Source organism: Camellia sinensis, chromosome 13 (assembly GCF_055761805.1).
Source record: "Camellia sinensis isolate YWXY chromosome 13, ASM5576180v1, whole genome shotgun sequence".
NCBI lineage: Eukaryota > Viridiplantae > Streptophyta > Magnoliopsida > Ericales > Theaceae > Camellia > Camellia sinensis.
The window spans coordinates 59,996,043-60,068,131 of NC_138973.1; the positions used below are offsets into that span (position 1 = coordinate 59,996,043).

The 72,089-nt window shown below is 38.2% G+C and overlaps 2 protein-coding genes and 2 pseudogenes across 3 annotated transcripts; 2 read left to right on the forward strand and 2 right to left on the reverse strand.

Moving 5' to 3' along the window:
* Positions 1 to 14,727: 14,727 nt before the first annotated feature.
* LOC114293311 (chaperone protein dnaJ 13-like) lies at positions 14,728 to 25,075 on the forward strand. Its single transcript, XM_082900560.1, has 4 exons — positions 14,728 to 14,860; positions 23,425 to 23,502; positions 24,475 to 24,713; positions 25,060 to 25,075. The coding sequence occupies exons 1-4, from the start codon at positions 14,762 to 14,764 to the stop codon at positions 25,073 to 25,075; spliced, it is 432 nt and encodes a 143-aa protein (XP_082756686.1). The 5' UTR covers positions 14,728 to 14,761.
* A 2,231-nt stretch (positions 25,076 to 27,306) lies between these two features.
* Positions 27,307 to 33,757, reverse strand: LOC114293304 (protein arginine N-methyltransferase 1.6-like; annotated as a pseudogene). The gene is made up of 12 exons (XR_014347886.1): positions 33,298 to 33,757; positions 32,716 to 32,950; positions 32,310 to 32,433; positions 30,760 to 30,924; positions 30,558 to 30,676; positions 30,367 to 30,472; positions 29,647 to 29,720; positions 28,567 to 28,659; positions 28,334 to 28,483; positions 28,164 to 28,238; positions 27,956 to 28,052; positions 27,307 to 27,740 (listed from the first exon to the last, which is right to left on the reverse strand). The product of XR_014347886.1 is annotated as a protein arginine N-methyltransferase 1.6-like (transcript).
* On the forward strand, positions 33,648 to 40,834 carry LOC114293320 (bifunctional adenosine 5'-phosphosulfate phosphorylase/adenylylsulfatase HINT4). The gene is made up of 6 exons (XM_082902340.1): positions 33,648 to 33,889; positions 34,022 to 34,068; positions 36,104 to 36,180; positions 36,281 to 36,344; positions 40,342 to 40,419; positions 40,551 to 40,834. The coding sequence occupies exons 1-6, from the start codon at positions 33,791 to 33,793 to the stop codon at positions 40,657 to 40,659; spliced, it is 474 nt and encodes a 157-aa protein (XP_082758466.1). The 5' UTR covers positions 33,648 to 33,790; the 3' UTR covers positions 40,660 to 40,834.
* On the reverse strand, positions 38,848 to 39,949 carry LOC145806172 (ubiquitin receptor RAD23b pseudogene; annotated as a pseudogene).
* Positions 40,835 to 72,089: the final 31,255 nt, after the last annotated feature.

A 72,089-nucleotide genomic window follows, 5' to 3' on the forward strand; every position in this document is an offset into this window, starting at 1 on the left:
CGAACGACTTCAGGTGGTCTGGTATAACCACCTGCCTGTGTTCACAATGAGTTCCTAGGAGACCAACTGTGACGGTGGAAACTAGAGTTCAAATGGCGATGCCTAGAACGCAAAAGGTTTGGAATTTTCGAGACTAAAGTCTGGTTTAAATACCCAGGGGTGTATCCCCGACTTGAAATCTATATGGCAGCCCCATAGGTTGAGGTAGCGTGTATACACCTCAATTCTGGATACTGAACCAACCTAGTCCGTCACCCCGTTGGAGAATAGGGAAAGTTGTGCGTATGATCAGGAAGAAAAGGGACATCCGTGACTTCTACATGTAGAGATTACCCCTTGTCAGCAAGAAATCATTTTACCATACCTTCTTCCATTCGCGTGAGACGCGTTTGGACTTCGAATTTACTTTTACTCCTTTCACGTGAAACGTGTTAGGATGTGACATTTACTTGGTCAAAACCTTTCACCTCTTCTCTCGCGTAAGACGCGTTTGGATCTCAAATACTCCTCTCGTGTACGACGCGTTTGGATCTCAAATACTCCTCTCGCGTATGACAGACGCGTTTGGATCTCAAATACTCCTCTCGCGTAAAACGCGTTTGGATCTCAAATACTCCTCTCGCGTAAGACGCATTTGGATCTCAAATGCTCCTCTTGCAAAAGACGCGTTTGGATCTCAAATACTTCTCTCGCGTATGACAGATGCGTTTGGATCTCGAATACTCCTCTCGCGTAAGACGCGTTTGGATCTCAAGTTCACTTTCCTCCTCTTATGGACGAAGTGTTTGGATCTGACATTTGCTACATCCAACATTTATGCTTTCATTCAGTGTCACATCATTGTCTTGATTGCATTTCATTGCATGATCATAAGTTATGTTTTACATATCATTCTGCATCTTGCCTCTGAACTACGCAGGTTGATTCCTTGTAAACGGGATACGTAGGCAACCTTCTGGCACTTGCATTTGCACATTTGTTTGTTTGCCCAAGTCTTACGGTCTCGTCAAAAAGGTTGTCTTCGGGCTTTGACATTCACTCACGTCATGAAATGACTTCGAGCTCTGTCAAAGAGGGGCAACTGTAGACACCCCATTTTGACCGACCCAAAGACTTGGGCGCTTTCTTTTGATTATCCGATGATGACAATTAGAATGTGTTTCTCACAGAATCCTCAGTAAAAGAGATGGATTTTGAACTTTAATCACAACCTTCACCATTATGGCCAAATTGTTTTAAAATACTGAATATTTCATTAGTTTAGTATTTTTGTAATTTTTCATAATTTTATGTGTTTGTTCATATTTTTGGTGTATTTTATATAAAAGAAAATAATAAAACAAATTATATTATGTATTTAATATTATTATATTATATGTTTAGTATTTTATATAAAATTATATTAGTATATTATATATGTAGTATTTTGGTATAACTTATATATTTTATATATTATTATAATTATATTATATATATTATAAAAGAAAAATAATACTAATAAAAAAATTTGATGTCGACATGCCGACATCTCAACTGAGCGTACATATATATATATATTATTATTATTATATTTATATTATTATATTATTATTATTATATGCCTATATAAGGCAATGGCTTAGCAAGTTTGTCAGGAGAATGTGGGGGGGAAGAAAAAAAGAAAGGAAAAAAAAGAGGGGGAGAGAAAGAGTCCGAAGAGAAAAAAAAGAGAAGAGGGAAAATAAAATATTTTCTTTGATATTTTTATTTCCATTTCATCAATACACCATTCAAAAAACAACCACTAAAGCTGTAATTCTAAATTTTGGACTGAGAAACACATTTCACAGACTTGAGAATAATCAAAAGAAAGTTTGTGATTCAGAAAATTCATCATTTCCCCAAAAGGTGAGTTTTCGCAAATTTTCATTTAAATGTGATATAATTTGTTTAAATACTTCATTTACTTCTTTTTATAACTGTTTTTTTTATCGCTTTAATGGGATGGCTGCACCACCCACATATCTGCTGTAATTTAAATATTGTATATAAACTGTTGTAATTTATTACTTTAAATAATCTACCCCACCGGATGAATAGTAACCCCCGGCGGTCGATAGTACCCGCGACGTGAATAGTACCTCCGGCTATTTAATTTTACTCGCTTTCTGTAGCTTAATTTTAGCATTATTATATGCTATTTAAGGGGCTATTTAATTTATTTCAATGATTTATGCTTTAAATATCAAGTTTGTTTGTACTAACCAATTAATCAATTTTCGCATAATCATCTCTGCAACCTCCCTCCATTTTTTGCTTATTTCGATTAAAAAGTTGTGAAAAATTAAGATTGTGGTTCAAATATAAGAAAGGAACTCTTCCATGCTTAATGGCTTAATCTCTTCAGAGGTTCCTTACCAAAAGTATAAAACTCTCTATGCTTAATAGTTTAATCTCTTTGGAGATTCACTACCAAAGGCATAAAACGTTTTATACTTAGGAGGTTCATTACCAAAGGTATAAAACGCTCTATACTTAATGGTTTAATCTCTTTGGAGATTCATTATCAAAGGCATAAAACATTTTATGCTTAAGAAATTCATTACCAAAAGTATACAACGTTCTATGCTTACTGATTTAATCTCTTAGGGGATTTACTACCGAAAGCATAAAACGTTTTATACTTAACGGTTTAAATTCTTTGGAGGTCCACTACCCCAAATGTATACATGTTCTTATACTAAAGCACAATCTTTTATTTTTCATTTCTCTTTATTCATCAGTGTGTTTACTTTTAAGGGACTACTTGACCCTTGGAAATCACCAAGGAAAATGTCATTATCACTTTATTATCAAGTTTGAATTTCAAGTCATTATCACTCAAGTTTGGGTTTTTCTAAGTCATTATCACTCTTTTGAGTTTAACTAGTCCTTGTTGCACATCTTGAGTTTGACTTTGAATCCCTTATCGCTTGTAAATAAGTTTGACTCTTCCTTTGTAATTTCTCCTGAAGAAAATTTTCTCAAGTTAAGTTGATGCTTGTTTCTCTTTATTGCATTTTGGACTTAGTGGACGTAAATATCACTTTTGCACAAACAGGAGAAACGATAAATAAATGGAAATGTAATAAAAAAGGCTAATAAAATTGATTAAAATTGGATTACAACCGATATAAAGAACCAATATGATTAATTGAATTCGGTCGGACGTTATACCGAGTTTATTGAGTCAAGGCTTGCCTTACATCAATTATTGTAATAAATTAGACAGCCCCTTTCATTTATTATTCATTCGGCTTTGTAATAATTATTTGTTCAGACACTTGGACATTCGGACCCTCCTGCGCGATGGCAAACAAACTTTTAATAATGTGTATGTCTTCCAACCCCACGTCTTTCTCCCGTTTATTTACCAGCCATGTTTAATTTAGCATACTCATGTTTGCATCCACTTGTATTGCATGCACCAAGGCTCAGCGCATCATTGTAATTCGCATTGTCGTTTAAATACTTCTTTGAATACATGCTTAGATCACATGCGATCAAATCATTTCATATGCCATATTAGTAGCCAAGCCTAGTAATTGCATATCACATGTGTTGCATTTGTCATATTGTACAGTTAGGAATCATGCATATTTTCTAACTTTGTTTTGTAGCTTGTTTGCGGGACGTTGGTAAATATGTGAGTTTTTATGCTTTAGCATCCCGCTTATACATAATTTTCTTATTATGTTTAGCATCCTACCATGAGGCTAATTGCTTAAATGATAAACTGTTTGAATGCCTGTGGATGAAGGCTTATTGCTTGAATTGGAATGATTCAACGATTATACGTTTTAAGCCCACTTTGTAGTGGCAAATTCACAAACTTTAAACCCACTTTGTCAAGTGGCAAATTCAAACCCTTTTCGAGAAACAAACATGAAATTGAATTGTTCCAATTTGAGCAAATTAGTCTATACTTGTATATTACATATAGAACAAGAGCATATATTGTACATAAAAACCACATCATGATTAGTAGAGGCCGATCTTTGATCGGGTGAGTGGGGTGTTGAATTATTGACCTTCCCCTCTCATACCTAAGTTCCGGAACCAAGACATTTTGATAACGACGGACTAATGGCCTTTGGCACGAGTCATGGGTTTCCTAAATTTCTCCAAAATAAATATTTAGGTGGCAACTCTGAAATTTGTTAAAGAAGTCCATTTTTTACACTTGATTCAAACATCGATTTTTCGAAAGAAATTGCCAGATTTGGACTCTTTTTGTGTTTTCACTGTTTCACATTGCACTTGTGAAATCAGAATCAGAACCAACACACAAGTGGAGTCCGAACTGTAAAGGATATTCATTCTTCCGAAAGGGAGCGCGAAAAGCCGAGCTATACACGTTTTTACTAATTTGTTTGTTGGCTCAACGCGTTGATATATAGCTTCCTTAACCTCTATACGTTTTTAGTACTTTGCTAGGAAGGTTCTCTACACGTTTTTGTTACTTTGCTAGTTAGCTGAACGTGTTAATGTATAGCTTCCGTAACCGTCCATTGTATTCAACTCTATCTATTACCATTCCACTATAATTTCTATTCTTTCTTTCTCTATCAATAGACATAAATAATAAATGACCTAAATTATGTTGACTGTTGTTATGGTCCGCCACCACAACAATTTGCTAACAATTAGAGGTTGCTAATGTGTTAATGGTTCCTCTCAATTGGCAGCATAATTTTCCTTTTATTCTATATGCACAAGAAATGGGCAGATATAATTTGCGTTGTGTAACTGATAAATCATTTTCCGACTTCTTTTACCACAAACCTGTATGAAAAGTCTATTTGGCATTATTAACCCAAAAAAAAAGTCTATTTGGCATCCTGTAGTATGTCTCCAGCTTAGGCATGGGACTATTTGTGTGAATCCGATCAGTTATCTTGTCTACCTAATAAATCATTTATCAACTTCTTTTACAACAAACCTGTATCTATCAGTAATCTATTTGGCATCATGTAGTTTGTCTTCAGCTTAGGCATGGGACTGTTTGTGTGACTCCACTTTGAGTTAATGTGGTGCTCTTAGTCAAACACATTCAGTTAGTAATTTTGATTTTTTATATTGGAAATATGTACACAAAGGTGGAGTTTATAGGGAGGTGTAAAAAAGTGCCAACGGTGATGGCCTTCAATTAAAGTGGTTATCCTTTAGGGGCTTTACCTGTGTGATGCAAGATGATCCTCAATTAAATATTCACAAAGGTGGAGTTTATAGGGTAGGTGCAAAAAAGTACCAACGATGATGGTCTTCAGTTGGAGTGGTTATCCTTTAGGGGCTTTACCTTTGTGATGCAAGATGATCCTCAATTAAATATTCCACATAATTTACCATGCATTTCAATCAAAAAAGGTAAATTGTTATTAGTACAACTTTATGCTGACATATTTTTATTGAAATTCACTTTATATACTATTGTGCTATCACTGATAGTGAAAGAGCCCATCCTCATGGTATCTTCGATCTTGTAGTGTAAGCAACCTTAATAATTGCCTGTTAAAAGACAACATGGCATGCTACCAAATATTTTGACCAACTTTCGTAGTGTCTATGTAACTACGCCATTATTCCTATGTGCAAGTTAGATTGTTCTCCTGTGACTTTATACATCACTTTTCAGCACTACTCTTGAGATTGAAGTTGGAGATGGAAGGAAAATATCTCAGTTCGGCACTGTCCGCATGTTGTATTCACTAGAAATTCAGGTATTTGCTGCTATGCTGACAAAAGATGACTTATCTTTTCTCCATTGATACTAGTTTCTTCATATGCTCTTGTTTCTACTATGGTAAAAAAACCATGGTCTTTAAATCAGAATGAGTAATATCTGCAAATGTGTCAAGTATGGAATACCAGAACAATTGTCAGGAAATTGTCTAAATGTTAATGCTTCTGTGTAAATTATCCAAGGAAATACTTACTAAAAACTGCCTTTAGCCCAAGAATTGTTAGCTCCATCCACTACCCACATGGTAAGGAGCCCACCATCCACATGGTATGGGTGGCACCATGTGGTAAAGGAAGCTGGTGGGGCAATACCAACTCACCAAAGGTAGATAGTGAGGGTGGCACAACCAAGCCCACTCATGGTTGTCATTTCATTTACTCCTCTTCTCTTGGTTATAAATTGAGATGAGTGGGGAGGGGTTGTATAGAGATATATGGGAGTGACACACTGAGCAAAGAATACACAGAGGAGAGTATAATCTGTGAGTGAGAGAGTTCTATAGAGTTGTGAGGTGTGAGTTCTGTAATCTCCATCCGGAATAATTCTATAGTGGATACCTCTCTTGTGGACGTAAGCAATTGCCGAACCACGTAAATATTCTTGTGTTATTGTGTGGAATTGATTTCTGGTGTGCCATAGTCCTAACAAGTAGTATCAGAGTCGAATCAGTTGCATTTCAGAACAAAAACAGTGTGTTTTTCGAAACTGCCCAGAAATCAAGTTGCTAAAAATCAGCTTTTGAGCATACCAGAAGCAAGGACTCCAAGAAAGGAGTCCAGAACTGCAAAGAACAGCCCAAGAAGAGCCTGAACGCGCTCTCACGCGCCTTCCAAAGCCTGCGCGTGAATCCCACTCTCTACACGCTCTCCACGCGCCGTGAAGAGGAGCTGGCGCGTGATCTCACTCTCTCCCACTCGCCACACGCGCTGCTCAAGGAGGAAGACGAGTGTGCTGTGCGCGTTTCTGACGTTAGATGCCATATCATCGGCCACGTGGCTGCCACGTCGTCGCCACGTTGCTGACACGTGTCTGACACATCATCGCCAGATCACTGCCACGTGTCTGACACGTAATCGCCACGTCACTGACACGTGGCTGCCAAGTTAGCAAATCATTGCCACGTTGCTGTCCACGTCATCAGACCTGTTGACCAGTCAACCCAGAGGTAGAGAGTGATCTGCTGCTGTGCGGCTAAGGTACACCTACAAATCTGAACTGTCCAAACTATTTTGGACTGATCTGAGCCATTCTGTGTCTGTTTTTGACGATCCAACAGTGGTTTCGACTATTTGAAGTATTCCGGACACATCCATACGGTCAGATTTTTTATTCGGAGTTTTCTGTAAAAAGAAAGAATACGATGGAGGATTCCATATTAACTTCAGAATCTATATTCAAATTAACTCCTTCAATTATGCAATTTGGAAGTCACGGATGGAAGACATCTTGTTTTTAAAAGACTTGTTTGACCCCATTTTTATAAAGGGGGTTAAACTTGAAGGAGCGAAAGATTATTACTGGATAAAGATGAACCGCAAGACTATTGCTTGTATCAGACAACGGATAGACCACAGTGTGTTCCATCATGTTTCCGAAGAGACAGATGCCTATGCTCTTTGGACAATGTTAAAGACAAGTACCAGTCAAAGACCGCCTGAAACAAAGCCTTGGTGATGAGAAAACTAGTAAATTTGAAGTTGAAGAATGGTATGTCTATCGCCGAGCACACTAATGAATTCAAAAATCTGGTGAATCAGCTTGCAACCGTCAAGATACGCTTGGATGATGAAATGCAAGCCGTACTACTGCTCAGTTCTTTACGGGACAGCTGGGAGACATTGGTGGTTTCTCTCAGCACCTCTGCAACAAAAGGGAAACTGACCATGAGTATGGTCACAGACGCCATGTACAATGAAGAAACAAGAAGGAAAGACATCGGAGGTGATCAGTCCCATAATCAGTCCCATAATCAGTCCCATGCTTTTGTCACAGAAGATAGAGGCAGAGACAGAGGTAAAGGAAGAGGTAGATGAAGAAGCAAGAGTAGCGGCAGCTGGAACAACAGTAGTAAATCCAGAGACAACAAAGGTCGAGGTAACTCCAGCTTCACTTGCTTTCACTGTGGCCAAGAGGGTCACATAAAGAGAAACTGCCCAAGCCGGAAAGAGAAAGGCCAAAGCAGTAAGTCAAAAGGAGATGAGAACACAACAGCCACAACAATTGATGAAATACTTCTTATAGTTGGTGAAGAGGAAGATTGTCTTCATGTGGCTGACCACAGCTATAGAGAATAGATGATAGACACAGCTGCATCCTATCACGCCACTTTCCACAGAGAACTCTTCAGCTCGTACAACACTGGAGATTTTGGCACTGTTTGAATGGGGAATTCTAGTTATTCGAAGATTGTGGGTATTGGAGACATTAGTATTCAAACTAATGTCGGGAACAAGCTGGTTCTCAAAGATGTGAGGCATGTTCCAGATTTGCGCCTCAATCTTATCTCCGGAAGCGCCCTGGACCGACAGGGCTATACAAGTACAGCGCCGTTGGAAGCTGACAGGAAGAGTTTTGACAATCGCCAGAGGAGAGATGTCTTCAACACTGTATAAGACTCAAACGAAGATCTGTCTGGAAAGTCTTAATGCAGCAGAAGACAAGGAGTCACCGGACTTATGGCATAGAAGACTGGCTCATATGAGTGAGAAGGAATTGCATCTATTGGCAAAGCAATCCAGGATACCCTTATCCAAAGAGAGTGTTTTGAAGTCTTGTGATCATTGCCTTTATGGTAAGCAACATCGAGTATTCTTCAATTCAACGAGCACGAGGAAAACAGAAGTGCTCAATATGGTATACTCGGATGTTTGTGGCCTAATCGAAGTGGAGTCACATGGCAGCCGCAAGTATTTTCTGATTTTCATTGATGATGCATCAAGGAAGTTATGGGTGTATTTCTTAAAGACAAAGGATGAGGTATTTCAGCACTTTCAGGAGTTCCATGCAATGGTAGAAAGAGAGACTGGGAAGAAGTTGAAGTGTCTTCGCACAGACAATGGAGGCGAGTATACTTCCAATGCTTTTACAGCATACTGTGCCAACAGAGGTATCCGGCACGAGACAACAGTTCCCGGCACCCCACAACACAATGGTGTGGCAGAAAGGATAAACCGCACTATTATGGAAAGAGTCAGATGTATGCTCAAAATGGCAAAGTTGCCAAAGTCATTTTGGGCTGAAGCCGCCCGTACAGCCTGTTATCTCATTACCAGGTCGCCTTCAGTCCCGTTGAATTTTGCGATACCTAAGGAAGTCTGGTCCAGAAGAAAGGTATCATATTCTCACTTGAGAGTCTTCGAGTGTAAGGCCTTTGCACACATCTCCAAGGAAAACAGACAAAAGCTTGATGACAAATCCACTCCATGCATATTTGTGGGCTATTCAGATGCAGCATTTGGGTACAAGGTGTGGAACCTAGTGAACAAGAAGATGTTTAGGAGCAGAGATGTTATGTTCCAAGAAGACCAGACAATAGCAGATTTTGAGAAATCTACAAAGTCTAGAGATGTCATCACTCCAGACTTGTTTCCATCTCCTGAGCCATCACAAAATGCTAGATGTGATGATGTGCAACAAGAAGTTCCAGAGTTGCAGGATCCCTATACTAGAAATTGAGGATCAGAAAGAAAGAGATGAAGACCCGGATGAAGAGGGTGTTGAGCAGAGGGAGCAACCCCCCTCAAACAGAGGCAACTGGGCCTCAGTTGCGGAGATCTAGAAGAGCTGTCATGCCATCAACCAAATATCCCGCTTCTCAGTATATTCTGATTACTGGTGAGGGGGAGCTCGAGAGTTTTTCAGAAGCCAAGAGTCATATAGAGAAAAACTGTTGGACGCAAGCCATGAAGGAGGAAATGAGTTCTTTGTAGAAGAACCACACTTATGAGCTTGTTCCACTTCCAAGAGACAGGAGAGCCTTGAAGAACAAATGGGTGTATAAGTTGAAGAAAGATAGAAACGGTAAACTATTGCAGCATAAAGCTCGTTTGGTGGTCAAAGGCTTTGAGCAAAAGAAAGGAATTGATTTTGATGAGATCTTCTCTCCAGTTGTGAAGATGACTTCTATTCGAGTAGCTCTGGGATTAGCAGCTCGCTTGAATCTGGAAGTAGAACAAATGGATGTCAAGACTGCCTTTCTCCATGGTGAGTTGGAGGAAGAGATCTACATGGAGCAACCAGAAGGATTTGAAGTTAAAGGAAAACAGAAACTAGTCTGCAAACTGAAGAAGAGTCTCTACGGCCTGAAACAGGCGCCGAGACAATGCTACAAGAAGTTTGATTCATTTATGGTGGATCACGAGTACACAAGAACAGTGGCAGACCAGTGTGTATATTTTCGAAGGTTTTCAGATGGAAACTTCATTATCCTACTGTTGTATGTCGATGATATGCTGATCATCGGACAGGTTACTACTATGATCAACAAGTTGAACAAGGACTTGTCACAGTATTTTGACATGAAGAATTTAAGCCCAGCCCAACAAATTTTGGGCATGAAGATTGTTGTGACAGGAAAACCAAGAAGATATGGCTGTCACAGGAGAAATATGTTGAACGGGTAATTGAAAGGTTCAACATGAAAGATGCCAAGCCAGTCAGCACACCATTGGCCAACCATTTCAATGTGCCAAAGCGTTCGTGTCCCACGACCAGCTCTGCAAGGAAAGAAATTGAGACAATCTCTTATTTTTCCGTAGTAGGAAGTTTGATGTGTGCAATGGTGTGTACCCGGCCAGATATAGCTCATGCAGTTGGTGTTGTGAACAGATTCCTCGCCAATCCAGGAAATGAGCATTGGGAGGCGGCCAAATGGATTCTTCGGTACTTGAAAGGAACTTCAAAGATGTGTTTATGTTTCGGGGGAGCTGAACCAATTTTGGAGGGTTTTACAGATGCGGATATGGCAGGTGATCTTGATAGTAGAAAGTCTACATCAGGATTTATGTTCACCTTTGTAGGGGGAGCTGTTTCATGGCAGTCCAAACTACAAAAGTGTGTTGCTTTATCTACAACAGAGGTAAAGTACATTGCTGCCGCAGATGCTGGAAAGGAAATGTTGTGGTTAAAACGGTTTCTCCAAGAATTGGGCCTACAGCAGGAAGAGTATAAGGTACATTGTGATAGTCAAAGTGCAATTGATTTGAGCAAGAATTCCATGTACCATTCACGTACAAAACACATTGATGTCTGGTATCATTAGATACGAGGAGTGATGGAAAAGCAGCTGATGAAGCTAATGAAGATTCACACAGACAAGAATCCTTCTGACATGATGACCAAGGGTGTCACCAGAGACAAACTGGAAGTTTGCAAGCATCTGACCGGGATGGACTTCAAGTGAGAAGTTAGTTGTCCATGTGGGCGTGGAGGGGAAGAATTGTTAGCTCCATCCACTACCCACATGGTAAGGAGCCCACCATCCACATGGTATGGGTGGCACCATGTGGTAAAGAAAGCTGGTAGGGCAATACCAACTCACCAAAGGTAGATGGGGAGGGTGGCACAACCAAGCCCACTCATGGCTGTCATTTCACCTGCTCCTCTTCTCTTGGTTATAAATTGAGATGAGTAAGGAGGGGTTGTATAGAGATATATGGGAGTGACACACTGAGCAAAGAATACACAGAGGAGAGTATAATCTGTGAGTGAGAGAGTTCTATAGAGTTGTGAGGTGTGAGTTCTGTAATCTCCCTCCGGAATAATTCTATAGTGGATACCTCTCCTGTGGACGTAGGCAATTGTCGAATCACGTAAATATTCTTGTGTTATTGCGTGGAATTGATTTCTGGTGTCCCATAGTACTAACAAGAATGGCTAAAAATCGTAATTGGAACTGGAATTACCATCCACATATTTTGATAGCCTGTTTCACAATTCAACCAGTTCAAAATGTAAGTTGACTCAGCTGCCCTGATTGCACTGTAATTTGTAACATTTGAATATTAAGGGTCAAAACCTATGAAGCACGGGTGCGGGTACGAGTACGGGTACGCCGATACGGCAAAATCCCAAAAAAGTAGAGTACGGGTACGGCTGCGGTACGCCGATATTTTTTTATTTTATTTTTATTTTTTATAATTATGGTTAAAAGATCCAACCTACAAATTGAAGTTAAATATCAAAACTAAAAAGAGAATTGTAAAACTAAAAGACAAATTAGATAATGTTAATAAAAAAAAATTAATTTGGTTGAAGAAGAAAAAAAAGTTAGATAATGTTAATAATCAAAAAAATTAATTTTAATCTAATTAACTTCAACATCAGATTATAAATTAGAGAAAAAAAAATTAGAACACAGACAAGGGTTAATAAATTAGATCAAAACTAAAAAAAAAGGGTCGAAGTCGATTATACACAAAAAAGGGTCGAAGTCGATTATAATTTTTGATTATTTTGTGTTTCCAACATCAACATCAGATTATAAAGAAGAAACAAGAAACAAGAAAAAAAACAAAAAAAAAATAAAGATGAAGAGATTATACCTCTCTGAAGGTCGAAGTCGAAGTCTCTAGGTCGAAGTCGCAGACGAGGGTCGAAGTCGATCTCTGGTCGAAGTCGAAGACGAGGGTAGAAGTCGATCTCTGGGTCGAAGTCGAAGACGAGGGTGATGGTCGAAGTTGCCTCTTTGCTTCGATGAGATTAGGGCAGAAGTCGAAGTCGAGGGTGATGAGATTAGGGCAAATTCGTATATACATTTTTTTTTTTTTAATTTTTCTTAATATTGCTCCGGTACCCCTCAATTCTTCACAAAATTTGATTTCTGCCCCCGCCGTACCCAAAACGCACCAAAGGCGTACCCATGCTGTACGCGAGCCGTACCCATGTCGTACCCAACAGAGGCAGACGTACCCGACCACTTTTTTCCCTACCCGGTACGCGTGCAGCCGTACCGGTACACGTACCCGCACCCGGTAAGTACCCGGTGCGTGTACGGCACTATTTTTGGAGTACCCGTGCTTCATAGCTTTCCATAGATTAGATATCCTTGAATTGTTATTATCTGGAGTTCATCTGGACTTATTCCGTTTTATGTAGTGATTTTTCTTTATATATATATATATATATATTGTTTTGGTTGTATCTCGCGTTCTTCCAATTATTGGTAGGCTATGAAGCACGGGTGCGGGTATGAGTACGGGTACGTCGATACGGCAAAATCCCAAAAAAGTAGGGTACGGGTACGGCTGCGGTACGCCGATATTTTTTTTTTATTTTTTTATTTTTTATAATTATGGTTAAAAGATTCAACCTACAAATTGAAGTTAAATATCAAAACTAAAAAGAGAATTATAAAACTAAAAGACAAATTAGATAATGTTAATAAAAAAAATTAATTTGGTCGAAGAAGAAAAAAAAGTTAGATAATGTTAATAATCAAAAAAATTAATTTTAATCTAATTAACTTCAACATTAGATTATAAATTAGAGAAAAAAAAATTAGAACACAGACGAGGGTTAATAAATTAGATCAAAACTAAAAAAAAAGGGTCGAAGTCGATTATACACAAAAAAGGGTCGAAGTCGATTATAATTTTTGATTATTTTGTGTTCCCAACATCAACATCAGATTATAAAGAAGAAACAAGAAACAAGAAAAAAAACAAAAAAAAATAAATAAAGATGAAGAGATTATACCTCTCTGAAGGTTGAAGTCAAAGTCTCTAGGTCGAAGTCGCAGACGAGGGTCGAAGTCGCAGACGAGGGTCGAAGTCGATCTCTGGTCGAAGTCGAAGACGAGGGTTGAAATCGATCTCTGGGTCGAAGTCAAAGACGAGGGTGATGGTCGAATCTGTCGAAGACGAGGGTGATGGTCGAATCTCTAGGTCGAAGTCGAAGATGAAGGTGATAGTCGAATCTCTAGGTCGAAGTCGAAGACGAGGGTGATAGTCGAAATTGCCTCTTTGCTTCGATGAGATTAGGCCAAAAGTCGAAGTCGAGGGTGATGAGATTAGGGCAAATTCGTATATATATATATATATTTTTTTAATTTTTCTTAATATTGCTCCGGTACCCCTCAATTCTTCACAAAATTTGATTTCTGCCCTTGCCGTACCCAAAACGCACCAAAGGCGTACCCATGCCGTACCCATGTCGTACCCAACAGAGGCAGACGTACCCGACCACTTTTTGCCGTACCCGGTACGCGTGCAGCCGTACCGGTACGCGTACCCGTACCCGGTGCGTGTACGGCACTATTTTTGGAGTGCTCGTACTTCATAGTTGGTAGGGTATTTTTTTGGAGATTTGAACTACATCGTGGGGGCCAAAAATTTATCGTTCCTGTAAGTGCAATCTCTTGCTTTCACTTGTATTGGTCCCATAAATTTTGCTTATAACTAATTGATCAACAATTTTCCATGTTTACTCAATCTGTTCTATATGGAAAAGGTTTGTGTGTTTTATATTTACTAATGGACCTTTACTGCTTAGTTTTGGATCTAATCATTGGAAAGTTCTTTCTCTTAATTTCTTTCTGTTTTGGCGTCTGCCTTAGGTCAAATGTTATTTATGGTGTGCTCTTCTTCAAATAGAATCTTCACATTAACAATCTACTGAAAGTGATCATGATCTTGATCTGTGACACAAGAACACAACCAGAAGACTCTACATAATTTGAGCCACTTGTGTGTTTTTGTGATTTGGTTGAATGGCGATCTCTAAGCAGTTGAACCAGTCCTTAATTATTGCATCCATTTAATATTCTGATTTAGGCAGATGCCTAATTTATGTTAGGTCCATACTGCCTATGTTTTGGGGGTTCGTGTCAGCGAATAGTACATAACTATTTTATGTCAGAGAAAGAACTAAAGCTTCACAATGAAGTCAAGTCAGTCGTGTTTTTTTATTTCAGAAGTACTGGCATCCCATATAAATTTGTGTACATGATTGTGATACTGTTAATTCATTCTATGCTTTTGCTTTGGGTTTTTGATATTGTTCATGTGCTACTGCATGCAGATACTGCTTTCGAGGCATTTGAATGCTGTGATTGCAACTGGAGCACTTGTTATTCCAGCATCAATTTACTTTCTACTCAAGGTTGTCAAGGAATGCCCAACTTTTGACTTATGTCCAATCTGTCTAGTTGTTAGTAATTTGGTGTTCTCATTCTTAATTCCTTGTTAATAACTCGCATATAAATAAATATTTTCTTGTTAATGCTTCTTGAGATGGCCTATGAAACACTCAATTAACTAGGTTCAGTAATTAAACACCATATACATCCTTAGTTAAAAATGAGAGTTGAAATGCAATATGCAATTTCTAGCATATCACACAGGTCAGAATGAGTAAAGACTTCCAAAATGTTTTCCAATGTGCACGTCTGAAGGCAGAAATACAGTTGGCTGTAATAAAGCATAAAAGGATTGAGAACATTGCATAAAATTATATTTTACAAACACTACAAAAAAATTGACTTTTTGCGACGGTAAAATACCGTCGCTAATACTCCTAATGCCGTCGCTAATACTTTTTGCGACGGCAAAATGACTTTTTGCGACGGCAAGAGGGGGGTCGCAACTGCAAGGGTTGCAAAAGAGTTTTTGCGACGGTAAGTGCCGTCGCTAATGTTTTGCGACGGCATTTTTTGCCTTTTTGCGACGGCACCGTGCAGTCGCTAATAACGTTTGAAATGTCTTTACTTTTTTGCGACGGCCCTATTTTACCTTCGCTAAAAATGTTATTTGAGACGGTAAAAAAAACACTACTTTTTGCGACGGTGTGATGCCGTCGCAGAAAATATAAAAAATATGAAATTTTCTATTTTTTGCGACAGTGTAATGCCGTCGCAAAAAATATTAAAAAATAATAAAATTTCTATTTTAAATAATAAAATTTCTATTTTTTGCGACAGTATAATGTCGTCGCAAAAAGTAAAACCTGTAACAAAATTAATAAAAATATTAAAATTTTCTATTTTTTCCGACGGTGGTGCCATCTCTCTCTAAGAGCTGATTATTTACATTCTATTCACAAAAACATCATAACAGAAAATAAAAATAAAAATTTAAATTGATCAAACCATCAAATTCAATATTTTACAAAGAACAATTAAACTGTACATGTTCATAAAAGCATATTTAAATTATAAAATTCACCCAAATCGTAAAAAAAAATAAAATAATAAAATAAAATCTAAAATTCACCAATCAGCACATTGGATATTTAAATGCTCTTACAAAAATTAAAAAATTTCCAACAAGATTTCAATTTTGAGCCTATTTCAAAAATCAAGCTCCAAATTCCTTACTTCTAGAATCAGATCTTCCCCTCGGCAAAATTTATCCTTTTGACCTACAAATAAATAGATAACAGTTGCAAATTATAATCTTTTGGAGAAACCAACTATTTAAACACCAGTAATGAAGACAATGAAGACTGTGGAAAGAACACTTACGTTGTCATCAAGAACAACTGCATATCTCTCAATTGGAGAAACCAAAGCTTTCCCTGCTCACAAAAAATAAAAATAAAAATAAAAATAATAATAATAATAATAATAATAATAATAATAATAATAATAATGGAATTCAATGTAGTCCAAAATAGTGTAATAAACTCTTATTGTAAGATACCTGGGGAATTTTTTCATGTCTGATGGGAGTGGGAAGGGTTGGACTTAAAGGGTTCCTACCTGTCTTGGATTGTAGAATACACAAATTTATTTTGTAGGAACTCACATGCAGAGGGTCCATCATAAAGAATTGTGAGAAGAATACTAATATGTGATTACAATTAACTCTATATATGGTAGTTAATCAGGTGTAACGAAAAAAATTTTACGAAAAAATAAAAAAAACAGGGTGTAAAATATGTAATTTTATATATTGTATGTCATATATATGAATATGTAAGTCAAAATTAATGATTTTTAAACTCTAAAGGAGGAGAATATGCATAATTCACATTGTTTTTATTTCATCATTGGATTATAAGTTATTTTATTCAAACTTGTAATGTGTTTCGTATTTGTCTAATTGTTGGGAAGTGTCCGATGAGTGTCGTATCGGACACGGTGTTGGACACAACACTCTCCCCTCTTAGAAGTGTCTGTGCTTTTTAACTTCTCATCAAAACTCAACAAAATTAGAAATACAAATAAAGTAAATTTTGGTAAAACCTACAATGCTATGGCAACGTACCCCAGCATCAACATATTCAGGACCTAACAGTGGGCAGATTACATGCTTCACGTATAGTTGCTTTGCTATTTCCCTTGTTGGGGCTGATACAAGATCTTTAGTTTCTTTCCATAGACGACACTCATCCATGGTTAGAGCTGAATAACCATGCTCACTATCAGATAAGTATATAGAAGATCCATTCCTTGAAGCTTTTTGTATGCGTAGTACCTTACCAACCTATACATATTAGAAGAAAGAATCTGTAAGTGACAAATGTATGTTAGTCCACTCCAACATTTTTAAATGAAGCACAATATGGCCCAACTTCTTTGACTCATTTTCCTCAAGCCCATTTTCTCTGCCTGTTGAGGGATAACTGTAGGAAAATTTATGTTTCTAGAATTTAAGAAAAAAATATGGCCCAACTTCTTTGACTCATTTTCCTCAAGCCCATTTTCTCTGCTTGTTGAGGGATAATTGTAGGAAAATTTATGTTTCTAGAATTTAAGAAAAAAATTCCTTTCTCAAACCATAGTTTATGCTTTCAAAGGGAAAAGAGTTGGTAGTGGGGAATCACCCAGATTTTAGACAAGAAATTGACATCATGAATCATGAGGAATACATAGTGGGGTAAAGCAACAAGCGTGATCAAGAATGGTAATCCGAAAAGAACCTTTCTCCCTCTAAATATATGTCACAAAGTGTATAGTCATTATAAGAATCTCCTTTCTTAGACAAATTGATGGAGTGCAAAGCTAGGATAAGACCACATTTTATGCTTTCAAGGGGAAAAAAGTTGGTAATGGGGAATCACCCAGATATTAGACAAGAAATTGATGTCCTGACCAAACATAGGGAAGTAAAGCAACAAGCGTGATCAAGAATAGTAAACCGAAAAGAACCTTACACACACACACACACACACACACACACACACACACAAAAGTGGATAGTCATTATAAGAATTTCCACCTATTTACCCATTTCAGAGTTCCACTTTGCATAATCCAATTCAGTAATCAAGGATATTCAAGATACCAGTTCTAACAAGCATAATTTAGCTATATGTTTTACTTTAACTAACATTCAGTTACAACGAATGTAAAATAAAACCAATAATGAAAATTGTAAAAATAATCCACACATGCAGAGCTAGTATTAGGCTTAATCAGATTCAAAATTCTCATTTCTTTCCTTCCCTAATTGCTCTTCTCATCAACAAAATGAAATTTCATTTCCAAGCCTAAGCATTACATTAGGCTTAATCAAATTCAAAATTCTTTCCATCTCCAATTGTTTCTCATCAACAAAATTAAATTTCCTTTCCAAGTCTATAAGCATTATACTAACAAAAACTCAAACTCTCTTTATCATGCATAGAGTTCACTTCATCTTAATTAAGTATATTATAAAAAATAAATTCACTTCATCTTAATTAAGTATATTATAAAAAATGACAATTATAAGAAAGCTGTATCAGTGAATATACCAAATAATTCTATCCATCACGGGATAATTCCCAACTGAAAACGTAAGAGTCATTTTCGAAGCATTGGTTGCTTACCTCGGAGCACCTCTCTTCACCGAAAGCCTAACAACAAAAAAATTGATCTTCAATACCAAAAAAACACACTCTGAATCACAAGATAGCTTAACCAAGATGACATTGCATCCCCATAAATCAAAAAGGGAATGATATATTTAACAGATATATATATATATATTTATTTATATTTCCTAAGATCAATTATATATATATATATATATTTATTTAACAGATCAAGAAAAAAAACCAGATCATATATATATATATATATATATATGTAACAGATCAAAAACTCAATAATATATATATATATTTATTTATATTTCCCAAGATCAATCACTCTCCAATTGCTTCTAAAAGAAGGCTATCGTGTTCGTCCACAGCAGAGAGGCTGGTATGAGTAGCAGTACTAGGCAGATCTGTATGGGAAAAACAGATCAAGAAGAAAAACCAGATCATATATATATATATATATATATGTAACAGATCAAAAACCCCCATATATACACTCACAGATGTATATATATGTGTGTGTGTGTGTGTGTGTATGAAAACCCCCTATATCCGAAATCCCGACACAGAGAGAGAGAGAGAGATACCCTTTGAAATCGGCGGTGAGGGAAGATCGCCAGTGAGGGAGGAGTGGCGGTAAGGGGCGAGCAACCGTCAACGTCATTTGTGAGATAGAGAGAGAGGGAGGCAGCAGCGGCGGTAAGGGAGGAGGATCGACAGTGAGGTACAAGCGACGGTGAGGGAGGATCGACGATGACGGATGATCGGCGCCGTCGTTGTGTGAAAGAGAGAGAGAGGAAGGCGAAACCCTAGATGGAGAGAGAGAGAGAGAGAGAGAGAGCGAGCAGGAGGAGAGGGACGGCTCTGTTGTGTTTGGGTTGTGTCTGTGTTGTGTGTGTGTTCTCAAACAAAACCCTACACACACCCACACACCCACAAATGTTATAGTTAATGAATTTTTTATTAAAATAATTTTTATAGTTGATGAATTTTTTTTTTTCATTTGGTAAAGTTAAAAATTTATTTGTTTTATATTTATTTTATATTTATTTTAATGAATAAAAAATTATTATTATTTTTTTATTTGGTAAAAGTAGGAATAATATTTTCCATTAAAATAAAGTTAATTTTTTGTGGTCAATGAAAAAGAGAGAAGATAGATGAGAGAAGAGATAAATGAATAAGAGACACAAAGAGAGAGAGAGAGAGTCAAATAGACACAGAGAGAGAGAAGAGTGATGAATAAGAGAGAGAAGGAAAAGAGAGAGAAGAAGATGAAAAAATGGGTGAAAAGATATAGACAAAGAGAGAGACAGAGAGAGAGAGAGAAAAAAAAAAGAGCGAAAATAGATAAATAAGAGAGAGAGAGAGACAGAAAGAGATGAGCGAGAGAGCGAGAGAGAAAAAAATAAGAGAGAGAGAAGAGAGACAGAGAGAGAAGATATATGAAAGAGATAGAGAGAAGAGAGATAGACGAGAGACAGAGAAAAAGAGAGAGATAGATAGACAGATAGAGAAGAGTGATGAGTCAGAGTGAGAAAAAGAAGAGAGACAGAGACAGAGAGAAAGAGAGAGATGGACAGAAAGAGAAGAGTGATGAGAGAGAGAGAGAAAAGAGACAGAGACACATAGAGAAAGGGAGAGAGAGACAAACAGAGAAGAGTGATGAATAAGAGAGAGAAAGAGAAGAGAGACAGAGAGATAGGAAGATGAAAAAATGGGTGAAAAGAGAAATGTTCAAAAAAGTAAGACGACATCGTTTGTAGTGGATCGATAAATCGAGAAGGAGCTCGATAAATAGAGAAGATGAGAGTAATAAAGTGAGTAAGGCGAACATAGTGAGGGAGAGATGAACGAGATCGGTGCAGAGATAAACGAGAGGGTGAGAGAGAGAGAGGCGACTGAGAGAGTGATGTGAGGGAGACGATTAGATTTAGGGTTTTTTTTGGTTCTAAAAAGATTGGGGATTTTTGGGGCGCGGGAATGGAAAAAATGGGGGGAACCGAGCGGGCGGGATGGAAAAAAAATCATCATAAATAAATATTTAAATAATAAAAATAAATAAATAATAATTTTTATTTTCTTTCCGTTATTAAGGTTGATTTGTTTCATATATATTTTAATGAAAAATATTTTCACTAAAATAAAAGTTAATTTTCTGTAGTCAATGAAAAATATTTTTATGCGGTCTATTTTTTTTTATTACTAAAAATCATGAACTAATTTTTTGTAGTAGAGGAAAAGGAGCGGCAGCAGTAGTGAAGGTGGTGGATAAGAGATGATGGTGGTGGTGGCGGTGATGGTGATGGCGAAACAGATTAGTGGTGAAGTTGTGGTAGTGGTAGTGTAAATGGAGTGGCAGGGATGAAAGAAAGGTAATGGTAGTAGTAGTGGTAGTGGTGGTAGTGGAGTGGTGGCAATAGTAGTAGTAATGGTAGTCGTAGAGGTGAAGTGGCTACAGTAGAAGTAATGGTGGTGGTAGAATGGTGTTTGCAGTAGTGGTGAAGGTGATAGAGGAGATGGGTGGTGAGAGAGAGAAATGAGTGAGAGACAGATAGAGAAGAGAGTGAAAGACAGAGTGATGAGCGAGAGAGAGATAAAGAGAGAAAGAGATATAGAGAGAGATAGAGAGGCAGAGAGAGAAATCGATAGAGAGAGACATATAGAAAAATAGAGATAAACAAGAGATGAGAGAGACATATAGAAAGAGAGCGAAAAGAGATGAACGATAGAGAGAATAGAAAAATAGAGAGATAGAGAGAAAAGAGATGAGCGAGAGAGACAGAGAGAGAAAAGAGATGAGAGAGATAGAGAGAAGAGAGATGAGCGAGAGAGACATAGAGAGAAGACAAATGAGAGAGATAGAGAGAAGAAAGATGAACGAAAGACACACAGACAAACAGACAAACAGATAGATAGACAAACAAACAGAGAAATAAGAGTGATGAGTGAAAGAGAGAAAGAGAATAGTGGTGGTAGTTAAATGGCATTTGCAGTAGTGGTAAATGTGGTAGAGAAGATGGGTAGTGAGAGAGAAAGATGAGTGAGAGACGAATAGAGAAAAGAGATAAAGAGACAGAGTGATGAGCGAGAAAGAGACAAAGTGGTCGCTAAAAGTGCATTTTCTTGTAGTGGACCGATAAATCGATAGGGAGCTCAATAAATAAAGAAGACAGATAATTCAAAACTCTGTTCAAAACTTAATTCAAATCAATATTTTAATTTTGTGAGAGACAGATAAAGAAGACAGATAGAGAGAGAGAGACATAGAGATAGAGTGATGAACGAGAGAGAGATAGACAAAGTGGTTGCCAAAAGTGTATTTTCTTATAGTGGATCGATAAATCGAGAAGGAGCTTGATAAATAGAGAAGATAGGAGTAAGAGAGTGAGCAAGTCGAACATAGTGAGGGAGAAATAGACAAATAGACAAGTAGACACAGAGAGAGAAAAGAGTGATGAGTGAGAGAGAGACAGGGAGAGAGAGATAGACAGAAAAAGAGATAGAGAGAGAAAGAAAGAGAGAGATGGAACGATAGAAAAAGAGAGAGAAACAAGAAATGAGCGAGAGATAGACAAAAAAAGAGAGAAATAGAGCGAAAAGAGATGAGCGAGAGAGAGACACAGAAAGAGAGAGAGACAGAAGGAGAAGAGAAATGAGCGAGAGAGATAGAGAGAGATAGAAAGATAAGAGAGAGAGAGAGAGAAAGAGAGAGAGAAAAAAAAGAAATGAGAGAGATAGAGATAAAAGAGATGAGCGAGAGAGACAGAGAGAGAAAACAGATGAGAGAGATAGAGAGAAGAGAGATAGGCAAGAGACACAGAGAGAAAATGAGAGAGAGAGAAACAGGCAGACATAGAAAGAGAGAGAGATAGAGATAGAGAGAAATGAATGAAAGAGATAAAGAGAAGAGAGAGAGATAGAGACAGAGAGACAGGAAAATGAAAAAATGAATGAAAAGAGAAATGTTATATCAAAAGAGTAAGACGACATTGTTTTTTTTAATTTTTTTTGTGACAGAAAAATACCGTTGAATTTATTCAAATCATTTTGTGACTATATATATATGAAGCTATCTCAAAACCACAATCACCAAAATCTTTTAAAAATTCACTAAATACCAAAAATACAAAAAAAATACCATAATTCAATACATTTTTTTTTTTGTATTTTTATGTATTTATTAATTTTTAAAAATATTTTTTCATAAATTTTTTATTTTTTAGATACATCTAAGTAAGGTACATCTAAAAAAAATATTTAAAATTTTAAAAATATTCACTAAAAAAAAACACGAAAGCCCCTTTTTGTGACGGCAGAAAATGCCGTCTCAAAAAAGCAAAGTATTTGCGACGGCACCATTTGCCGTCTCAAAAAAGCAGAGCATTTGCGACGGCACTATTTGTCGTCTCAAAAAATGAGAGTATTTGCGACGGCAGAAAATACCATCGCAAATACTCTCATTTTTTGAGACGGCAAATAGTGCCGTCGCAAATGCTCTGCTTTTTTGAGACGGCAAATGGTGCCGTCGCAAATACTCTGCTTTTTTGAGACGGCATGCCGTCACAAAAAGTGACTTTTTGAGACGGCAAGTGTGCCGTCGCAAATAGTTCCGTCTCATATACCTAGTTTTCTTGTAGTGAAACAAGTAGAGAATGAGTTGTGTGCCTATATGACTTGCGTGTCTATATGCTGATATGTATGAGCATCTTTGCTTATGCCATTTGCTGATGAGATTTGACAATAAGGGCCAGTGGTTATTCTTTTCTGAGCTCTTTAAATGCTGCTTTGGGATCTATATGGTTAAGCAAAACTCACTTGAGAATGAGTCGTTAATAGCTTTTAAATTTTTATGCCTTCTTTGACTAGAAAATTCCATATTTTTCTATTGAATTTTAATCCTTTTGGTATGTTCACAGACATTCATTGTAAAACCTTATTACCTTAAATGGGAAAAGCATGAAGTGTTGGATAATATGAAGAAGACTGCAGCTCAGGTATGTAATACCCCATGTCTAAGATAGTCCTGGTTTCCCTATTTTTTCTCTTAGAAGGAACTTCGTGATCACTGAAATTAGAGGTAACGGGAAGGAAAGTAAATCAAATAAGAAGATAAGGGACGAGAGGTAGTGGTTCCATGATTCAGCGGGTAAAGGAGATCACTACGAAGAATAAAAGGCATCTCCCAAGTGGTAGCATTTGGGAATGATCCATATCAATTAGTATGAAATCCTACAGCAAGAAGGAAGGAACGCATGATAGGGAATGTAGTAGAAGAGAAATGTTCTTTGAAAGTGGCACACCGTCCTCCATTTGGGAACTCCTTTCTATACTTGCCCCTTGCAGGCTAGAGCCATGGAGCTGAAGGCAGAGTCTTTAGTTGCTCATGACTTGGTCCTAACCAAGCAAAGGAAATCTGAATATGGATGAAGAAGCAAGGCCTCGTTTAGATTGACTATTGGCAGATCGAGATTAAAAGCCAGTACCAACAAAGTGCTTTCATTGTGTAATACCCATGTCCAAGATAGTTTTGGTGTGCTTGCTCTTTTCCTTAATAAAAAATGATATACCAATAATCAAGGCGGCATACCCCCTGATACTGGCCAAAACCAGACAAACAGAGGCTAACAACAGGGACAAGGAAAAAAGAACGTAACAGATCATGACACAAGACAAAGATCCAGCAGAAACATAGAAAAATCTGGACACCAAACACTAGCTGGGATCGTCCTGGCCTGGTCTTTGTGACCCCTCATTGTGGCTAACAACCAGGGCTTGAGGGTTGTTCTCAACATCTTTGACTCCATTGGACTTCAACCTTATATTTCTAGTGGCATCCTTTTGAATTGAATCTCTGTCCTAATCGCTGTTGCGGAACATTCTGCAATTTGTTGCACCCATATTCAGTGGAGGAGGCACATGGGGCCCAGGAGGGGCAAACTTTTTATGTATTTCCCTGTTTTGTGTAGGTTAGGGAGGCAAGGGCAGCAGCTGAGAAAGCTCAGCAGTTGTTACAAAATGTGGCCAATAGGAAAAAGAACAAGCAACTAGAAACGGGTGGACTGGTAATTGCAAAAGCAGTTTATGGAAGTCAAAACGCTTTGAAGAAAAAAGATGAAGTGGGAGAAACAAAAGATGAATTAGCTTCACAAGTCATAGATGTCACTTTACCTCTAAATTTCCTGGTCAATGATTCGGGCAACTTAAGGTACTTCTCTTTCATATTTGAAATTTTGATTATCTCCTCTGTATAGTTTATGTGCTGAGGATTTAATACAGTTCCAAATTTAGTACCATTGATAGTTTAGTGCACATATCACGGCGGTGTTCACTATTGAATTATTTTCCCTTTCTCTAACAAAATTTGACTCGTCAAAAAAAAAAATTCCAACTTTCGATTCCTCGTTAAGCTTGTTGGTTGGCCTTTGATTTTTCAATATATTCAGGATAAGTTTTTGAGTAGCTTATTTTATGCTCCATGAATACAATATATACATATTCTAGAGATCTGTTGGAAATTTCTATAATCTTCAACTTTCACTATTTTTGTGCAGCTCCATGAGGGTGTGAAGAAGTCAGGTATTATGGGCTTCTGTGATCCTTGTCCTGGAGAACCTAAGCAGTTGCATCTGGAATACACTTGTCATGGAGAGATATATGATGTACAGAAATTCCTCCTCTCTCTCTCTCTCTCTCTCTCTACAAGTGTGTGTTGATTGATGACTAACGCATGCTTGGTTGAATCTTAAACAGGTGGTGGTTGATGATTATGAAGAATTGTTAATACCCCAGGCAGCACACAAAATCTGAATTCCATACAAGATTCTGAACATAAAACTTTGCTTGCCTCGTTCAATTTTGCATGTTTCACCATGCCTCTTGAGGTATCCTTAATTAAATCATCCATTCCCCTTTTTCTCTTTTTGATAATTTGATTTTTGTGTTATATCTTGTCCTAAATTGTAGAAAAAAAAATGAAGGCATTGAGAGAACTAATTCTGTTATAATGTAATTGATTTTGAAAGCTGTGAAATAAAAATAAAACAAAGGTAATTTTTTTGTACTTATTTCTGTCACATGAAATGAAACTATATTGGGCATTCTACAATGAGGTTGTTGATTTCATTTTCATTGGCTGTGGTATGTAATCTTTATGTCAAAAGCATATACTTTGAGCTTCTGAACGAGCACAATTTGTTTGAAACAACCGATGTACAACTCTAGTTGAACATTCCATAAAAAATTCTGTTATGTAAGATATTGATCATGGTATTAAGAAAAAGGACAAAAAATGTTGGTCGTAATTATGTCTAAATATGCAATGTGGCTTATATGGTTATGTGCTAAATCAGAGATCTCAGATTGGAGAATGGGAAAAGGAAAGGCTGTTGACAATTCTACTTGTGCATGGTGGTGTATGCAGGTGCAGTCTTAATCAGTGACGGAGGGAAGATTACTGGAGCTTTCAAAATGTTGAGGCTGTGTTCAGAAGGTTCTGAATTTGAACTATTTGAATGCATTCTTTTGATTCAGAACTTTAAAGATGGCCGGGGACTAATGTAACCTCTTTGCCCAACAAAGCCCTGTGCACATTAACTTGATCAAGTATAGGAAAGATTGGATTTCAGATAGGAGCAAAGGATTATATATAGGTGAAGAACACACATGGCAATCCCAAAAAAGAAATAAGGATAGCAGTATTATGGGATTATGGGTTGAATTGTTTGTTGCTGGAATTGATATATTCACATTGATATTCAATTGTCCATAGATTTCATCAATCATGCTTTTACATGATGCTTTATTGGAATAATGGGCAGTTATTTTTATTGTTTGACAGAGTAAGTGTATATCTAGACCTCAAAAGCACCCATGGAAGCATTTTTTACCATGCAAAAGATGTGGTAACTTGTTAGGTGGCTTCTGTCAATAGTTAAGCCTTCTAATGCCCCCTGTTTGGTGCAGCTTATTGAAGTTGTTTAAAAGTTTTTTTTTTTTTTTTTTTTCCAGAAAAATGTTCTAGATTGTTTGATGCAATTATGTTTGTAACTTACTAGACAAAAATAATTTAAATATTGGAAAAAATTTAATTATAGAAATACGTATTGTTTAAGATTTATTTTGTTATTATCAACTTATAACTTAAGAAAAGTTATACCAATAAACATCAATAAAAATCCCAAAAAATATGGAAAATCACAAATAGTTCTTAATTTGTATCAATTGCATTCTTAAATTCACACATTAATCGAATTTAATACCTTACCCTTTCATCCAAAAAATATACATGATAAATAATTGCATCACTCTTATATTTGGCATTTGAAAGACATTAGAATGAATTTATCTTCTCACCGATATGCTCATATTGGTGATGCAGTGCCAAATAAATATGCCTCTAGAAAGATCAGAAACAGTCAGAGCAGTAATTGTATCTGTAATGATTGATAATATTTGGATATGTTCATATATCTTTTTAAAGTCCTTTGGTGCTTGATGTGAGATTGATATAAACATTGTTCGCCTGTTCTTTAGACAACAATTTTAAAAAATGACTACGTTAGATAAATGTGTAAAAATTAGAGATGCAATTGATACAAATTAAAGATTATAAATAAAAATAAAATTAATTGTATAATTTAGAGATCATTGTGTAAAAATTATTAGGTGCACTAGGAGCATGCTATACTCCACTTATTTTTACTCTATTTTTTCTGCTAAGAATGTTGGGCTCATCAGCAAAATTGATGAGCTGAAAAATGGAGATGAAATCATGTTTTGTAACTCAAAACGACCAAATATCTCACCTCAAAAATCCATGAAAGAAATTATATATATGATATACAGAAATTATTGTACAGCCATCCAATAGAACTGCTTCCTAGTCTATAACAGGTGCTCCAAAACCCATTAGAAAAGATAGAACACTGTTAGGAAAAATTGAATCCTGAAATCCGTCATTACACAATTCCATGAAATTTGTAACTAATGTACCTAAAGATACAGCAGGAATAAATGATTGAGCACCAGCAGTTCAATTGAGAGAATACACGAAGAGAGGCTCGGCTAATGCAACTCTAGAATTATGAGAAAGCATATTTGATATCAATTCCACCGTTTGACGGGTTGAAGGATGCCTCAATTTCCGCTGAACTGTTACCTCTACTCAATCCATGGATTCCAACTGTGACTGGCTTGGCCAACAGCTTAATTCCTTGCTTCCAGTATCTTTTATCTGAACACACATGTAAGATAAGAAAAAGCTCGAGAAAGTTTCATGCATTATTTCAGAAGTCTGTTGCAAATGAGGAACTTCCAATTTCCCCCCTTCTGTTAAGTAGGCGAGTTCAATAGTTTTAAAGCATAAAGATGGTATAATAAACCGTGACAAACAGCAAAAATAGATACCAATTTTCCAGTATTTCACTCTAGCACATAACTCAAGCATACCAGGTCCTGTTGAAAGCACAATGGAGTTATCAACGTCCATCACCCAATCAATCCAGAGCACAAAACCATGGCATATCCCAGGCTCTGTAAATTCAACCTAGACAAATTTCTTTGTAAGTATACATTTGATACCTGGTTCAGGTATTGCAGATCCTGGTGCAGGACCAGTTTTACACAAGCACATTCAAAAGCAGGGATAATTCAATACCTGGGCCTTCCCAAAACAAGGACTAATGGGTTCTGAGAAATCAAACTCCATGACTATAGATATCTCACTGAGCCCCTGAAATGATTTGAACTCAAATTGCATTTAATATCAAAATGTAATATCATTATATTCTCAAATAAAAAGTACTTTCCATTACACAAATTGATTACCTTATTCTCCCCACACTGCCAAACAAAAAAGGGAAAACAAGGGCTCTCTTGGGACGCGGGTAAATCGCCACATGCCCCTAAGGTGACATTTACTACAGAATGATCAAAACCTTCAATTTGTGTTAAACAGCGACGACTTCTCCAAAGATCCTAGACAAAAAGTTTTAAGTAAACCTCTACAACACAATCACATACTTGGTTTGAGGTTAAAAGAGATAATAATACTGACTTACAGGAAGAGACATTGCACAAGCCTTCAGTATTCCTTTTCAAGGCATTATCAGTGCATCATTAGACAGGACTGGATCAAGCATGTCCGTTCCTTCCTTAGGTCCATTTCAAAGTGAGAAAAAACAATGTAGGTAAACTATACAGAGTGGATTGCATTTCAGTAGACCTTTTAAACAGAACATGGTTATATAAGTCCTTATCCATGTGCAGGTGCATCTACACCTCTATCTGATGCTCAGAGAATGCCTTTAAGATCATTTATGTTATGACTATGTTGAATTGAAAGGACAATCTCCCACTAATATTCAACTTAAGTTTACATAGATATGCTCTAATTATACTTCAGAAAACTTTCAAGTTAAAAAATGTGTCTATACATGCAGCCATGGAAAATAAAAAGTGCCATAAAATTCAGTACTTAAAAGGCACTCACTCTCCATGTAGACCTTACAGACTAATATTGACCATCTAAGAAAATGATATATTGATTGGATAAATAGATTCATTCCACACCTATTTGAAGATAATTATAAAGAAATCTCACTTCAATCATACTTACACAAGTCACTTAGCACCCTACTATAAAAATGAAAAAATATGTATAATGTTTTACGTCTTCTTATAAACAATAAGTTATGGCCCATGCATTCATCAGTTTTTTGCACCTGCCAATGCTTCTTCATTAACATCAAAAGTATCCTCGTAAAAAATTCCACCCCTCATACTTCAAATCCAAATCTACCTAATTTAAGTAGGCATGAAACATATTCAAAACAGTTGGTAAAGAAGATCTTAAGCGTCACTGATGAAGAAATAGTCAGAATAACATCTCAATAAGTTAGCCTACGAAAATTTTGAATTAAGAATAAGAGTTGAGTAAACTTCCAACACCTTATAGTAGGACTTGAATTCATTTTCAGGCATTAATACATCCAGAATGATCAGTGCGAGTGATATTCTTACAAAACTAAGCATTTCAATCTGAGATAAAACTGAATGCAATATTTCCTAGTTCAAACACACTATTTGATGCTCAAATTAAGACATATCGTACAAATACAAATTAAAGTAGTATTATTTACCAAAGCCGCAGGTTTTGCCATGGAAGCATGCTATCATTTCCATAATAAAACGGTTCACCAACCAAGAGCTCAACCTGCAGATAGAAAGTAGTGTTTACATTAAATTTCATAATTGGTCTGCAGCAGCTTATAGTAGTAAAAGTTGCTCAAAACAAACAAAGAAAAGGTGGAAATTAACTATTGATAATTTGGCAATTCACAACATGTTTGACTAGAAGACAAACACTGTAACATTTTGGAGGGAAACTTCATAAAGACTAGAAGTATAAACATGAGGCTTGACATACAAGCTGAAGTGGAGGAAATGACCTTTTTCTGATGAGTATCATGTAGCTTCGTAAATACATTACTTCCAATTAAGTCTTAGGTACAATAGAACGATGCATTAATGCATTCATATGGAGATCTACATTCTAGTTAAATTACTTCCAACCACCTTCAAATACTTGTGATTTCTAGAAGTTGATATGACCTGCTTCTTCAAATGATTTAGGATGTCCAACTAAGAGAATGAAAAAACAGTGTGTTCATTAAAGTAACATGCTTTAGCATTATCCTTAGCCTTCACTTTTTTGTTCCCTAATTCTGACTAAGAGACAACATCAGCAAATAACCAAAAAGCATCATGCTTCATATGTTAACTGATTCCTTATTCTAAGGCAACTTCCAAACACCACTTTAGAACATTATAATTACAGAAAGTAACGTAAAACACCTTCACTCATGAGGGAATGATGACTGTAACTCCTTGTTGAATGGGAAACTTATCCATTTTGGGCCAGTGGAATAGAAAATTGTCCCTTCACAATCAAGCTGAAGTACCCACCTGAAAAAGAAACTGGGATATTGGAATAACCATCCCTCAAGAAATTTGTGACAGAAAATAGTAATTACGGTACCAACATATATACCATGAAGCAACAGCATGAACTGTACCATCATTAGTTGCCTTTATGTGCAACTTGGCTTTGCCTTGACTTTCTGGCCTTTTCCAAAAGTCAAATTCAAAAATTTTGAAAGGTTCTGACAGCTGGATGAATGCTAAACTGAGTATGAATAGAAAATAAACCTCGATTTTCTTAGTAAGTTTTTCAAAAGTAAATAATTTCTTACAAGTTTTATTTCATCTTCTATTGCATCACAATGCATGGCGATCTGTTACGATTTGACACATAAAATTGTCTCCTTTTCTGTTGGAACAAGATGAATTTCATCCGACGCTTTTGCTTCATTATTGTATAAATCATGCAGCTGCCACAAATATTTGCTTTCAACCAACTGTGATGAAAAATTGAGAGGGAGACAAATTATTTTAATGTCAGCACTAAGTGATTACGGAAATCCTTTGTCAACATTATGATGATAATGAAGTTTAAATGCTAGAAGGAGTAGTAAAACAAATAATATAAGGCATCATAAGATGGAAAAACAAAAGCAGCATACAATTCGAGAAGAATAGTGAAAATAAGAAGAAGGAATATGCAAGGATACTCTGTGTCTGTGAGAGTCCAACTTTCAGTTAAATGGCAATATGAAATTTTACATCAGAAACATGTAAACCTACGATTTTTGCAGAGACTTTATGTTAAGGCAAGGGGGAGGGTATGAACTGGACCAGGAGACCATTCTCTGTGTTCATCATAAATGTTTAGTTTTTTATTTTTATTTTTTTACTTAATATTTTATTTGGTGGTGGTGGGGAACGATTGATTCTGACCAGTTATAGTTTGAGCTGCCTGGAAACCTGCTTTGATTAAAAAACTTACAAGCTACCTAATGATTCTAGAGAACAACTCTGTTGTTCTGAAATCCATCCAGAAAAACCCTAGACTCTTGACACTTGCTAATCAAGGTGATCAATTTGTGATTTAGCAAGGTATGTCCAATCATCCATGAGGTCTGACATTCTATGGCCAAATCAGGGCTGTCAGAGAATGCTACCCCATTTCTCAAGTGATCTATCACCCAAATTGTGCAAGCCAAAACACATTCCTTTCCGTTCTACACTAAGTGATTCAAAAAATAAGTACTGCACATAAGACTAGCTTATTATTTCTCAATGAAGTAATGTAAGTAATCACAGTCCGACAAGCCAAATTCTGGGTTACGTAGTAGTATCCACATATGAAATCCTTTCTGAATGTCCTTGTGTTGTACATTTGTTGTATAATAAGATGGGGCTCAATATTCTCAATAATGCCAAAGCTCCATGCATATGTTATCTTATCACATATATCTGGGCATAACTCATAAGTTTATTTGAATTATCAACCCACATGCATGTTTCAATTGCTTCAATCTCAATGCATTGAAGATCTTAGCTGAGGCTTGTGAAGCGAAACTATGATGTAGCTTTTCAAGAATGAAGTCATTGATGCCCAACCTTACAAACTAAATGGAGGTATACATGTTTTAGAAAACTCAAAGAGGTTTCTACACTATGATTTAATCTATTCATAACTGATGGCCAGTAATTACCCTTAAAATTTAACAATAAATTAATGCAATGAAATTCCGATCAAATGGCAAAAGTAAGGAATGGTTCATGAAATGAAGCTATAAATATATAATTGAAGGAAGATAGAAGAAATTTAAGGAAAACATATTATTGTAACACATTGCTATATTGAATAGAAAAGAATTATATATTTGAGGTCAAACACCTGGCCATAAGTAGTTGCTCGGTAAGGTACTGTCTGGGTTTTCTACCAATAGTTTATCATGTGCATTCTGTAAAGTTGGAATTAATCCTTCACCCAACAACTCTGAGTCAAGTATCTCACTGACCTGCATTTAGAGTTTTATACTTCATAAGAATAAAAACAAGGAATCAAATACAGTGGCGTACGCCAAAGAGCTGCGCGCCAACTAAAGCAAGGAGTGTGACATGGGATTTGCACTATGGATGAGAAGTGCTGGTCTCTCTGTAAGACGTCATAAGCAACATACAAGGCACAGATTGTCAAACAACTGGCCACAAGTATTTTACAGGATTTGTTCCTGTTTCATTTAGGGTAAGGGTATGCATTTTACATATAAATATATTGTGAAAAAAAGAATGATACTAACAAGAACATCTGCACGTGAAGTGACATCCACACCAACTTCTAGTTCATCAGATCGCTTGTTGATTACGCGCACTTTTCTTTCCATACCATTGAGGTGTAGAACTTTCCACATCAGCTTCACCATCGGAAGGTACGATTCACATGCCGTCACCATACCCTCGGAACCAGAACATGTTGTTGACTTACCGGAGTCCATTGCTCGTGCAGCCATCATTGATAGCAAGCCAGTTCCAGCACTACAACAACAAAAGTACTTATTCTATCACAAATCACAATCCACCAAAAAACAAAACCAGCAGTACATATACTCTCAATAGCAAACAATAGCATTGTATGTGTCAACAAACAATTATCAAATGCACCCAACCCAGAATTCAAAACAATGGCGATAACGAAAAAATTAGCATAATTCAGCTCAATCTAATTATAAATAGAGACTAAAGCATGTTCAGAATAAATATTTATAATTATTGGGTACAGGATTGTAAAGCTGCTAACTTTTTGATTTGAATTATAAATAGAGACTAAAGCATGTTCAGAATATTAATGATCAATGAACTGTTTATGAAAAAGTAGGAAATACCCAATATCAATAACATGGCAAGGTTTCGTGACGGTCTTGTCGATGGCTTCGCGGAAGGCTTTGTTACGGAGAGAGTCGTTAAGCATGTCGAGGTACGATGTTGTGGCCAAGAAGGGTGGTTGAGGAGGAACATCTGGAGCTTCGTCTTCTTCGATGACGACCCATTCTGAGTTACCTGTGAGTGGGTCGAGTTTCAGCTGGAAAATGCGCCCTGAGCTCATGCTTCGAACGGGTTTGGGGCTCAAATGAGAGGTTAGGAGAGGGGTGATTGGGGCTCTGGCGATGGGGAAGAAGGAAAAGGTGGAGGCTTTTAGGGTTTTGTGGATGAGAGAGCGCATGAAAGAGGGTTTTTAGTGGGTGTTTGGTTTGTGAGATTTTGCGAGAAAAGGAAAGAAACGAGGGACTCTGCCAGGGATATTATAGTAATTTCAAGATTATATACTACAAAACGTATATTTGTGTAGTTGATGTTGGCGAGTAATCGGAAAGCTGAATGATCTGTGAGGTGAAGAAGGGAGGGGAAATGGCGGGTGGAGCGTCACCGTCTTGCATCTTCTGTCAAATCGCCAGCTCCACCACTCTTCTCCACTCAGTTTGATCTCTCTCTCTCTCTCTCTCTCTCTCTCTCTCTCTCTCTCTATATATATATATATATATGTATATACATCTGAAAGTTTGTGTAAAGATATATTTTTACTGATTGATACGAGTTGAAATTGTGCAGGATGAGAAGGTTGTTGCTTTTCAAGACATCAATCCCTCAGCACTCAGGTTTCAAATTTTTTATTTATAAATTAGAGCTGTTTTTGGTTACTGTTGAATGTTTTGTTTTCTGTTTTGAGTATATATATTCATTGCATAGACAGTTGGGAAGATTTGGAGACTCATTTCAGAATTGGGGTTGTATATTGTATCTGAGATTTTGGGGGTTTCAATTTGATGAAGATTTTCAAAACAAGATGATATATGTTTAAAATTTTGGCATAACATGTAATTCCAACTAAAAATTTGGAATAATAGGTTTCAATTAAGAATCATGATGATTTTTATCAAAATTTTTGTTAAAGAAGGTGATGAGGGGGCATTCCATTCCCAAGTACAAAAGCCAAAGGAAAAGAGGAAAACAAACAAACAGCTAAACAGCCAAACAAATTCTAGCTTTGCTAAACCAAATCAAGCTCCTACTCTTGCCTCTATCCACTCCCACCCCTTTGTTTCTGTCATCATTCTCAAACCTCTCACAAAGGGAGTCCAAGGAATTTGCCAAGTCCTTTAAACCTCTTCATTACCCATTCTTGTGCTGTGCCTCAATCCCTCCACCCACTTTATAAGGGACAAGCATTTGAGTTACAGTTAGTCAAGTTCACTTTCAACTGCTGTATCTTCGTCTTCTAGTAGGAGATTGTTATTCTTGAACCACCAGCTCCTTACCTGTTATATTGGCCTCAACTGACTTTTTTCCCCCTTTAAAACATTAACACCATCGCCGTTCAACTAAACCCCCCCACTTGTTCACCTTTCTCAGCATCCTATCTCATTAATTGTCTTCAACTTGGTACAATTTTTGTATGCGTCTTGATTGATTCTGAGCTGGGTGGGTGAGATATAGCCACCCTAATGCTTCTTGGCAGATGGCTAGTCAAGAGTGTTAGGCAAAATATTACCTCTCTATAGCAGAGGCTAGTGTGTTCAATAGATCTAATGAACATATTTTATAGAAGCCATTTTTGGTTTATTCTTCCCCTTCTTTTTCTGCACCTGTCAGGGAGGGTATATTCATTTTTTGCCCAGGATTTGCGCAAGGAAAGAAATATCTAGTCTTGTATTTAGGAGTGTAGGTGGATACTTTGTTATCTGGCTGTAATTCGCTGTGTAAGCTGTAATAATATCTTATATATTTCGAGAAAACAGAAATTGAGTTGTAGATAGATCTCAATCAAATGAGGTAGAAAGAAGTTTGTTCATCATAATCTCTCCTTTCTTTTCAATGTTGTCAAACTCATAAATTTTTACTCTTATGTTAAACCCATGGATATGAATAAACCATGTTAATGGCCAGGATGCTTGTGCAGAAATCATTTTCCCGCAAGGAGGAGGAAAAATCCTCCTTGGATGTGATTATTTACCGTCATTTGTTGCTTGTGATGCGTTTTTGGATCACCAAATAAATAACCATTACATGAACAATTCTTGTTGATATTACACAACCACTGATGAACAGTTTGTGATATTGCATGGATTAACTTCTGTATTCTGCTTTATCTGTAGAAAAGAAACAATACCATAGAGGAATCTTTCTTTGAAATGTGCTATTATCCAAAAAAAATTATTGTGTAGAAAATTTCAGATCTGGCTAGTTTTCTTCTTGGTTCATCATTCAGGATTTTAAACACTGTACTCCAAGGCAAAGTATGAGTGAGATTTTATTCTGGTGGAACCCCACCTGAACACCCTGGACCTGGCTTGGTTTGGTTAAAATGTATGATTTAACATCTATTCAGTCCCTTGGTAAGTTCCCAAATTGGGAACCTATTCATTGGTTTTGCTTTGGGCTTTTATGTTTCTAGACAGCACAACTATGATTGCCTGTTCTTCTATATTGTGTTTTTTCTAATTATTATTATGTAGACTTCTGATTACCAGTTAGAATTGCTAATTGTGAAGACTTTGGTGAAATTTGTTGATGGCATAGGAAATGATACTGTCGTCATCTTACAAATTGGATATTCACATATACCCTCATAGCTTTGTTGTCATCATTGACGTCATAATTTTAATCGGTCCCATTGAATTGTTGTCTAGATAGGCATTATTTAGTAGTTCCTGTGGAGCACATTCCAACTGTCAAGGACCTTCAGAGAAGAACCGAAGACTTTTCTTTGGGTAAGAAAATTTAATAATAGCAACCAAACTGAACTCTGAATCAGTTTGGGGTTTCATTTTTCTTACTGTGTCTTATCTTTGAAATTTCCTTCTTGGCCAGTGAGTCACATGTTAAATGTAGGGCAGAATCTGTTGCACAGAGATGCACCCCAGTCCAAGCACAGGTATTGTTTCTCTGTGGAAGCATTTTCACATTTCACATGCCGTTGAATATCAACTTTTCCATATACCAAATTGAATGAATAAGTGAAGGTTTTTATTTGCTTAAATCACTTAAGTATTTCGGCATCGAAGATCTGTAATCTAAGAAAGACAGACATGGACATACAATACGATATAGACACGCCGGCACAACAATTTTTCCAAAAATGTAGGACATGACACGTGGGGGAGGGAGATACACACAAAATATATAATTTTATATATTTATTATATGTCATATATCATTCAAAGATAATAAAAAATGCAATGCAATACTAACTTTTGTAAATCTACATTATTTTTCTTTTATATTTGCACCCTAGGTTATTTTGTTTAAATTTATAATTAGTTTCTTATATGTTTAAGTGATGGACACATGTGTCCGCCAATTGTCCAGGTCTAAAATTAAAAAATAATAGGACATGTTTGGACGAGTGTCTGACATGTATTGAGAAGTGTCCGATGAGTGTTTGTGTCCGAAACAGATACGCTACTTTCTTAGAAGTGTCTGTGCTTCATAGTCTATTGCATATTCAATATATAATAAAGTTTTAATTGCTGCTCCTCTTGACTTTAGCTCAAATCGATGTTTGTTTTGTACCTACTCTTGTTATGGTGTGTGCTATTTGATAACATTGATTGGTTCATTCACACATAAAGAAGGGAAATAGACACTGTTAACCCTCCTAAAACTCATAGTTGATTATAAAGGACAGAGCCTGTTTTTTGTTGTTCTAATTCCTATTTGTTATCTATGGTTCTTATGAAAGATCATTTTATCTTGGTTGCTATAATATAATAGGTAAAACCTGTAGAAATTTAATGTATAAAGAGAAATGATTGTATTATTGATTGATATAATGTTGTAGTTTATTTATATTACAATGATTCATGATTCCTATATATAGAAGAGGGTGAGTGTGTAGTAGGTAAGGAGTAGGTGAAGTGGAGGTGGTAGTGGTGTAGTGGGTTAGGTTTAGTGGAGTAGGTGAGGTGGTAGTGGTGTAGTGGGTTAGGTTTAGTGGAGTAGGTTTAAGTGGGTGAAGTAGGTGGAGAGTAAGTGGATTTTAACAGCCCCCCGCAAACTCAAGGGGGATAGGAACTAACCAACTTGAGTTTGGAGAGAGTAACAAAACAAGAAAATACATAAAAATAAAAGAGGATAAGAGACACTGTATGGTCGTGTCAGACCATTGGTGAAGACACTGGATGGTGGTGTCATAACGTTGTAGAGGACAGTTTATGGGGTCATGTCGGACCGTTGTAGCAGACAGTTTACGGAGTCTTGCTGGACCCTTGTAGAAACTAACCGGAATCAATGTCGGGACAGTTTACAGAGTCTTGTCGGACCCATAAAGGAGCTAACCGGAATCAATGTCGGGACAGTTTACAGAGTCTTGTCGGACCCCTAAAAAATCGCACCCTCAAAAGGTGTGCCCAATCTTTCAAAAGGCGTGCCATCAAAAGGCGTGCCCAATCCATAAAAAGGCGTGCCATCAAAAGGCGTGCCCAATCCATAAAAAGACGTGCCATCAAAAGGTGCGCCAGACACGCGGCGATGCACGTGATCGACAGTGCGCGTGTCGGCCTCTTCGTCATGTGCTATATAAATGAAGACGGAGGCTGAGAGAACATGTGGAAATCAAACCAGTCTGAAACCTCTGAAAAACTCTTCGTGGGCTGAGAGAGATACACTGGTAACACTCTGTAAACACTCTGTAACCAACCCATCTCTGAAACACTCAGCAACCATAACATGGCCTCTTCTTCCCGTCCAGCTACCCAGAACATGGCCTCCTCTTCCCGTGGTCTACTTACGCTCTTTCCAGAACTGAACGAGTCCACAAGAGAAATAACTGGTGCGGTGGCCAGTGAACCCCAACTAAACACTTCTGGGTTTGCTCCTTTGAACTTTCCGATGCGGTCGGTGGAGCAAAAAATGGCGGTGCAAACTGATATTGAGGCCAATCAGTATACTCTGAAGTCATGTGTGGAAACCATGACGGCGGTCACAAACTTGTCGCACCGGCTGCAGAGCAGGACAAATGAAGTGCAACAGTTAAACTCCCAGCTGGCTCTGCTCCAACGCATGTATAAGGATGCGCGAGCAGAGATAAGTGTGCTAAAGGCAGAAAACAAGGAGCTGAAGCGGAAGGCCACCGTGATGTTCCGATTTGGAGGTCCACCATATGCTGCAGTGGAGGAGCAGGGAGGAGGAAACTTGCTTGGTGGTCTAGGAAGCACGGAGGCAACACCGTCAAGGGCCGTCCAGGACGGAGGCAAAAAGAAAAGACAGGCGGCAGAGTAGAGAAGAAAAATCCCGCCTGTGTGTGTGGGTGTTTGGGTTTTTTTTTTTTTTTTTTTATGTAAAATGGTGATCGGGGTGAGGCCCGACATGAATAAAATAAGGGAAGGTTTGGTGTGCAATTCTGCCTTTTTTTTCTTTTTTTTTTTAAAGAGAAATAATAAGAATAATAATAATATATAAAATAAAGTGTTGTGCCACGTCTTGGGCAGATCAAATACTTTGGAAAAAAAGTTGAAAGAAAAGTTGAAAAGATGAGAGGAGAATGGGACAAGCCCATGTGAGTGTGAGTGAAAGTGGGGTTTAAAGAAAGTGAGGTAGTGGGTTGATTAAAAAAAAGGATTGTGGGTTTGAAAGTGGAAAGATGAGAGAGAGAGAATGTGAATGAAAAACCAAATTGACACTTTCAGGGATCGAAGAGAGCAGAGAGAGAGAATCAAAAGGAGATGAATTAGGTGCTCCAGAGATGGGTGCAGCTGCTGCTGCACGTGTTTCAGCCCCCTCAGAAGTTGCCTGATTCACAGGCAAATGAGCCACTGGCACTGCAACTTCCGCTGCTTCTGGAATACCTGAATACAAGTAATCCACAGCTCGCTCTGGATTGTTGTAAGCAGCTCGAAGTGCACGGGTAACTATTTCTTTGTCCCAGTTGCCACCACCTATATCCATTATTTGTTGAATGGTCTGCTCAAGGTTAGAACCAGCAACCAAAATGGAAGCAGCCTGACCATACGTATCAGAAGGAGCATAGCTGTTGCCACATTGGAACCAGACGAGGTGATTTCTGGGGCCGGTGCTTGTACAGGAGCTTCAGGTGCAGAAGTAGGATTAGAAATTGGTTGAGTTGTAGATCCAGGCTGGGTGGATGAGGTCCCACTTGAGCCCAAAGTTTTACTCTTGCTAAGCATGACAACAAGAAAACCATCTTCAGAGACCTTGTTCTCTGCCAGAGTACTTTCATCGTTCAAAACCTTTCCATTGTGAATCAATAATTGCTGTCCACATGGATAATTGTCTTTTCCTTGCACATCTTCAATATTTTTCTTAACCGCCATGATGGTGTCAGTGGGTTGAACCCTAATTTCGAAGTGGCTGCCTTTGAGAGTCTTTACAGTAAGCTTCATCTTGGCGAGAAGAGTTGGCGTCAATTCGAGCTAGCAGTGGTTTGAGTTGCTGCAGTGGTTGGAGGTTTTGGTAGGTTTTAATTGGTTGAGGTCTGGCGGGCGGTTAAGGCAAAGTTGCCGCCCGCCAGAAGGCGAAGAGCACCAAGAGCTTAACCTTGCTCTGATACCATGTAGAAATTTAATGTATAAAGAGAAATGATTGTATTATTGATTGATATAATGTTGTAGTTTATTTATATTACAATGATTCATGATTCCTATATATAGAAGAGGGTGAGTGTGTAGTAGGTAAGGAGTAGGTGAAGTGGAGGTGGTAGTGGTGTAGTGGGTTAGGTTTAGTGGAGTAGGTGAGGTGGTAGTGGTGTAGTGGGTTAGGTTTAGTGGAGTAGGTTTAAGTGGGTGAAGTAGGTGGAGAGTAAGTGGATTTTAACAAAACCCATATTACAGATTCAAAATTAACTATATTATCTATTTTTTTCTTCTTTTATGAATTTTACTAAGCAAAGTTTGATTCTTACGGGTTTCTTCTAGATTTGGATTTCATCAACCTCCTTTGAACAGTGTTAACCATCTCCATCTCCACTGTTTTGCAGTTCCCTATACACCAAGGTGAGCAGTTTGGTACGTGATTGTTGCCATACGCCTGAATTCTCTTCTACTATCGATTGTTCGAATTGCTGAAATTTTTTCCGTGCAAGTTATATGTAAATACCTGTTTTAATTATCTCGAGTTTAAACAGATGGAAACATATAAAATACATGTCTTTGGGATGTCTGGGTGGATTTATTGAAGCCGAGAAGTTGTTGGAAAGGATAAAGCCATTTTCTTCTATTCCATCAAAAGTGTGACTTTATTCACCGTTCATCTGTGTATTGGATTGTATTTAATCTCATTTCACAACTGTAGGTTATGTTATAATCACTTAAGTCAATATATGCGAATGCTTTTTCCCTTTTAATAAACTTAATAGAGATTGTGATACGCCTTTGCTTATCTTATAATGAATTTCTCTTTGTTTTGCAAGTGAATTATTCATGGGATGAAGCCCTTCTCTGTTAATACTATTATATTTGAAGATGCTTTACATTTTCTGCAGTCCTTGTTCATATTCCTGGTTTTGATCAAATTACTCCACAATAATAGTAGTGCTGGTGTCTGATATTTTCTCCTTGGAGGAAACGCTGATCTTGTTCAACAGCTGGGTATTTTTGAAAACTGAATATATTGAAGTGCAACTACTCGCTTTTTGGAGTTGTCCGGTGTTTGATCTTCTGTTTTTTTGATTCTCTCTTGTTTGGTAGATTTCCTCGGAAAAAATGAAGGGTGCATTTCTGGCTGGTTTAAGCAAAGATTGTTTCTTTGATTGGATTGTTAGTTGATTTCATGTTTCTTAGTTCTTGGTGGTCTTCAGTCTCAACTCGAGATCAAAATCCACTCTATTTTTATTATTCATCTATAATTTGTGAATGTTTCATGCTGAGGAATTTGATTTTTCTGATATGGTCACTTTATCCCCCTCTCTCTCTCTCTCTCATATTGAATACTTTTTGGCTTTTGAAAATTCAGAACTACGTAAGCATAGGTTCTCCACATTCAGTTGATGCATATTACATATGAAGCACGGATGCTTCTAGAAGAAAATTGTGACCGTATCATACCTATATCGAATACAAATATGTATTTGATACTTCCTCAATGTATATTAAAATTGTAATAATTTTTTGCAGTGTATTATTAGAGTATAGTTGCTAATATAAATACCAAAATAGTTTTTTCTATGCTTCTTAGAGAAGAAGAAAATAGTGAGATCAAAGTATTACTCTATTTTTTCTGAATTTATTGAATTTACGTATCCTTAAGTTCAAATCTGAAAAAAAAAAAATTAAAAAGAAAAAAAAATGGTATTCTTAAGTTAGGCTGTGTTTGGATCATGAATTTAAGTAGTGATTTGGGGAAAAAAATGAAAAGGAAAAAGGTGAGGACAATGTAAATGCAATGTAAGTTAATTTTTTTTTTTTTCTATTTTTCTTTCTCTTTCTCTTTCTCTTTTCAAATCCCTATTTAAATTCATAATCCAAACATAACTTTAATATTTTGTACATGTGTCCCATATACATATTCATGCTCAATGTTACTAAAATAAGATTTTGTATCTTTGCTTGATAAGACTCAAGGATGAGAAACTTTTCTTTTATGTGAATATGAATAATGTTATAATATATTTATATGTTATATTAAATTTATCATTGTATTTATTATAATTGTATTGATTGAATGAATCTCGATACAACACTACTCTTTGGATAATCATAGAGCAACTATGAATATTCTGTGTACTTGCCAATTTCCTCAACCACTGAGCCTGATCATAGCATCTTAGCCATAGATTTCTAGACCAGAGGGTGGTGTGGTGTCATGTATGATGTATCTATTGGTGTAGTAATTCACCTAACTTTGTCCCTGTTAGGCTTTACTACTCCTACATACTCATCATCCTAAGCACATCTGTTGTGTCATCAATTTAGGAATTAGGTCTTGGTTAGGACACACTATTTGTGACTGTGACCTTGTTATATACTCATCCACATTCATCATTGAAGGTAGCAGCTGTCATCCTTCAAGGTTAAACCTAATCCGGCTCTATTTTCCCATTCTAAGGCTATCATTCAAAACAAAATTAGGAGGTGATACTAGGATTGTGGTGACAAAAGGCCACAAATATATAATCACATGCATTGCATGTAGCCAGCTTAAAGACAGTTTGCAAGGTTAAAAAGTGGCCTTTAGTTGGTTATATAATATCTATACATTGGGTAAATGGAAATCATTGTTTATTGTAACTTGATCATGTTCTATTCAGGAGATCTTAAGTTCGAATCTTGATATGAGAATAATGAGTGATCACATATATCTCGAATTTGTCCTCATAAGATCCAAAGACCTTGCCTAGGAATGGTTCTTGATTATCTGAAAATAAATAAATAAATAAAAGAATAAGAAGCTAGCAATCATGTTAGCTATTTTGCCTCTCGTTCTCTTTGGCTAGTTTTATTTAAAGAGTTATTCCATACTAGCTAAATATAAAAATTTATATATTTTTTTTCATTTCTATTTTTCTCTCTCATTTTTAATTCTTGACTAGTTAAAATAAAAGGAAAAGTTCTGTTGGACTACATACATAAAAAAGTGACTTGTTAAAAGATATTATTTTGTTATGCGATAATTAAGGTCGTACTTGGTTCATTAGAATAGAGTAAAATGAAATGATCATTCTATTAAAATGTCTATTTTCATATTTAGTTGACTAAAAAATATAATAAAAAATACATTAGAAATAGAATTATGTACCAATATGATGGAATGATTATTTTATAATAAAAAAAAAAACTCAAGAAATAATTATTTTATTCGGTCTCATTCTAACAAATCAAATACAGCAAAGTGTGTTGGAATTTTTGATATAATGCCAATAGCCTAATGTTGACTTCAAACAGGGGTGGTATTAACTTGTTAATAGTGTATCTTTCCATGTGTACCTTACCTTGTTAGAACAAAATGGGCAGAGAAGACCAATGAATAGTGTAAAGGAAGAGAATCATTAGCCTCTTGTAATTCATTATGCACATTCAAGATGCAAACCACTTTCTCTTGTATCCGGCAACGTAGGTTCGAGTTATGAAAATAATTTCTTCCAAAATGAAGGTAAGAATGTATATATATATATATATATATATATCTGATGCTTCTTTGGATTATGTTTTAGCGCGATTTTGATGGATTGAGTTATTATTTTTTATGTTGTATACACATTTTCCTCTTAAAGTGTGTCTGTTTTATAGTGTTGAATAATTAAACTTATATAATAGAGAGATTATTTAAAATAGGAGATAGAAAATATATGAAAGAAAATAAAATCACTAGCCTCCTGCAAATTGGTAATGAACATTTAAAACGCCTATCTATCTATATCTATATCTATATCTATAGTATATATTAAGCAAAAGGGGGTTTTTAACCCCAAGACCTGTGGGAGCTCCAATCTCTTAATCTTAATTTTCTAATTTTTTGATTTTAAAAAAAAAAAACCCTCAACATTTATTGACTTCTCCCAACTCAACCTCAGCATTTATTGACTTCTCCCAACCCACAATCCCTTTTGACTTCTCTCATAATTATTGCAACATCATTTTCAATTTCTCCCATATACTATGGTTATACACAAAAATAAAAAATAAAAAGATAAGAATTTAGCTATAGATCTCAAAAAGATATAACATCTAAATTTGAATTATGATTTAATAATATAATTATGTATTTTTTTATGTATATCTAGCAAAATTTTAAATCACTTAATAGGACAAATTAATCAATTTTCCAAAATTATTGATTTTTAATTTACAAAATAGATTAAAAAAACTATTGACTGATTTATTTATTTAATAACAAAAATATTTCATAATCTCTCCCTCCTAATCTCTCTCACAAATTTTCAAAAAAAAATATTAAAACTTGCATTCATTTTCTCTTCCCCAAAAAATCAGATAATATTTTCTATTAAAGTTGTAGATATCTACCTATATTTTATATATTATATTATAACATAATCAAAAAAACTAAAAAACTAAAAAAAAAATCTTTAAAGTTTATCTAAATAAACTTTAAATCAATAAAACTCACATGTCTATCACATATCTAACTCACATCATAACTTACCTAAATAATAATAATTAAAAACAAATGAAAATCACAGATAAATTAAATTTTAAAAAAAAGATACCTACAACTCCATCTTAAATAAATTGAAAAAAAAAATACCCGAATAGAAACCACACAAAAATAAAAAATAAAAAAAAAAAGATATATCTATCTATATATTAAGCAAAATGGAGTTTTTAACCCCCAAGACCTATGGGAGCTTCAATATCCCAATCTGAATTTTTTAAATTTTTTATTCAAAAAAAAAAACTCAGCATTTATTGATTTGGTCAAAATCCCCTGATTAGTATTTATTAAATTTTTTCAATCCACATATCTTTCCACATGCCTGCAATTATCGATTTGGTCAAAATCTCCTGATCAGCATTTATAGATACAATTCGTGTATAGTTACTGCAATATCTTTTTCAACTTCTCCCATACATTATGGTTAGTGATAAGAAAAAAATCTTAAAAAACATAATTTATATATTAAAAAAAATCTAAAACAAATATAAATATCTATAATTATCCCGTGCATAGCACGGGTGATAGGCTAGTTTATATTAAGGAAAAAGGAGTTTCTAACCCCTAAGTTTTGTGAGAGTTTCAATATCCCAATCTAAATTTTCTAATTTTTTGATTAAAAAAAAATAAAACCTTAGCATTTATTAACTTCTCCCAATCCGTAAGCTTTACCCTCATAATAATACTTTAATGCATTAAGAACAAGCATAAAAAAAAAATTCTTGAAAAATCCAACACATATGAATTCCTTGAAAAGTCCCAACACATATGATTATTATCCCTCATAGCAATACTTTAATGCATTAAGAACAAGCATAACAAAAAAAATTTAAAAAGTCAAGCACATATGATTATTATCAAAATATTAAACTTTACTATAATATAAAAAAGAAAAAAAAATTTAAAAAAGATATTTAAAAATCACAAGTCACATATATAGAAATAATTATGAAGTACATATGAATTTCTTGAAAAGTCCAACACGTGATTATTATCAAAATATTAAATTTTAATATAATATAAAAATGTACAAAAAAAAAAGACATTTAAAAAAAAAAGAAAGACAAAGTGGTGAAACACAACCCGTGCATATCTATATCTATATCTATATTCTATATATATATATATATACTATATATTAAGCAAAAGGGGTTTTTAACCCCAAGCCTTGTGGGAGGGGTTTTAAACCCCAAGCCTTGTGGGAGCTCCAATCTCCCAATCTAAATTTCTTGATTTTTTGATTTAAAAAAAAAATCTTAGCATTTATTAACTTCTCCCAACTCTCAAGTTTTACCATCATAATAACACTTTAATGCATTAAGAACAAGTATAAAAAAAATTCTTTGAAATCCAACACATATAAATTCCTTAAAAAGTCCCAACACATATGATTATTATCCCTCATAATAATATTTTAATGCATTAAGAACAATTATAAAAAAAATTTCTTGAAAAGTCCAACATATATGATTATTATCAAAATATTAAACTTTAATATAATATAATAAAAAATAAGACATTTAATTCCTTGAAAAGTCCAACACATATGATTATTATCAAAATATTAAACTTTAATATAATATAAAAAAGGAAAAAAAGAAGACATTTAAAAAAAATTTAAAAATCACAATTCACATAGATAGATAATTGTAAACACAATCCGTGCAGAGCACGGGTGATATGCTAGTATCTATACTATATATTAAGCAAAGGGGGTTTTTAACCCCAAGGCTTGTGGGAGCTCCAATCTCCTAATCCTAATTTTCTAATTTTTTGATTTAAAAAAAAAACCTCAGCATTTATTGACTTCTCCCAACCCACAATCTCTTTTGACTTCTCTCATAATTATTGCAACACCCTTTTCAATTTCTCTCATACACTATGGTTACATACAAAAATAATAATAAAAATATAAGAATTTAGCTATAGATCTCAAAAAGATATAACATCTAAATTTGAATTATGATTTAATAATATAATTATGTATTTTTTTATGTATATCTATCAAAATTTTAAATCACTTAATGAGACAAATTAATCAATTTTTCAAAATTATTGATTTTTAATTTACAAAATAGATTAAAAAAAAACTATTGACTGATTTATTTATTTAATAACAAAAATATTTCATAATCTCTCCCTCCTAATCTTTCTCACAAATTTTCAAAAAAAAATATTAAAACTTGCATTCATTTTCTCTTCCCCAAAAAATTCGATAATATTTTTTATTAAAGTTGTAGATATCTACCTATATTTTATATATTATATTATAACATAACAAAAAAAACTATAAAACTAAAAAAAATAATCTTTAAAGTTTATCTAAATAAACTTTAAATCAATAAAACTCACATTTCTATCACATATCTAACTCACATCATAACTTACCTAAATAATAATAATTAAAAACAAATGGAAACCACAGATAAATTAAATTAAAAAAAAAAGATACTCACAACTCCATCTTAAATAAATTGAAAAAAAAAAATACCCGAATAGAAACCATACAAAAATAAAAATAAAAAGATATATCTATCTATCTATATCTATACTATATATTAACCAAAAGGGGGTTTTTAACCCCAAGCCTTGTGGGAGCTCCAATCTCCTAATCTAAATTTCCTGATTTTTTGATTTAAAAAAAAAAAAACTTTGCATTTATTAACTTATCCCAACCCCCAAGTCTTACCCTCATAATAACACTTTAATGTATTAAGAACAAGTATAAAAAAAATTCTTTGAAATCCAACACATGAATTCCTTAAAAAGTCCCAACGCATATGATTATTATCCCTCATAATAACACTTTAATGCATTAACAACAAGCATAAAAAAATTTCTTAAAAAGTCCAACACATATGATTATTATCAAAATATTAAACTTTAATATAATATAAAAAAAGAAAAAAAGAAGACATTTTTTTTTTTTTTAAAAAAAGACATTTAAAAATCACAATTCACATATATAGATAATTTATACTATATATTAAGCAAAATGGGGTTTTTAACCCCAAGCCTTGTGGGAGCTCCAATCTCCCGATCTAAATTTTCTGATTTAAACAAAAAAAAAAAAAAAAAAAAAACCTTAGCACTTATTAACTTCTCCCAACCCCCAAGTCTTACCCTCATAATAACACTTTAACGCATTAAGAACATGCATAATTTTTTTTTTTGAAATCCAACACATATGAATTCCTTAAAAAGTCCCAACACATATGATTATTATCCTTCATAATAACACTTTAATTCATTAAGAACAAGCATAAAAAATATTTCTTGAAAAGTCCAACACATATGATTATTATCAAAATATTAAAATTTAATATAATATAATAAAAAAAAGAAGACATTTAATTTTCTGAAAAGTCCAACACATATGATTATTATCAAAATATTAAACTTTAATATAATATAAAAAAGAAAAAAAAAAGAAGATATTTAAAAAAAAAAACATTTAAAAATCGTAATTCACATATATAGATAATTGTAAATATATTAAGAAAAATGGGGTTTCTAAATCCCAAGCCTTGTGGGAGCTCCAATATCTCAATCTTAATTTTCTAAATTTTTTATTTAAAAAAAATCTCAGTATTTATTGATTTGATCAAAATCCCCTGATCAGCATTTATTAACTTTTTCCAATCCACATGCCTACATTTATTGATTTGGTCAAAATCCCTGATTACCATTTAAAATCCACTCATACAAATAATTATAGATATAGCCCATGCATAGTTACTACAGTAGCTTTTTTAATTTTTCCTGTACATTATGGTTAGTGATAAGATTGTTAAATTATTTTTATAAAAAATCTTAAAAAATATAATTTATATATTAAAAAAAATTAAAACAAATATAAATATTTATAATTATCCCGTGCATAGCACAGGTGATAGGCTAATATATATTAAGGAAAAAAGAGTTTCTAACCCCCAAGTCTTGTGAGAGCTCCAATATCCCAATCTAAATTTCTTGATTTAAAAAAAAAAAAAAAAAAAAAACTTTAACATTTATTAACTTTTTCCATCCCCTAAGTCTTATCTTCATAATAACACTTTAATGCATTAAGAATAAGTATAAAAAGAATTTCTTGAAAAATCCAACACATAAATTTCTTGAAAAGTCCCAACACATATGATTATTATCCCTCATAATAACACTTTAACGTATTAAGAATAAGCATAAAAAAAATTTCTTGAAAAACCCAACACATATGAATTTGGAATTGAGGTGGCTACTGTGTGGGGGTGCACAGCAGCCACTGCTGTGTAGCCAATTGGGCCCTTTTCGGGGCTCATTTTGATAATCCACACCGTTCACATTTTAGAATACATCAAGTAGAACATACCTATAAAAAATCAAGTTAATCGGATATCGTTTACCCATTATTCTAAAATATGAATGATTCAGATTATCAAAATAGGCCCCAAAAAGGGCCAAATTGGCTGAACAGCAATGGCTGCTGTGCACCCCTGCACAGCAGTGCACAGCAGCCACCCCAATTCCTATGAATTTCTTGAAAAATTCAACACATATGATTATTATCAAAACATTAAACTTTAATATAATATAAAAAAAAGGAAAAGAAGACATTTAAAATAAAAATTAAAAAAAAATTAAAAATCACAATTCACATATATAAATAATTGTGAAGTACATATGAATTTCTTAAAAAGTCCAACACATATGATTATTATCCCTCATAATAACACTTTAATGCATTAAGAACAAGCATAAAAAAATTTTCTTGAAAAGTTCAACACATGAATTCCTTAAAAAGTCCAACACATGATTATTATCAAAATATTAAACTTTAATAAAATATAAAAAAAAAAAAGAAAAAGAGAAGACATTTAAAAAAAAAAGAAGAAGACAAAGTGGTGAAACACAACCCGTGCATAGCATGAGTGATAGGCTAGTACTTTATATATTTCAAAATGGCGCTGTTTGGGAAGCCGGAAATGAGGGTATTATAGCCTCATTTGAGAAAAAAACCCAAAAGCAACACTGTTCACAGGTTTTCAAAAAATAAAAAAAAATAGGTTGCAGCCCGGACAGTGTAGGCACAACCTACACTGTCACAGCCTCAAAAGTCATCATCAACGGCTAAATTACCATTTTACCCCTTCACATCATTTTAAAAAATTATAATTCAGGGACAAATTTGTCATTTTAAATTCAAACATCATTTCAACACACTTTCCAATACAACAACTCAACTAAAAATTCATCTTATCTTCCTAAACACAAAAACTAAAATAATCTACTAAAAAAGTCAAATAGCCTACTAAAATAGTTACTTCCCAAACGAGGCCAATGTAAAGTGTGCAGTGACATTTGAGTCACGAAAATAATCTCTAATCTGAGTCCTGTGAAATGAATTGTCATTTTATGTATGAATTCATATTTCCCCCCTAAATGTTTCATGTTTCACCATGTTGAATGGTTTGTAATTCATCATTGATCAATGGAAAACTTTATTCTTACGTAAAAATTATACAAAAAAATTACATAAGAATGATATAGAATTATCATTATTATAAATAAATTTATCTTCAATAATGTTTTGTTTTGAAGTGAAAGATGGAAAACATTATTATGTATAAATTTTTTGTTTGCATATCATTACTCTTGATCAATTTAGTATGAGACTGTGTTTGATTTAGGAATTTGGTGAGAGATTTGAAAAAGAAAAAAGAAAAAGATATGGCTATATAAATGAAATAAAGTTACATTTCACATATAAATATAAATAAAATATAACAATATCTCACACACTTTTTCTCTTCTGTGTTTTTTTTTTTTTTTTGTTTCCCTCTAAATTTCTACCCAAATACAGCCTAAGAAATCACGAATTTAACTACTCCTCCTCCTCCAATGTACCAAGAAGAATCACCATTAACTATATGCAATTTGAAACTTTCTTTATTCAGTCAGGTCTGTGAAAATATGGAGAACCATATTTGTGGTTATCATAGAAAAGATTAGGTTGAATAACTTATTTATCTCTGATTTCCAAGATTAAAAAAACAAAAAAGGGAACTGATGTTGTATGTGTCAATTTCCGACCACACTGCCAAACAGGTACTCAGCTGGAGAACACCGACAGAATAGATTAAGCCTAAACGACCTGTCACCGAAAGATAAGATTCCGGCGATGGTTCGTCCACCCGGGAGAACTCCAACGATAAAGTCAGTTATCTCTTAAAGATAGCAAAAGTGCTTAACTCACTATTCAGGATACAAAAAGCGTACCTTAGACCCACGAGGGTGCCTCTCTTTTATAGTCAACATTGACCTAATCCCAATAGAAGCCTAGTTTCAATGGACTCTGACTCAATGCTAATCCTAGACTCCCGATTAGATTGGGATAAACTCCCTAAGAGTCTTATCTTTATCCAAACTGAAGTCCTCTCTCATTCTAGGACTCTTATCCCTGATCCACTTATCCTAGATTCTGGTATCTTCACAGATAACCACGGTCATCTCTACTACCTTACTCCTTCCAAAAGACCTCGAATGCAACGCCGAGGTCAGCGAATATGAAAACTTCACTCTGATGTTGCAGCACTCCGTTCAAGTAAGCCCTTAACACTTGGCACTTTTTATTCTCTATTTTTCCATACTTTAGAGAATTTTTACTAACCCTTGTTTTTCCTCCTATTTCTTCTAGGCGATCCAGCATGCCCACTCCTTTGCGATGCAGGCCTTCGACATTAAAAATGAGTTGGTCAACAAGATCAAGGAGACTGCTAGTTTGCTGAGGACTGTCAATAAGGCCGAGGCCAAGATGAAGACTTTGATGGATCAGGCCAAGGCAGCAAAACAAGCCCAACATGAGGCCGAGGAAAGGGCTGGCACTGCTGAGGCCATTGCTAAGGTTCTTGAGGCCGAGAAAAAAGAGGCCAAAGCAAAGACCGCCGAAGCCCAGGCCGAGCTCATTACTGGCTTGGCCACAAAGGATGCTGAGATCAAAGCGGCAGATGAGAAGTCGTATGCCGAGGGGGTAGCCGACGTCAAAGAAGCCTACAAGAAGTAAGTGAAGCAGGCATGCAACAAGAGTTTTACCCTTGGTTGGATGGCTGCTCTGAAGGAGTTGGCTGTCCCCGAGGACTCTCCTCTCAAGAATGCTAGCAACCATGTCCTGCCATTTCCACCCACTCCAAGCCAATCCGAGGATGAAGCTGAGTCCGAGGACGAAGCTGAGACCGAAAAGTCCAAGAAGGCTGTGGATGCTGGGGCCAAGTCCCCAACTCTGAATGAGCAAGTCTTGAACTTGACTCAGGAGCAGGAGCAGGAGGACGAGGTCTCAAAAGATACCACTCCTGAGAAGACAATATCAAACGCGCCTATCGCCGAGAAGAGCATCGTCCAGACTCTCCAAGAGATCGATGCTGAGCTTGTAGCTGAGAAGGCTGCCGAGAAGAGTTCTCAGATGTGTTCCGAGCCTTAAACCGATCCAGCTGATGATGCCGAATAGTCTAATCTTGAAGTTTTTCCTCTGTACTTAGTACTTTTTCCTTTTTGAACAATGTTTAGCTCTTTATTTGGCCAATGTGCCTTTTAGTAACCTGAACAATTATTCTTTAATGTCAGGCTGAAGTGCCTTTTTTTTCTCATCTGAATGCATTCTCTAATTTCTTCTTTCAATGTAATTGTAGTTTGTATGCCTTCCTACTTCCATACTCAGAATATTTTGCATGTCTATAATTTATGCCTTTCTTGTATAGTCTCCTCGGATTAACACACCTAGGAAAAAACTTCCAATCTTGCTTATCTCAGCCTTGGCTTAACACTTGAAAACATTATAAAAAATATTTTCACAAATGCTATATAAAATGTGCCACTTTACTTTTACTTAACAAGACTTCTATCTTCAAATACCTTCCAAGTCTTGATAACATGGTAATCTCGGCAAGTACGTAGATACTTCTTTCAACATAATCTTGGCTTAACTTCAACTAGTAAAATTTTTCTTAAAATTTCAACCAGTGTTAAACCAACCTTCCTTTAGCATAACCTCGGCTTAACTTTAACTTGTAAATTTTTCTTAAAATTTCAACAAGTGTTAAACCAGTCTTTAGTTTGTAAATTCCAACTCTCAAGCATTATTCTTCAGCCCTCTGCCCTCTAATGTGAACTTAAGTTCCACTTGGGTTCTCATTAAGCATGTGGCTTTGACCTTGTCGCCGAGGTCATATTCAAACAAAGACTGGCCGAGGTTACCAACCTTGGTCTCTTTGTTAATCTAACTGACATGTACTTAGTTTCAATCTGTGTCTGGCTTTGCCAATATGGCAAGTCTAGGTTAATTCAACTTAGTTCAACTCTATTATATGCGAGTATAATTCAACTCTGCCATATAATAAATCTAAGTTATTCGTCATGTGTTAATCAGAAACATCGCCAACTTAGTTCAACTCTATTATATGCAAGTATAATTCAACTCTACCATATAATAAGTCTAAGTTATTCGTCATGTTTCAATCAGAAATATCTCCAATTTAGTTCAACTCTATTATATACAAGTACAATTCAACTCTGTCATATAATAAGTCTAAGTTATTCGTCATGTTTCAATCAGAAACATCGCAAACTTAGTTCAACTCTATTATATGCAAGTATAATTCAACTCTGCCATATAATAAGTCTAAGTTATTCGTCATGTTTCAATCAGAAACAGCGTCATGTTTCAATCAGAAACAACGCCAACTTAATTCAACTCTATTATATGCAAGCATAATTCAACTTGCCATATAATAAGTCTAAGTTATTCGTCATGTTTCAATCAGAAACATCGCCAAGGGACTGTTCAACCGTGTTACACAAGTTTGAAATCAAAAATCGAGCTAAAATTTTATTATTACTTCGACTAATAACAGAAAAATTTAAAAAAATAAAAAATCTAATGATAGAAAAACTTCAGGTTGCAAGTATTCCAAGGTTTTGGTAACTCTTTGCCTTAACTGTCTTTAAGCCGATATGCATCATTGCCCAGGACCGAGATGATTCTATAAGGTCCCCCCCCAATTTGGACCAAGCTTGCCCTCTCTGGGATCCTTTTTGTTGCCGACACGAGATCCCCAACTTGAAACTCTCGTGGGTTAACTTTCTTATTATAAGCTCTAGCAAGCTGTTGCTGGTATGCCCCCAGCTGAATTGCTGCCTTCTCCCTTCTTTCTTCCAGTAGGTCCAGATCTCGGGCTAAAAATGCATCATTAGTCCCATTCTCCACTCTCTGGGTTCTGATCCCTAGGATGCCGACCTCTAATGGGATTATTGCCTCTGTGCCAAAAGCCATGGCAAATGGGGATTCCCCAGTTGATCTTCTCGGTGTAGTCTGATATGCCCAAAGTACACTGGGTAACTCATCCACCCACTTTCCCTTTGCTACTTCCAGCCTCTTCTTGATCCTATTCAAGATGACCTTATTGGATGCTTCTGCTTGACCATTGCTTTGAGGGAAGCTTGGAGTAAAGTAATAATTCTTGATCTTGTACTTTGCACAGAAGCTCTTGATTAGTTTACTGTCAAACTGTGTACCATTGTCTGCTATTATTGCCCTTGGGATCCCAAACCTAGTGATGATGTTTTTCCATATGAAGCTCTTCACATCAACATCTCAAATCTTTGTGAGGGGTTCAGCTTCCACCCATTTGGTGAAGTAATCTGTTGCTACTAGCAGGTACTTCTTTTGTCCAGTTGCCTAAGGCAGCTGTCCAACAAGATCCATGCTCTATTGGGCAAATGGCCAAGGGCTGGATACTGGGTTTAAATCTACTGCTGGTTGGTATATCAAAGGTGCAAACTTCTGGCACTTCTCACACTTTTTTACATAGGCTTCAGTATCTTTCTGCATATAGGGCCACCAGTACGCCTGAGTAATGGCCCTATGAGCAAGTGACCTGCCCCCTGTGTGGCTTCCACATACTCCTTCATGTATCTCATACAAGAAGTCTTCAACTTGTGAAGGATGCACACACCTTAAAAGGGGTCCAGTAAAAGATCTTCTGTAGAGATGCCCTTTTGCTGTCAGACTGAATCTTGCCGATTTCAATCTGATCTTGTGTGCTTCTTTATGATCATCTGGCAGTTTTTCCTCTTTAAGGAATACTATTACCGCATCCATCCTGCTTGGTCCTATATCCACACACATTGCTTCATGCTCTGTGTTCAGTGGTTCTACACCTGACAAGTATTCAATCATTATTGTCCTTGCCACTCATAGTTTCATTGCACTAGCTAGGTTGGCCAAGACATTAGCATGGCTGTTGTTATCTCGGTCGACTTGCTGTAGTCAGTAATTTTGGAACCATGCCATCAGTCTGCCCACCTCCTTTACATAGACCACCATCCTTTCATCTCGGGCTACGTATTTGCCTGTTGTCTATTGCCTGGTTAACGATAAGTTGAAAGTCACAAAAGACCATTACCTCGTCAGCTTCCATTGTTGTTGTCAATTTCAACCCTACGATCAGAGCTTCATACTCTGCCTCGTTGTTTGAGGCTTTAAATCCCAAATGAATGGATTGTTCAAGCATCTACCCATCTAGTGATACTAGTACTACTCCTACCCCCGCTCCTTGTCGGTTTGAACTCCCATCAACAAACAGCCGGAAGGAGTCACCGATGTAAATACTGCATGGCTTGAGTTTCTCTTCCTTCCTTTGTTCTGCTATCCCCAGCTGGGTTTCTCCTTGTTCACTTAGACATCGTATACTTCGGCTCAAAGAAGCCCGATGTATGATGGCGCCTGGTGTGAACTCGGCCAAAACTTGGCCTTTGATTGCTGTTCTAGGTTTGAATTTCAGGTCATATCGACCCAACACCACTGCCCATCTGGCTATTCTGCCTATCAGATCTCCCTGCTGTAATAGGGACTTCAAGGGATGCTCAGTTAACACCATAATTTTGTGGCTTGAAAGTAATGATTCAGCTTCTTGGAAGCCATTACTAAAACCAGTGTTAGCTTCTCGAAGGGTAGGTATCTAGTCTCTGCATCAGCTAGGGTTTTACTCACGTAGTAAACTGCCCTTTGCTCTCCATTTTCTTCTCTGATTACTACTGCACTCACTGCATGCTCTGAAACTGCCAAGTATAAGAACAGCTCCTCTTCAGGTACTGGATTTGAGAGAACTGGAGTTGTGGTGAAAGACTTTTTCAAGTCAGCCAAGGCAACTTCATACTCTTCTGTCCATAAGAAGTTTGTGGATTTCTTTACTAAGCTGAAGAAAGGTTTACATTTGTCAGAGCTTCTGCTTATGAATCTATTCAGGGCTGCAGCCCTTCCAGTCAATATCTACACTTGTTTTGCCGATGTTGGGCTCTTTAATTCTAAGATGGCCTTGATCTGATCCGGGCTAGCCTCAATGCCCCCTTCTAGTAACCAAGTATCCTAAGAACTTACCAGACCCCAACTCCAAATGCGCACTTCGATGCATTGAGTCGGAGCCGATATGTTCTAAGGATGTCAAAAACTACCTTTAAGTCTTCCAGATGATCCTCAGGTTCCTTGGTCTTCACGACCATGTCATCTATGTATACCTCCACTGTTCTGCCTATTAGATGCCTGAACATCTTGGTCACTAGTCTCTGGTAAGCTGCTCTTGCATTTTTCAACCCGAAAGGCATCACTCTGTAGCAATACGCCTTTTTGGGGTGATAAATGCAGTCTTCTTTTCATCAATACATAGCTATCTGATGGTACCCCCTATAAGCATTCTGGAAGCTCATTCTTACATGCCTTGAAGTGGCATCCACCAATTGGTTAATCTTGGCTAGTGGGAAACTGTCTTTGGGACAAGCCTTGTTCAGGCTGGTGAAGTCCACACAGACCCTCCACTTCCCATTCTTTTTCTTCACAACGACCGTATTTAATAACCACGTCGGGTAGTTTACCTTTCGAATGGCTCTGGCCTCTAGAAGTTTACCCGCTTCCTCTTCTACTGCCTCGAGATGCATCAACCTAGGCTTCCTTGCTCGCTGGATGACAAGTTTGGCCGACCTGTCCACATTCAGTCTATGGCAAGTGACCTCAAGGTCAATGCCAGGCATCTCGTACGGCGTCCAGGCAAATACCTCAATGTTTGCTCTCAAGAACGCCTCTAGCTCTCTTTCCTCTTCCTCAACCAAGCCCGAGCCGAGAAGGAAGAAGCGCTCTTCATCCTCTTACTAGACAAGGATTTTCTTTAGGGCTTTCTCATTCTTCTTAGCTGGCTTTTTGCCGACGTCCTCAAGGACCTCTAAGTCCTCGTCTTCGATCTCTGCTATTTCTGGTTCTCGTATATTGCGTGTGGATTTCATTGTTGCCATGGAGCAATTCTTTGCCCGCACTTGATCCCCTCTGACCTCCTCAATTATATGCTCTGTTGGGAACCGCAACAGCTGGTGCAATGTTGAGGGAACAGCCCCTATTGCATGCAGCCATGGCCTTCCCAAGATAGCATTGTAAGGGGAGGGAGTGTTAATTACTGTGAACTCAGTTTTTACCTTCTTGGTGCCAGCCTGCACCTCCAAACTTACTACTCCCAGGGGCTATGTCGGCATTCTATTGAACCCAACCATTGAACCATTGGATTATTCCAGATCATCTTGGTGAAGGCCAAGCTCTTTGTAACACCTGACATACATGATGTTACAAGAGCTGCCTTGGTCAATTAAGATGCGCTTCACTTAGCATTCTCCAATCTGGAGGGATATTACCAAGGCATCGTTGTGTGGATGCTGCACCATCTCTAGGTCGTCTTCAGTAAAGGACACCACCGGTCTCTGACACTCGTCTGCCCTAGGTCTTTTCTGCCGAACTTGGTACACATGCTGCAAGTGTTTTACCTTCTGAGTCTCTCCACGTATTTCGTTCTCATTGACCTTCGAGTGAATCACATTGATCATTCGAGGTCCGCCTGCCTGTGGTTGTGGTGCTGGAGGAGGCGGTGCTACCGGTACCTGAGGCAGTCTTGCTTGCTCTTCCCTTATCCTAGCCTCATCTACAAGGTCCCTTAAATGACCTTGTCTTAATAGGTCTTCTAGATGTGCCTTCAGGGCTCTGCACCCTTGAGTCAGATGCCCATCTTCATTATGGTAAGCACAGTGCTTACCAAGGCTTCTTTCCATAAATTCGCCTGGAACCCTTACTGGTGCTCTGTAATAGGGCTGATTTCGGTTTTCTCAAAGAGTTTGTGAACTAGGATTCGGAATATGGTTGTGACTGCCTACGCAGCCCTTAATCCTGTCTCTTTCTTGTTGTAACCAGTGTTACCTCGGCCTCGCTTCGATGAGCCGTTTCTCTTCTCTTGTTTTGACGCCTTTGTCCCCAGCGTGTCTTCTTCAGTCCTCACATACTTCTCAGTTCTGGCTATGAGTTCCTCCATACTTTTTAGCAGTGTCTTTGCCAATGATTTTCGAAGCAAACAATCATCGTTCAGGCCGTTCTTAAAAGACACGACCGCCACCTCTTGGTTGCATCCTGGTATTCGGTTGAACACCTCATAGTACCTCTTGGCATAGGCCCTAAGGCTTTCATCCTCACTGATTCTCAGAGCCATCAGCGAGTCCACCCTTAATGGTTGTAGTTTGTTTGTCACAAACCTGGCCACGAACATCTCGGCCAGGCCTTCTCAGGTTTTCACAGTTACTTTCGACAACTTGTGAAACCAGTCTGATGCAATTTCTCCGAAGGACGAGGGGAACACCTTGCAAAACAACGGCTCGTTCCTAGTGTATAGTCCCATCTAGTTCAGGTACAAGCCGACGTGAAAGTTGGGGTCCGACTTACCGTCGTATATCTAGAATCTCGACATATTGAACCTTTTTGGGGCTTCGAATTTATCCAATTCTACTGAAAACGGCGTTCTCGGTTTGACCAGAAAAGTCACCTGGCATCTTGTCGCTTCCTCTGGAGGTAATCCCTCAGATCCTTCTTGGTCCGTCCAGGAGCTTGGCTATCTCCGGATTTCAGCCTTTTTGGTGCACTACTTCCAATGTCATTATGAGTCCTTTTGAACCTCCCTTCATTGGTCGTGTTGAAACAGAGTTCCTTCCCTTGAACATCCCGATACCTTTTGGTACAGGGTTCTTTGGTTTGACGTGTTTTCTGGGATTCTCTTCTTGTTGACTCTCCTCGCCCAACCTCTCTTGAAGGCCAGTAAAAGTGTTCCTTGGTCCTGGCATGTTGGGAAACTGTAGGGACTGTCTTCTGCCCTCCCTTGTGGGCATTGTTCTTGGTCGCTGGAATCGGTGTGTCTTGTAACGAGAACTGTAACACCCCAACCCTTCACATGTCATCGATATTGTCCGCTTTGGGCCACGCCCGCACGGATTTGCTCTTCCCAGTGGGTCACCCATCCCAGAACTACTCCAGCTTAAACACGCTTAACTGTGGAGTTCTGCTAGGAATTTCACCACTCGAGAAAAGGCCTCGATGCTATATAAGTGTCTAGGTTTTTACTTTTATAACCCAGGAACTCCCCCTCCATTCCCGATGTGGGACCACGAAATCTTACAATCCACCTCCTTTAAGGCTGCACGTTCCTGTGTAATAGTCTGCCAGCTTACAAGCCCGCCCACATGCAGCGAGAGACGCCAGGGGTCCACACTCGGTACTCTGGAAAGTCAGCTCTGATACCATTTGTAACACTCTAACCCTTCACATGTCATCGATATTGTCCGCTTTGGGCCGCGCCCGCACGAATTTTTTTTTCCCAGGGGGTCACCCATCCCAGAACTACTCCAGCTTAAGCACACTTAACTATGGAGTTCTGCTAGGGATTTTACCACTCGGGAAAAGGCCTCGATGCTATATAAGGGTCTAGGTTTTTACTTTTGTAGCGCAGGAACTCCCCCTCCATTCCCGATGTGAGACACCGGGATCTTACAAGAATGGTGGCTGCATGACGTTGTTCTGCATCATGAAATTGACGACCGATTGCAGGTCCGCCAATTTGTCCGACATTCCATTCATCTCTCCATCCCTCCGCAGGCATCTATCTTTCCATACCTGGAGGTCGTTTTCGTTATAATACCCACATCGGTCTGATTTCTTTGGTACACCGTCCTCTTGGCCGACGCCTTTCTCTCTAGGATTCTGATCCTAAGTTTTCTCGTTGCAATTATCTTCCTCAACGTCAAGGTCAACATGTTTGCTACTTCTAGTAGGGATGTCGTCCCTAACTTTCTCTTTTTGTCCGTCGTTGGCCATCTATTCTCCTTTCTTTCCCACAGACGACGCCAAATTGTGTGTCAATTTTCGACCACACTGCCAAACAGGTACTTAGCTGGAGAACACCGATAGAATAGATTAAGCCCAAACGACCTGTCACAGAAAGATAAGATTCCGGTGGTGGTTCGTCTACCCGTGGGAACTCCGACGATCAAGTCAGTTATCACTCAAAGATAGCAAAAGTGCTTAACTCACTATTTAGGATACAAAAAGCGTACCTTAGACCCACGATGATGCCCCTCTTTTATAGCCAACACTGACCTAATCCCAATAGAAGCCTAACTTCAATGGACTCTGGCTCAATGCTAATCTTGGACTCCCAGTTAGATTGGGATAAACTCCTTAAGAGTCTTATTTTTATCCAAATTGAAGTCCTCTCTCATTCTAGGACTCTTATCCCTTATCCGCTTATCCCAAATTTTAATATTTTCAAAGATAACCTCAGCCTAGCCGAGATTATCTCGGCGTCATTATCAGAACACGTGGCATCTCGACTGACACTTCAGTACCACATCGGTCACATGTTATTTCAAAAATTATGTCCTTACAGATGTAAATATTTAGAGCATCTTTTACAGCCTATTCATTCTTACATTTTTGTTATTTTGGAGAGCATTGCCGACTCATTGTTCGCTAACTAACCTATTTTATATTTTTTTAAAATAATTTCTGTTTGCACCTCTCTTTCTCTCCCATAATAATTTACTCCATTAGAAAGAAAAGAATGAATGAATGAATATATAAAGACTAAACTAATCAAAAATAAATAAAGAATATTTGCCAGATAGTCTACCTAAAAAATGACAAGTTAAAATAGAGAAAGTGTTTTTGATTAACTATTTTAATAAATATTGCTAGATGTACTCTAATTTAAGCAACTCCAAGATTCCAAGGCAAAATGCGTTGTAAAAGTACATATAAAGCCTCCGTTTAGAAAGTGGGTTAATTTTTTAACTTTTTAATTTTTTTGACTATTTTAGTTTGGGCTAAAAAGTTTAGTTTGGGAAGGATTTTTTGACTTTTAGACTTTTTTGACTTTTTTTGTGAGAGAAGAATATAATGATTATGGGTTAGATGTGATATTTTGCTTTTTGTGGCTAAAATAGCTGAGAGGGTAATTTTTGGGAAAGAATTGGGCCGAGCTGTGAGTTGGGCCCTGCGGCCCAACGCGTAAAGGAATCGGTAAGAAGCCGTAATGTTATTTCGGCCCAGTAGGGGTATAGATACTCCGGCCCAAAAGAAGTGAAGTTATTCCGGCCCAGGATAGGTGTGGTTATTCCGGTTTGGGAATGTGTAAAGCAACTCCGGTCCGGTGGCAGTTTGAAGTGAGTCCGGCCTTGCATTTAGTCCGGTCGTAACATATTATGGTTAGGTCGGTCAGAACTTGCCACTTGGAAGTTTGATCTAAACACACCATGGTTGAACAGGGGAAAGCCGAGATAAGGAGTTGGAGGAGAAGACCGAGCTAAGGACAGTTCGGCCTTCTCTGTGGCTCTGTATAGCCAAGCCTATTTCGGTCATATAGTAGTTCGGCCATGGTGAAAACCATCCCACTTGGTTTAAGCAGTGGGGGAGGGTGTAAAAGGATAAGCATTATCCTTAGGAGTATGAATCCTAGGAGGACTCTGCATGGAGAAATAAAAGTCCTACTAGGATTGTGCCACTCGAAACCTATAAAAGCTCACAAGCACCACCTTGGAGGAGGTAATTGAACACAATTTTTTCTGAGAACATAGAGCTTTGTCTATTTGTCAAGTTTCCTGACTTAGGCATCGGAGAGGTTTCCGGCACACACCCGCCGGCTAGCTCGCGTTTGTGTTTTCAGGTAATAAAGCGACGTCGTACGGAGGAGCGTGGACTTGGTCAACAGGATTATACGAGGAGAATTATTTCCTCCCCGTACAATTGGCACCGTCTGTAGGAACATACAGACAAGAACAAAAACCTTTTGACTAAGCTTCTCCTTTTTTCAATCAATGGCACACATTGAAGAACTACCGCAGTCCGCCGTTGATGGGCTAACTCCAGACGGGGGCGCAAGGTGAGAAGGATTACCCTCTGTCCCTCCTATGGCAGATCTGGAGCCCCAACAACATAACTCCCGGAGGAGTGGCAGGGGAAGGCGGAATAACAGCCCTCGTCACTCTCAAAGTCCTGACAGGCAAAGGAGGAGGATTGATCCTCAAGCCCTGGAAGATCGCGTGAAGGAGCAAGATGAACTAATTCGGAAGATGGCGGCGGACATGGAGGCTTTGAAATGCCAGATGAAGACTAAAGATGTGGCGACAGGAGAGGGGCGCAAGCACAAGACGCCCCCTCGCCACTCAGAGAATCATAGTAGGAATACTACACCCTCCCAAGGAAGGAGCAGAAGCCTCAGGACAGGCGACACTCATTCCTTATCTTCCAGGACTCGTCACTCCAGGTCTGAGAGGACGAGATCCGAAAGATCATACACTGAAGGAAGCACGTATTGGCCTTCACATTCACACCAAACCAGATCTAGACAAACAGAGCTGCCCAGGTCATCCGACTTACGAACCGTGCTCGAAGAAAAAGCACGATGCAAGGAGGATGCCAGGGCAAGGGACCCACACCGAGTCTCGGCCTTACAACGGTTGGCTCCTCGGACGCATGGAAGCGTCGAGGTTGGAATGCCAATACCGCGACCGGCCTACGAACCAACGAACAAAGCATTGGCAAGACTACAGACTTCGCCGTTTGTTCCAGCAATCGAAAACGCGCCCCTACCATCAGGCTTCCTTCAGCCGAAATTCAATACATATGAAGGGAAGACGGACCCGTATTCACACCTGAGCCACTTTCGCCAAGTCATGGCTGTGTACAGGCGAAACGAGGCCTTAATGTGCATACTCTTCCCGTCAAGTCTTGGCGACCTAGGCTTGACTTGGTTCGAAAAGCTCCCAGAGGGCAGCATAGCCTCCTGGGCCCAATTGGCAGAAGCGTTCGTAACGAGGTTTCGAACAAATACTAAAACACCGGTGGAGATAGACCAGTTACTCTCCATCGACATGGGTGAAAAAGAGACCCTCAGATCTTACAACAGTCGCTACTGGGAGACATTCAACCAGATTGGAGACTGCCCCACCAATCTAGCCATTGCGCAATATAAAAGAGGCCTACCAGTAGGGAACAGACTAAGGGATTCGATTACCATGACGCCACCCCTCACCATGGAGGCCCTGATGGAAAGAGTGCATCAGCACATCAGGGTAGAAGAGGATGACGCACGTGCAAAAGCAAAATCTAGTGCAACCGCAGTACCAGAAAAGAAGACCTCAGCAAAGGTCAATACAGTAGATCGGCAGAATAGAAACGGGCGTGGCAGACGAGATAACGGAGAAGACCCAGACAAAAGATGGTTGAGAATCCGCACTGCCATAACAACGGTGTTCAAAAAGCCAATATATCGGATTCTGAGCGAAATAAAAGATGAGCCTTTCGTCAAGTGGCCAGCCAAGCTAGGGGAAGCTCAGAAAGATTACGACGACAGATCACGTTGCACCTTCCACAAAGAAAAGGGGCACCGAACTGAGAATTGCACACCGTTAAGACAACACTTGGAAGAGTTGGTGGCAGCAGGCCACTTGGACAAATATATTGAAGGAAGGACGCAACTAGCCCTCCAAGATCATAATAACCATCCCAATGGGATGCCGATCGACGCCCCACCACAAGGCATCATCAATGTAATACATGGAGTCTTTGAACCTGAGCGTGTATGCGAGCTCAGAGGATCAATCAAGAAGGCTGAGCACTTTAGGGAAGTATTAAGTGCCCAACCTGCCATCAAGAAGGGGAAGACAGAGGCAACAAACGTCATGTCTTTTTCGGATAAAGACCTGGATCGAATATACTGTCCTCACAATGATGCTCTGGTTGTCACTCTCCGAGTCAAAGATTTTGACGTCAAGCGGATTCTGATTGACCAGGGTAGTTCATGTGAGATCATGTACTACGACACATTTAAACAACTGAAGCTGCAAGACAAAGACTTGGCGCCTGCAGTTTCTCCCCTGATTGGATTCAACTCCATGCCAGAGTGGCCTGTCGGCAAAATAATTCTTCCAGTCAGAGCAGGGAGTGTAACAAAACAAGTGGAGTTCTGGGTATTGAAGGTCCCCTCCACATACAACATCATCTTGGGCAGAACATGGCTGCATGCCATGCGTTCGGTAGCGTCATCATACCATCAGGTAATGCGGTTCCCCAATGACACCGACATAATTGAAGAAGTCTATGGCGATCAGATCATGTCAAAACAATGCTTCGCCACAGCGAATGGAAGCCGAGCGGCCAAAGGATACGTTCATTCGGTGGAAGAACCAGAAAGTAATGAACTATTCGCGGACGTCGGCAAAGAGGCTGATCAGAAAGCGGTGGAGGACTTGGTGGAGGTAAAAATAGATGAGAAGAACCCGGATAAGTTCTTCTTGCTTGGCTCATCGTTGTCCAGCACTGAGAGATTAGAGGTCTTGGAATTCTTGACCTCTAATATCGAAGTGTTTGCCTGGACGCCTTACGACATGCCAGGCATTGATCCAAACTTCATCAGTCACCAACTCAATGTCCACCCATCCGCCAGACCAGTCATCCAACGCACACGCAGATCGGCACTCCACCACGCCGAAATAGTGGCAGAAGAGGTAGGCAACCTACTGGAGGCAGGAGCAATAAGAGAAGTGCACTACCCAAGATGGATCTCCAACACAGTCGTAGTGCCAAAAAAGAATGGTAAATGGTGTGTCTGCGTCGACTACAAAACAGTCAACAAGGCGTGCCCAAAAGATAGCTTTCCTCTACCAAGGATAGATCAACTGGTGGACCTAACGGCAGGACATAACCGACTTAGCTTTCTGGATGCATACAGAGGCTACCACCAGATCGCCATGCATGAACCAGACCAGGAGGTCACATCCTTCACAACACCAAGGGGGTTATATTGCTACAAGGTCATGCCCTTTGGCCTAAAGAACGCAGGGGCGACATTCCAACGGATGGTCACCAAGATGTTTGAACCATTGTTAGGCAGAACAATGGAGGCTTACATCGACGACATGGTGGTCAAAAGCAAGGATGAGAATGACCATCTTAAAGATCTAGGCGAGATGTTCCAGATCCTGAAGAAACACAAGTTGCGCCTCAATGCGTCCAAATGCGCATTCGGAGTTGGATCTGGCAAATTCTTGGGCTTCCTGGTGACCAACCGAGGTATAGAAGCAGACCCCTCTCAAATCAAAGCAATCCAGGAGTTGGAGAGACCAAACTCAGTCAAAGAAGTACAGCATCTCACTGGTATGGCAGCTGCGCTCAACCGGTTCATAAGCAGGTCATCAGACAGACTACGACCATTCTTCCAAGCTTTAAAGGCCAAGTTTGAGTGGGATGAAGAATGCGACCGAGCTCTGGAAAGCTTGAAGGAGTACATGTCTTCCCCACCACTACTTGTTACTCCAGTACCTGGTGAAGAACTCTTTTTGTACCTGACAGTCTCTCAGCGCAGTGTTGGTTCGTGCAGAAGGAATACAACACTTGCCCATCTTTTATGTCAGCAAGACATTGTTGGGAGCCGAAACAAGGTACTTGCCCCTGGAGAAACTAGCGTTAGCATTAATGATGGCATCCAGAAAATTGGCGCACTACTTTCACGCCCACACCATAGTCGTCCTCACAGCCTTTCCACTAAAAGCTCTGTTTGAAAGGGCGAACTTTAGTGGGCGAATTTTGAAGTGGGCAGTCGAGTTGGGACAATTCGACATCAAGTTTCAACCCAAGACCGCAATAAAAGCCCAATCTTTGGCAGACTTCGTCGCAGAGTTTACTCCTGGAAGTCATCATATCTGCCCAGTCGACTTAACTGACACAACCGAGCTAGGGACAGAAATTGACTCCGGAATAGCGCAAACCCTAGTAGAAGGTAGTCAATCAAGCACCAGGGCAGACCATACTAAGGACAACAAGGAAGAGACAAACAAAGGCTCACCAGCAGTTCAAACAGAGGACGAAGGGCAGACAGCCAACATGGACCTTGAAGAAAACACCATTCTTGACCCCACGACATCATCTGATCCTTCCACTTGCTGGAAGCTATTCGTTGGAGAGATGTGGAAGCTCTTTGTCGATGAAGCATCCAACCGACATGGTGCAGGGCTTGGCATAGTCCTCATCTCTCCAGACGGCCTGGTTGTAGAGCAAGCAATCAACCTTGGCTTCCCAGCATCCAACAATGAAGCGGAGTATGAGGCGCTTCTCGCAGGACTCAAGTCAGCATACTACATGAAGGCCACCGAACTAATGGTATACAGTGACTCTCTGCTGGTGGTAAACCAAATTTCTGGCGAATACGAAGCAAAGGATGACAGAATGGCTAAGTACCAAGAGTTAGTCAGAACAGAGATCAAGAAGTTTGATGTAGTAAGGATAGAACAAATTGGCAGGGAGGAAAACAGCCGAGCGGATGAACTAGCAGGCCTTGCCTCAATGGCAGATACATCAATCCCTCATCCGTTACTCATCGACTTCTTACCAAGACCAAGCATAGAAGACCCCGAAGCAGAAGAAGTATGTTGCACAGAATTAGGCCCTTCTTAGATGGATCCCATCATCCTGTTCCTAAAAGACGGCATCCTACCAGAAGAGAAAAAAGAAGCCAACAGAATAAGGGCAAAGTCACAGCGATTTTGGCTATCTCTATCTTTGGCATTATACAAGAAGTCATTCTCTGGGCCTTACCTCAAGTGCGTTCATCCCAGCAAAGTAGAAGCATTCTTGTTCGAAATACACAAAGGGGTGTGTGGAAGTCATCAAGGGGGAAGGTCGCTCGCTTACAGGGCTATTTCACAAGGATATTGGTGGCCCTATATGCAAGCAGACTCAGAGAAATATGTGAAGAAGTGTGAGAAATGCCAAAAATTCGCGCACCAAATACATCAACCAGCAAGAGAACTCCTTCCATTAACTAGCCCATGGCCTTTTGCAATGTGGGGCTTGGACATAGTAGGACCACTTCTAACAGCGCCCGGGGGCAGAAAATTCTTTCTCGCAGCAACAAACTACTTCACAAAGTGGGTGGAAGCAGAAGCATTGGCGTCAATCAAAGAAAAAGATGTGAAGAAGTTTGTTTGGCAGAATATCATCACTCGGTTTGGCATACCAAAAGCACTGATCTCAGACAATGGAACTCAGTTCGACGGCAGAATCTTTAGAAGCTTTTGTGAAGAGTACAAGATAGAGTTCTACAATTCTACTCCGGCATATCCTCAAGCAAATGGGCAAGCTGAAGCATCAAATAAAGTCGTCTTGGATGGACTAAAGAAAAGGCTAGAGAAAGCAAAAGGCAAGTGGGCAGATGAACTTCCTCACGTCTTATGGGCTTACCGCACCACGCCTCGGCGATCAACTGGAGAAACACCATTCTCCTTAGCCTATGGAATGGAAGCAGTGATCCCACTAGAAGTTGGCCTCCCCACAATTCGAAGCGAAAATTTTGATCCAAACTTAAATGGAGAAGCCATAGCCTTAGAACTCGACCTTGCAGAAGAAAGAAGAGAAAGAGCACTAGTCCACATCGCCTCATACCAACGAGAGTTAATCAGAAAATACAGCAAAAAGGTTCATCCAAGACAATTCAAGATTGGGGATTGGGTACTACGCAAAGTAATGGGAAACACCTTGATCCCAGGAGACGGCAAGTTAGGCCCAAATTGGGAAGGTCCTTATAAGGTGGTTGGGTTAGCAGGCAAAGGGGCATACCACCTAGAAGACAAGGATGGCAAGGCAATCCCTAGGCCATGGAATACGGCCAATCTCAAGTTATTTTACTTTTAGCTTTTCTTTTTCAAACATATGTAATTTTTTCTTCCTTCAATAAAATGAGAAATCCTTTTTAGCAGAAGTTGTTCCTTGTAAAAGTTAGCTTTAGTAAAGATTAGGCGCATTGCGAGCATTTTAGGGGTTGGCTGGAATAAACCAACACCCTTCCTAAGCCCAGGATAAGGATCCAGGCTGCAGGACATTTGGTCGGAATAACCAAATACTATAAGTTAGCTGGAAAAACTAACTTCGATGGTTGGCTGGAATAAACCAACTCTTGTTACTCTTCAGCCAAAGTAAGTGCAAGGCTGAAGAGTGGTTGGCTGGAATAAACTAACTCTTGTTACTCTTCAGCCGAAGTAAGTGCATGGCTCAAGAGTGGTTGGCTGGAATAAACCAACACTTGTTACTTTTCAGCCGAAGTAAGTGCATGGCTCAAGAGTGGTTGGCTGGAATAAACCAACACTTGTTACTCTTCAGCCGAAGTAAGTGCATGGCTGAAGAGTGGTTGGTTGGAATAAACCAACACTTGTTACTCTTCAACCGAAGTAAGTGCAAGGCTGAAGAATGGTTGGCTGGAATAAACCAACACTTGTTACCCTTCAGCCATAGTAAGGGTTTGGCTGAAGTTGGATTGACTGGATTAAGCACTTTGTACTCCTCAGCCGAAGTAATTATATCGGCTAAGGAGTGGTTGGCCGGTAAGAATAGTTTAAAAAGCCAAAACCGAAATAGAAGTTGGAGTAATAAAAGGCATTACAAAGTACAGGCATACATATCAGAACCGGAACAAGAGTTGAAGAAAATTTTTTCATTCATTGAAACTATTACAAAGGAGGTTCATAGTTCGGTTACAACGGCAAAAAGCAACAAAGAAAAAATATACAATCAGGAAAAAAGTTCTTCAATTTCGGCGTCAAAAGCCGCATCTCCATCAACTTGAAGACCGGTCTCAGGAGGAAGTTCACTCTCGGTTGCAAGGATGGTTTCGGTTGAAACCACGGTTTCATTTGGCTGATCAACAGGTGGGTCCTCTACCATGGGCTCCAACCGAAGTGATGGGTCTGCACTAGCGACCGGAATGTCTTCAGGAGCAGAGGAGTCATCAGAATCTGAGTCCTCCAGAAACTCTTGTTGCAAGGCGTCTGCATACTCCGCAAGGGACTTCGGTATAAAGTAAGCTGGAGGGTCGAAGACCTCGGTCTGTTGATCATGACCGAGCTTCTCCACAGCCGCCCTCCAGCCGCACTTGAAGAACAGCTCCTTGGCGGCGTCGCATTGTTTGACATAGGCGTCTTCTGCCTTCTTGTAACCTTGCTTGTACCCCTCCTTTTCGGCCTCCTCCACGCTCTTTTTTAGTTGGCTTATTTCGGTATCTTTTCTCTTTTCAAGCTTTACCAGCTCACGCAGGTATTTGTCCTTCATAGCAATAGCCGCTTTCTGCCTTTCTGCCTCCGCCGAACTAACCAGATCGGCAAGACGGCCGTTCTCCGCTTGTAGTTCGGCCATTTTCTTTTCAGCTTCTTCTAGCTCGGCTGCTTTTGCTTCGGCTTCAGCCATTGCCTGCCTTGTGGCTTTTCTGAGTTCTTGGACTTTCTTGTAAGTAATGTTATTCTTCTGTAAGGCCTGACAAAACAAAGACTTCTCTTAAGCCGAAGTAAAAGTTGGAAATTAGACAAAAGAAACGGACAGAGCTACTTACCAAGATCATGGACTTCGATGTGGACCGGATTGACTTCATTTCGGTGTTTAATTGCTTTAAGTGGTGCTCCATGTCCTTGGGGAGGCACACACTTTTGGCCAGGTTAAAGGCCAATTGGTGATCTTTTTCAGCCACAACCGAGTCAGTAGCCTTGATGTCTCGGTCGTTGAAGGTCAGCGGTGGAGCCCATTTCGGAGATTCAGCTCGATCAGTTTGCTCCGGTTGGAGGGCTGGTTGAGGACTTTGGGGGATGGATTCAACCTCATCGACAAGTTGCTGATGTAGATCGGGCACGTTTGGAAGGACGAGATGAAGAAGGCTGCTGAGAAGGGAGGGCCACAACGGCAGGCTGCGTTTCTAAGGATGGTTGCACTTCGGCCCTGGTTGTTGCGGTCAGAAGGGCCCTCACTCTGCTTTTCTTCGCCATCTCTTCTTCAGCTGTTAATGGGACAAGTCGTATTTCGGGCAAGTTTGGGTTCGGTTCAGGTGCTTCCTCTAGAAGGAAATCGGTTACTCGGGCCTTTCGACGACCGCTGTATCGGTAGGTCGGTTCAAAGTTTAGAAGCTTGGCCCAACTCCTTTGTTTACACCGTAGTGCGGCTTGCAAAATCGCAAGGTTGGGATAGCTATATAGGGAACGGAGGTGGGCGAAATCTGCAAAAAGAGAAGTGTTAGTTCGGTTAATAGACTAAAAAAACCGAGATAACATACAAGGAAGAAGACCGAAGTTAAATTACCGGGCTCTCCCTTTTTCCAATTTATAGGTCGGCCAGGAATTTGGGCTTGAAAATCCTCAAAATTCCCAGAGACCCAGAAAAAATCATCGTCATTAAGATCTTTGTCCGGTGTGTGTTTAACTATCTTCTCTCGGCGGCGGCGAATCCTAAGGTAATAGACCCACCCAGCATCTTTGAGCCGATGGAGTATTGATGGAAAATTTCGGCCAAGCCGAGGTTTAGTCCGGTTTGGTGGTTCAGTGCGGCTATTCCCATTATAATGCGATATGTATTGGTGGACAGTTGGGTGGGGCATAATCTAGTCTGCCTAAGAAATTCATAGATCAGCGGTTGGACAGGAAACCGTAGTCCGGTTTCTATTATGGATTGAAGGGTAAAAGGGACGTAGCCTTCTTTTTCCCAAGGAATAACATCTTTTTTGGCCAACGTCAGATAGACGTCATCAGGAATATGGTAATCTTTCCTAAATTCGGCCATACCACCAGGGGTCTCAACTAGATACCTATACTTACCCATCTGATGTGTAATTTACTTATAATTTATATCGGTGCAAAAATCGTGCTCAGTAGCTCGGTTGAGCGCACGCAGGAGTGCCTGGGTAACCTAAGTCTGCAAAGTAGAAAACAGAGGGGGTTAAAGCACTGATCATTGGACCGTGCTACAATTTAAAAGCAAGGTATAAGAGCCCTACTTCGGCCTCAAGAAAAACTGGTTCTATCTCGGTTCATCAAAAGGTTTGGTAGACCGGTTTATCGTCTAGGGGCAGCTTTCTGAGTTCGGTCTAAAAAACTAAGAAAGCTGGTTTAGTCCCAAGGCCTAAATCAGTTGCAGTGTGAATAAAGTTACTTCGGTTAAGCCTCTAGGGGCAGCTTTCTGAGTTCGGTTTAGAAACTAAGAAAGCTGGCTTGGCCCCAGAAGCTTGGTTCGGTTGAAAACCGAGGTTCCTAGTTTGATATGTTCAAAACTCGGTGATCTTATTTCGGCTAAAGTGAGTCAGGCGTTGGTGACTCTTTGAGACTTTCAAGTTCTAGTTCGGTTATTGGCTACAGTGATCTGCCTTTTTAGGGCAAACTGGATCCTAGTTCGGTTGCTACCTAATTTTGGATCTAAGGCTAGTTTTTTACAGGGGTTCATACTCGTATGAGCTCTGCTATTATTTTTTCATAAAAGTACAGAAGCGAAGCGTCAAAAATGAAAGAAAATGTTTTCAAAAAGCATGCAAAACAAAACTATACAAATTCGAAAGCAAAATAAAGGAAGCAAAGTGAGTCTACTTACCAGGTGGAAGAAGAGGGATCTGATGATGGGAAAGTGGCAGCAAAATCAGTTCTCAAAAGTGAAGGAAGAACACGAACAGCAAGAACACAGAGAGAGAAGATGAAGAATGGAAGGTGAATGATTCAAGAGAAAGAAAGGTTATTTTGTGAAAGAGGAGAGAGAAAAAAAGCGGCAAAAAGGGGCGGGACTGTTCAAAAAGTTCGAAGTACGAAGGCGGCGTGATAACAGCTCACGGCCTATCAGAGCCCGCCACGTGGCAAGGGAAAGGGAAGCGTTACAGTCGTGATTGAAGAGACGTTTTGACCGGATAAAGCAGAGTTCAGAGTAAAACTAGCTCGGCTGGATACACTGAAGGGTTTTTATCTCGGCTGGAAAGGCTTGTAGAACTTCAGCTCGGTTGAAGGATTTGTAATCTCAATCATGCTATGCAGATGAAATTAAGGGGCAATTGAGAGGGTAATTTTTGGGAAAGAATTGGGCCGAGCTGTGAGTTGGGCCCTGCGGCCCAACGCGTAAAGGAATCGGTAAGAAGCCGTAATGTTATTTCGGCCCAGTAGGGGTATAGATACTCCGGCCCAAAAGAAGTGAAGTTATTCCAGCCCAGGATAGGTGTGGTTATTCCGGTTTGGAAATGTGTAAAGCAACTCCGGTCCGGTGGCAGTTTGAAGTGAGTCCGGCCTTGCATTTAGTCCGGTCGTAACATATTATGGTTAGGTCGGTCAGAACTTGTCACTTGGAAGTTTGATCTAAACACACCATGGTTGAACAGGGGAAAGCCGAGATAAGGAG

Coding starts and splice junctions, on each gene's coding strand:
- LOC114293311 (XM_082900560.1), top strand. CDS start 14,762: ATGTGCTACTGCATGCAGATACTGCTTTCGAGGCATTTGAATGCTGTG. Junction 14,861..23,424: donor CAATTTACTTTCTACTCAAG/GTTGTCAAGGAA, acceptor GTATGTTCACAG/ACATTCATTGTAAAACCTTA. Junction 23,503..24,474: donor TGAAGAAGACTGCAGCTCAG/GTATGTAATACC, acceptor TGTTTTGTGTAG/GTTAGGGAGGCAAGGGCAGC.
- LOC114293320 (XM_082902340.1), top strand. CDS start 33,791: ATGATCTGTGAGGTGAAGAAGGGAGGGGAAATGGCGGGTGGAGCGTCA. Junction 33,890..34,021: donor CCACCACTCTTCTCCACTCA/GTTTGATCTCTC, acceptor GAAATTGTGCAG/GATGAGAAGGTTGTTGCTTT. Junction 36,345..40,341: donor GCACCCCAGTCCAAGCACAG/GTATTGTTTCTC, acceptor GGTTTCTTCTAG/ATTTGGATTTCATCAACCTC.